At 37.8% G+C, this 72,089-nt stretch overlaps 1 protein-coding gene across 1 annotated transcript; it reads left to right on the forward strand.

The window, feature by feature from the left end:
* Positions 1-19,227: 19,227 nt before the first annotated feature.
* On the forward strand, positions 19,228-46,818 carry LOC131156388 (kinesin-like protein KIN-12F). Its single transcript, XM_058110024.1, has 38 exons — positions 19,228-19,561; positions 19,651-20,356; positions 20,570-20,725; positions 20,816-20,899; positions 32,557-32,676; positions 32,770-32,883; positions 32,970-33,062; positions 33,178-33,338; positions 33,437-33,511; positions 33,632-33,719; positions 33,811-33,869; positions 33,977-34,040; positions 34,133-34,198; positions 34,290-34,478; positions 36,196-36,300; positions 36,412-36,647; positions 36,724-36,793; positions 36,877-36,939; positions 37,032-37,076; positions 37,174-37,253; positions 37,398-37,479; positions 37,821-39,530; positions 39,649-40,080; positions 40,403-43,165; positions 43,242-43,349; positions 43,461-43,582; positions 43,669-43,756; positions 44,043-44,117; positions 44,241-44,483; positions 44,569-44,667; positions 44,839-44,913; positions 44,991-45,049; positions 45,148-45,259; positions 45,341-45,451; positions 45,683-45,853; positions 46,051-46,116; positions 46,251-46,370; positions 46,482-46,818. The coding sequence occupies exons 2-38, from the start codon at positions 19,652-19,654 to the stop codon at positions 46,617-46,619; spliced, it is 9,147 nt and encodes a 3,048-aa protein (XP_057966007.1). The 5' UTR covers positions 19,228-19,561; position 19,651; the 3' UTR covers positions 46,620-46,818.
* Positions 46,819-72,089: the final 25,271 nt, after the last annotated feature.

Below are 72,089 nucleotides of genomic sequence, written 5' to 3' on the forward strand. Positions count from 1 at the left end.
CAATGGCATATACTGAATCCAGCTACCCCCAAAATCCAAAACACACATTCGCAACAAATCCTCGATTATTTGAATAGTTCTTTCTCTCTGACCGTCAGTCTGAGGATGGAAAGCGGTGCTGAATGCTAGTTAAGTCCCTAGTGCCTCCTTTAAACTCCTCTAGAACTGTGATGTGAAACGTGGATCACAGTCCGAGACTATGGATACTAGCACTCCGTGGGGTCGAACAATCTCTTGTATGTAAATCTCTGCTAACCTGTTCATAGGGTAGCTAACCTTAATGGGCAGAAAGTGCACTGTCTTCGTCAACCTATCAACAATTACCCAGATGGAATTCTGACCATGCGGCGCCGGCGATAGCCCAGTAACAAAATCCATGGATACGTGGTCCCACTTCCGCTCAGGAATGAAAAGTGGCTACAATTGACCAGCCGGCCTCTGGTGCTCAATCTTAATGTAACAACCCGAAGAATAATGGTATTTACATAATAAAAAAGGGGAAATGGAAACATAAACAGAAGGAGGCAGTCGACGACGTTGTATTTTGGATGGGATTATCTAGAGAAATTTTCTAGGCCTCATCGACGAACACAGGGGTTTCGTCAACAAGGGTTCTTCAAGATCTCGTCGACGAGAAGATACTGAGAGAGGATTTTTGGAAGCTTGAAATTCGTCAACGAGGGTTGAAGTTCGTTGACAAACTTTCTACAAGACTTGTTGACGAGGTGACGTGGCTCGTCGACGAATCTCATAGGATAAATAGGGTTAAACATGATTTTTCAGTCATTTTCCTACGCATAACTTCTCTCTTTCGTACCTTTCGATTTCTCCTCCTTCTCTCTTCGATTTCGGGCCGGATTTTCGTTGGTTCGAGGATCTGAAGCCACCACGACGGTGCTGGAAAAGTTCTCTACAAATTTGCTGGAGCGGATCGTCGGTGGGGCTAAGTTGGAAACCATCCCAAATCCAGGGTAAGGTTTTCTACTCAATATTTGAATTTTTGATAGTTGTAGAAAGCGTAGTATGCGTAGAAATACTAAACTTTAGTTCTGGGGAATGTTGTTTTCAGGGTGTTGAGTGGGGAACCCTGCGAGTGCAGGAGTGTTTGATTTAGGGGCTTTTCAAGAATCAAGTAAAGGGATAAACTAAGCTAGTATTTTATGAAAAAATATGTATATTGTTATAGAATTTGATTTTAGGAAAATAAATATATTTATATATGATTTATATTTAGAAAAATACTGTTGAAAATGATGTATTTTAAATATGCAAAAAACCTATTAGTGTGGCATGAGTAGAAATTGTTATGAAATCCTGTTTTCTGGGAATGTGTTAATGATACGGATTTTTATAACGGAAAACCGGCGTACGGGCTGATATTTTGATATATTTATCGCCATACGGGCCGAGCTATGGATGTGAGTTGCCAGCGTACGAGCTGAGCTATGTATATGATTTGCCGACGTACGGGCTGAGCTATGGATGTGATTTGCTAGTGTACGGGCTGTGCTATGGATGTGATTTGCCGACGTACGGGCCGAGCTATGGTAAAATGTGAAATACTGGTGTACGGGCTGATGATTTTCATGATATACGTAAATATGCAAAATGAGGATTTGATAATTAATGATATGAAATATCCATGTATCACAGTTTTAGTATATGTTATATGATATCAGAACTTGGTTGGCTTGGTCTAAGCTAGCACTTGTACGGTACCGTTGCTATGTGTCCATGGTCATCATGATCATGATATTTGTGTTAACACTGCTGTACGGAGTGGTGTGAGATTGGATGATCGATGTGGTTTTTATGAAGTGTGTGAGTGCCCTTGGTGTACAGACCAGGTCTGGCAGAGCCATCAGACTTACAGACTGTACTTTTGACTTGGTAGTAGTCGGTCAGCCATTGTCAGGTCCCGCCTTCGAGCCACACAACCCAGTCATGTGAGGGTAATACATGACGACAGCCAGCTAACCTACCAGGAATGTTTTTGTATTATTATTATATGAGATGATATATGTTTATGAAAATGTTGTATCTTCTATCATGTTTTGATGATATATATGTTTTCCTATATTTGACATAACAGTTTACTGAATATGTTCTGTATGGTATATATATAACACGGAATACCCATGTTGCCACACACTAGTATTATTTTATTTCCCTTACTGAGAGGTGTCTCAACCCGAATTTCATAAATATTTCAAGAGCTCTTGATAAGAGAGCGGGTAAAGCCCCGCTGATCTAGTACGGTTGGTCTGCCCTTCTAGAAGGGTAAGTGTTTTGATATGGTTGAATATATTTTGTGGGATGACCCTAGATATCTTTTGGGTTGTGCATTTTGTGTATATATATATACAGTGATTGTAGTAACTCTGGTATTGTGATGTATGGTACAATTAGGTGTTTATGATTTATGTTCCCTGCTGTATAAGCTTCCATGATGTGTTTCTGATGTTTCCCTTGTACCCACGGGTCTAGGTGGATTATGATCTGCTGCGTTTTGTGATATTGATTTAATTATATTAAAAAAATGAGGAAATTAAGCAAGTCGTCACAGTTTGGTATCAGAGACTAGGTTGCTAGGTTCTGTAGACTTTAGAATGCAGCGAAAATAATACCAGAGTATAGGAAATGATTTGAGGTTTTGTTCTACAGTCTGGAGAGAGGACTTCCGTGGTTGTTTCTATGTTTTTCATGGGGTGACGATTTCAGGAAAACCATAGTAAGCTATTGTCGAGTTGTGTTCCTAAAATGTAGAACTGAGGATTAAAAATAAGTTGAGAGTATTAAGATAAGAGGCTAGGTTAAGCAGGTAAATTATAAGGATAGGATTACCGAGTTGCAATTGTTATTTTTCAGGATTGATCTAGGAGGAAGTAGTGCCCATGCGAGTGGCAATGATGGAGCAGGGCCATCAGGTGCAGCTGGGACCAACTCTGATGCGGTATTACGTAGTGTGGCTCAGCAGGTTATGGCTGAGATCGCCAGGAGCTCGGGGAGCAGGGTGGTCCGTCAGTTGGCCATGGGTGCACTATCGAGAAGTTCACGAAGATGAATCCTCCGGCAATCTCAGGGGGAGTTGATCCTGTAACTGTTGAGAACTGAATGTAGGAAACCGAGAATGTTTTGGTGGTGTTGTAGTGTACTGAGGTGGTGGACTACGATGATACTATTGGAGCAGCAGAGGGTGACTCTGATAGCCATGACATGGGACCGGTTTAAGGAGTTGTTCTTCGATAGATATTTTACAGCTACTGTCAGGGAGGCTAAAGTAGAAGAGTTCCTGAGTCTGAAGCAGGGACAGTTATCCATTTTGAAGTATTCAACACGTTTCATCGAGTTCTCTCGTTTCGCCCCGTATATTGTTCCTAATGAAGTGATGAAGGCGAGGCAGTTTGAAAGAGGCTTGAGGCAGAGTATATTCAAGCAGGTGGTGGTGCTGCAGATCCAGGAATTTGTTGAGCTAGTTAATAAGGCAGCCTTGGCAGAGATTGGTGAGCATTTCGATGCAAAGGAGTAGAGTCAGAGGAAGAGATCTGCATCTATCGACTACCAGCAGGGTCATAGATCGGGTTAGTGGAGGAGAGGAAACCATGGCAGAGGGCAGAGACAGGAGACTGGAGGACGCGAGGTGCAGGCAGGGCGGGATCCTCCAGTCTGCCAGACTTGTGGTAGGAGGCACTGGGGAGAGTGTCGAGTTGGTGGTGTGGTCTGCTATCATTGTGGTAGACTAGGGCACATGGTGCGAGACTGCCCTACCCCACCGGATGCAGTTCCAGCTCCCAGACCATACCGGGGAGGTTACCAAGCACCACATGGGGGCCAGCAGAGGAATATGGCTCCATCTAGGGTATTTACTCTGACACCGGGTGAGGCTGAGACGGCAGGTGACGTGGTGACAGGTATGGTTATTATGCTTTCTTTTAAAGTTATTGCATTGTTTGATTCAGGAGCTACACACTCGTTCGTGTCTTCGGGGTGTGTTAAATTATCTAGGGCTAAAATACAACCATTAGACGTTGAATTGTTAGTGTCTACGCTGACTGAATCTATAGTGAGATGTAGTAAGGTATTCCGGGATTGTTCAGTTGATATTCAAGGGGAAATTCTGTCTGCTGATCTGATAGTGTTGGACATGCACGGGTTTGATGTTATATTTGGCATGGATTGGCTACCAACTAATTTTTCCAACATAGATTGTCGAACACAAGAAGTGATATTTAGACCTCCGGGGAAAGCGGAATTCAGGTTTGTAGGATCGTAGGTGCAATCCCCGCCTCAGCTAGTTTCAGCTATCCAGGCCAAAAGACTACTGCTGAGTGGTTGTCAAGGGTTTGTGGCAGTTGTGAAGGAGATGTCAGAGAATGAATTGAAACTTGCTAGCACGGCTGTAGTAAAGGAATTTACAGATGTTTTCCCAGATGAGTTACCAGGCTTGCCACCCAATCGTGAGGTAGATTTCCCTATTGATCTAGTTCCAGGCACAGTGCCGAATTCTAAAATACCTTACCGGATGGCGCCAGTAGAGTTGGAAAAATTGAAGAATCAGTTACAAGATCTACTTGATAAGGGCTTCATATGACCTAGTGTATCTCCGTGGGGAGCTCTAGTTTTATTTGTGAAGAAGAAAGACGGGTCTATGAGGATGTGTATAGACTATAGGGAGATCAATAAATTGACAATCAAGAACAAGTATCCTCTACCCCGTATCGACGATTTGTTTGACCAGCTCCAGGGTACACGGGTGTATTCGAAGATTGACCTCAAATTCGGCTATCATCAAGTGAAAGTGAAAGAAGAAGACGTCTTGAAGACGGCCTTTAGGACCAGGTACGATCATTACGAGTTTCTTGTTATGTCGTTTGGTTTGACGAATGCTCCTGCGGTATTTATGGACTTGATGAACAGAGTTTTCCAATACCTAGACCAGTTTGTTGTTGTTTTTATTGATGATGTACTGGTCTATTCAAGGAGTTATGAGAAGCATGAAACGCACTTGAGGTAGGTTTTACAGACGCTTCGAGAAAAGAACTTGTACGCCAAGTTCAGTAAATGTGAATTTTGGCTTGAGAAGGTCATGTTTTTGGGGCATGTTGTGTCTGGAGATGGTATTTTTGTGAATCCTAGTAAGGTTGAGGCCGTAGTGAATTAGGCTAGACCGAGGAATGTCCAAAAGATCAGGAGTTTCTTAGGGCTAGTTGGGTATTACTGCCGTTTCGTTGAGGGATTCTCAGGTTTGTCAGGGCCTTTGACACGACTGAGTAAGAAGAATGTCAGATTTGAATGGGACAATAGCTGTGAGCAGAGTTTTCAAGAGTTGAAGTAAAGGCTTGTCACAGCGCCAGTATTGGTCATCCCGTCAGGGGGTGAGGGTTATGTCATTTACAGTGATGCGTCCTTAAAGGGACTTAGCTATGTATTGATACAACATGGCAGGGTGGTGGCGTATGCGTCTAGGCAGTTGAAAGAATATGAAAAGAACTACCCTACACATGATCTTGAATTGGCTGCAGTAGTACACGCCTTGAAGATTTGAAGGCATTATCTGTACGGTGAGCGGTGTGAGATCTTCTCCAACCATAAAAGTTTGAAGTACTTTTTCACTCAAAAGGAACTAAATATGGGCAGAGAAGGTGGTTGGAGCTAATTAAGGATTTAGATTGTACCATCAATTATCACCCAGGGAAAGCAAATATGGTAGCTGATGCGTTGAGCGGAAGTCCAAGGAATCAACGTTGGCAGCTATGGAGATCCAATATCCGATTATGATGGATCTGGAGAGACTCGGCATCAAATTAGTTGAAAGTGGTTCTCAGGCTCACATTGCCAGTTTAGTGGTGCAACCTATTCTGCATACGAGAATTAAAGCTGCCTAGAAGGAAGACCTAGAGTTAGCAGAGGTGATAGACAGAGTACAGAGTGGTCAGGGGGAGGAATTTAGTATTGCAGATGACAGGGCTTTGCGGTTCCGTTCTAGATTATGCGTTCCTGCCAATACTGAGATCAGAAAAGCTATTTTAGAAGAGGCTCACAGATCTTTGTATACAGTTCATCCCGGCAGTACGAAAATGTACAAGGATCTGCGAGAGTCGTACTGGTGGAGTGGTATGAAGAGAGAAATTACTGAGTATGTAGCCCAATGTCTGACGTGCTAGTAGGTAAAAGCTGAGCACCAGAGGCCGGCAAGGCAGTTGTAGCTGTTATTCATCCCAGAGTGGAAGTGGGATCAAATTTCTATGGACTTCGTGTCAGGATTGCCAACGGCGTTACACGGTCAAAATGTCATTTGGGTGATTGTTAACCGTTTGACTAAGACCGCCCACTTTTTACCTATCAAGATCAATTACTCCCTTAACCATTTGGTGGAAATCTACATTCATGAGATAGTTCGTTCTCATGGGATGCTAGTATCGATTGTATCAAATCGAGACCCGCGTTTTACATCACGTTTTTAGAGGAGCCTGCAGGAAGCACTAGGGTCTTAGTTATCGTTTAGCACAACATTCCATCCTCAGTCAGATGGGCAGACTGAGAGGATGATACAGATATTTGAGGATATGCTCCAAGCGTGCGTGTTGGATTTTGGGGGTAGTTGGACTCAATTCATGTCGTTGGTAGAATTTGCATATAAAAACAGTTATCATACCAACATTGGCATGGTACCATTTGAGGCTCTATATGGTAGGAGATGTCATTCTCCTTTATTCTGGGATGAAGTGGGTGAGCGGCGAGTAGTGGGGTCAGAGCTTGTTCAGCAAGCATGTGATAAAGTTCGGCTTATCAGAGACAGGATTAGTGCAGCTCTGATTACGCGTCAAAACTGCGTAATTGGGCATCTTAACCCGGGCTTTACGGTTTATATTTTTAATTAAATGTCCAAAATTGTCCAATATTTTAATAAAGTGCCAAAATCATCATTCTTGAACTTTATTGCATTATTTATGAAGTTTTGGTAATTTTTTGTCGCAAGAAAAATCTCGGAAACCAAAACCAACACCTGTTCGTATTTTGTGCACAACTTTTCCGTTCGAGCTCCGACTGAGACGATTCAAATTTATAGAGAAATAGGAAAGGATTATCTACAACTTTTGTGTTTTGAGTTTTGTGAGAAACGGGCTCCAGAAGGGTCAGATTTGTGATGAACAAAGAATGAAAAAAATAAAAAAAAATATAACAATTCGAGTTGGGTCAAGTTGCCAGGTCAGCTCCAATTGGGTCAGGTTGAGCCATCCGGGTCGTGGGTCTAGGGCAAGCCTCCCCTCTCCTTTATTTAAATTTCCCATTCTCCTTCTTTTCCCCTGTTGGGCGCTGCCCCCAGCCGAGAACCCCCTTGCTCTTCTTCTTCTTCTCTTTCTTCTTCTTTATCCTTCCCTTTGTCTTGCTCCTTCCCCTCTCTTTCCCTTTCTCTTTACCTTGCTTTATTCTCATATTTTCTTTCTCTCTGTATCTATTTTTCTTTCTCTTTCCCTAAGCCCAGCTCCTCTGATCAGAACACCACCAGCCCCTTCATCTGTTGCAGCAGCTTTGCACATCCAGCGACTCCACAAACACAGCAACAGCCACGGCGTCCCTCTGCACCAACCGAGCACAGTCCCTGCCCAGCCCCTCTGCAAATCCGGCCATCTGCAGCAACTCTCCAGCCCAGCCTCTCCTCTTCTTCCCTGCTACACAGCCGTGCACCATCATCAGCAACAAGAGCTCCACGAGCAGAAGCAGCAGCAGCAAAGACTTGAAGACTCGAGAAGCAACTCCACAGCTGCTGGTTCTGCTACTGCTATTCCAGCAGCTTTCATGGCTGCCTATCTCTCTCTCCCTCTATTTTATTTTAGTTTATTATTTGTTTTATTGTTCCTATTTCTTCCATTCTCCTTCAATGTTTAGTTGTTTTTTTTTTATTCCAAGTAAAGTTTAAGTCAAATTGTTATTGTTTAGGGAATTCAAATTCTTTGTTTTATTGAGTATTATGTTTCCATTAAATTTATTTTTTTTTTGGTTTTGTTTTTTTATGTTTGAGTATGTTAAGTTTGATTTCTTGAATAAAATACAAAAAGGAAAAAAAATTGTCTTTATTTTAGAAAGTAATTTAGTTGCCTTTCTTTCGTAAAATTTGATTTTTGATTGAAGTTCGGTTTAATTTAGGTTTGGTTTTTATTAGAGTTTATGTTTTTATTTATCGTATTCTGTTATCGGTTAAATCATTAATAGTTTATTTTAGTTCGAGTTTTTAATTCGTGTTAAAGGTCCGGTTTTTATTGCGCGTGTGTGTGTTTGGTTTAGCTTCTATTGTGTGTTTTTAATTCCATGTTCTAGGTTACCATCCTTAATTAATGCGTGCTTTGATGTTTCCTTGAGTAGGTTAGGGTTTCCCGTTTTTATTCTTTAGTTCAATACATGTTAGTTTTAGGACTTTAATTTGCATGCTATTTAATTTGTTAAAAGTAAAATCAAATAATTTTGAAAATCTTGAATCTGAACCAAGTGTAGTACCTTTTTAATTTCGATTGGACGAACGTAAATTTTGAGATTAAAACGCATTCCCTGAGGAGACGATCTAGCCCTTGAGCTTAATATTACATGACAGAACTCCTATACTTGGGATAGCTTCCGAGCTACTCATTTTTCGAGTGAGTCAAGCTCAGAACCGACAGAAAAGTTATGCTGATAATCGTTGTAGGAATGTGGAATTGGATGTGGGTAATCATGTGTTTTTGAAAATAGTTCCATTGAAAGGGGTTATGCGATTTGGGAAGAAGGGTAAACTTACTCCTAGATTTATCGGTCCATTTGAGATTCTAGATAAAGTGGGACCGGTAGCTTACATGCTAGCTTTGCCACCTGTGTTGTCCAGGATCCACAACGTATTCCACATTGCTATGTTGAGGAAATACGTCCCAGATCCTTCTCATATCATCAGTTATGATGAATTAGAACTTAGTGATTCACTAGTGTATGAGGAGGTACTAGTACAGATTATAGATAGGAAAGTATAGGAGTTACGTAATAAGGAGATTCCTTAGGTAAAAGGTTTATAGAGGAATCATACAATTGAAAAGGCTTCTTGGGAATCTGAGGAACAGATGAAGTAGAAGTATCCGCATCTATTCCAAGGAGTCTAAACAGGTAAAATGTAAGTAGTTAGGTAGTATTTCTTTTGCAGGTACATGTAATGGTTTAATTAGTGTAACATTTTAGTTTTGGGAGAATTTTTCTTTTGTATATGTAATCTCCCAGGACTCAGAATGTAACCACGGTATTCCTTCGCCATAAGTGAGGGTAGGTAATAAAATAAGTAGACCTTTTTCTTGTTAAGAGATGACGAGTTACGTGAATAGTAAATTTCGAGGACGAAATTTTATAAGAAGAGGAGAATGTAATGACCCAAGGAATAACGGTATTTAAATAATAAAAATAAAGAAAAATAGAAATAGGAACAGAAGGAGGCAGTTGACGACGTTGCATTTTGAATGGGATTGTCCTGAGAAATTTTCTAGGCCTCATCAACGAACACAGGGATTTCGTCAATGAGGGTTCTTTAGGATCTCGTCAACGAAGTCCCGTCTCATCGACGAGAAGATACCGAGAGAGGAGTTTTGGAAGCCTAAAATTCTTCAATGAGGGTTGAAGTTCATCGACAAACTTTCTACAGGACTTGTCGACGAGGTGACATGGCTCGTCGACGAATCCCGTAGGATAAATAGGGTTAAACGTGATTTTTTAGTCATTTTCCTGCGTAGAACTTCTCTCTCTCTCTTACCCTTCGGTTCCTCCTCCTTCTCTCTTCGATTTTAGGCCGAATTTCCGCCGATTCAAGGATTTGAAGCCACCACGACGCTCTTGGGAAAGTTCTCTACAAATCTGCCGGAGCGGATCGCCGGTGGGGCTGAGTTGGAAACCATCCCAAATCTAGGGTAAGACTTTCTACTCAATATTTGAATTTTTGACAGTTGTAGAAAGCGTAGTACGCGTATAAATACTGAACTTTAGTTCTGGGGAATGTTGTTTTCAAGGTGTTGAACGGGGAACCCTACAGGTGCAGGAGTGTTTGATTTAGAGGCTTTTCAAGAATCAGGTAAGGGGATAAACTAAGCTAGTATTTTATGAAAAATATGTTTATTGTTATAGCATTTGATTTTAGGAAAATAAATATATTTATATATGATTTATATTTGGGAAAATACTATTGAAAATGATGGTATGTTAAATATGAAAAAAATCTGTTAGTGTGGCATAAGTAGAAAATGTTATGAAATACTGTTTTCTGGGAACGTGTTAATGATGTGGATTTTTATAACAAAAAATCGGCGTACAGGCCAAGATTTTGATATATTTGTCGACGTACAAGCCGAGCTATGTGTTTGATTTGCTGGCGTACGGGCCGAGCTATGTATATGATTTGCCGACGTACAGGCCGAGCTATGGATGTGATTTGCCAGCGTACGGGCTGAACTATGTATATGATTTTCTGGCGTACGAATCGAGCTATGGATGTGATTTGCCAGCGTACGGGCTGTGCTATGGATGTGATTTGCCGGCGTACGGGCCGAGCTATGGTAAAATGTGAAATACCGGCGTACGGGTCGATGATTTTCATAATATACGTAAATATGCAAAATGATATGATTGATTTGATAATTAATGATATGAAATATCCATGTATCACAGTTTCAGTATTATATGATATCAGAACCTGGTTGGCTTGGTCTAGGCTAGCACTTGCACGGTACCGTTGCTATGAGTCCATGGTCATCATGATCATGATATTTGTGTTAACACCGCTGTACGGAGTGGTGTGAGATTGGATGGTCGATGTGGTTTTTAAGAAGTGTGTGAGCGCCCCTGGTGTATGGACCAGGTCTGGCAAACCCATCTGAATTACAGACTATACTTTTGACTTGGTAGTGGTTGGCCAACCATTGTCAGGTCCCGCCTTAAGGCCACACAATCCAGTTATGTGGGGGTAATACATGACAACAGCCAGCTAACCTACCAAGAATGTTTTTATATTATTATTATATGAGATGATATATGTTTATGAAAATACAGTATGTTCTGCCATGTTTTGATGATATATAATGTTTTCCTATATTTGACATAACAGTTTACTAAATATGTTCTGTATGGTATATTTATAACATGGAATACTCATGTTGCCATGCACTAGTATTAGTTTATTTCCCTTACTGAGAGGTGTCTCACCCCATATTTCATGAATATTTCAGGAGCCCCTGATAGGAGAGCGGGTAAAGCCCCGCTGATCTAGTACGGTTGGTCTGCCCTTCCAGAAGGGTAAGTGTTTTGATAGGGTCGGATGTATTTTGTGGGATGGCCCTAGATATCTTTTGGGTTGTGTATTGTGTGTATATATATATATACAGTGATTGTAATAACTCTGGTATTGTGATGTATGGTATAATGAGATGTTTATGATTTATGTTTCCTGCTGCATAGGCTTCCGTGATGTATTTCTGATGTATCCCTGGTACCCACGGGTCTAGGTGGATTACGAACTACTGTTTTTTGTGATATTGATTTAATTATATTTAAAAAAATGAGGAAATTAAACAGGTTGTCACACTTAACCTGCTGGCACGTCAAACACTGCCGCACAAACTCTGCTATTTCCCTCTTCGTGCCACTCCACCAGAAATACTCTCGCAGATCCCTATACATTTTCATACTACCAGGATGGACAGTGTATAAAGATATATGTGCCTCTTTTAGAATCATCCTCGTGATACTGTCATCTACAGACACACACAATCTGGTGCAAAATCTCAGAGCCCCCTCGTAAAAAATGCTGAATTCTTCCCCCTAACCATCTTGTATTCTAGCTATCACTTTTGTCAATTCTGGATCATCCCTTTGAGTAGCTTTAATTCTCTCACAAAGTGTAGACTGTACAACAAGACTGGCAATAAGCGCCTGAGGATCATCTTCCACTAACTCCGCGTCGAGTCTTTCCAAGTCCATCTGAATTGGGTGCTGAAGTACTGCGACTAACTGTACTGTATTTTCTAATTTAAAGCTCAAAGCATCAAGCACCACATTTGCTTTACCTGGGTGGTAACTGATGGTACAGTCGTAATCTTTGATGAGTTCTAAACACCTCCTTTGCCGCATATTCAACTCTTTCTGTGTAAAGAAATACTTTAAACTCTTATGATCAGAAAATATTTCACATTTCTCACCATATAATTAATGTCTCCAGATCTTCAATACATGTACAACCGCAGCCAATTCCAGATCATGAGTAGGGTAGTTCTTTTCATACTCTTTCAACTGCCTGGATGTATACGCCACCACCCTACTATGCTGTATTAGTACACAACCGCAACCAATTCCAAATCGTGATTGGTTTGTCCTGTGTGGACCGTGTAATCCGTGTGATTGATTAGTCTTATGTGGACCAGTCCTATGTGGACATATATGTTGTGTGATTGGTTTATCCTGTGTGGACCGTGTAATCTGTGTGATTGGTTAGTCCTGTGTGGACCAATCCTATGTGGACAAGCATATTGTAATTGATAGTCCTGTGTGGATCAGTCCTGTATGGACGTGTATGATGTGCATGTTAGAAGTCCTGTGTGGACAATTACATATTGTGTGAATGTAGACCCTGTATAGGTATGATTGAAGACTATATGTTTATCTTGTGTGAATTGATTGTGGTATGCATATATGTGAGGGGTTCTGTGAAACGAATATTTTTGGCTACGTGTGACTTTAATTAATTAAGTATTTTAGGTAAAATAGATTACTCAGCCCGAGGGCTTGCTGAGGAAGGCGAGTACTCTGGTAATTATATGTGGATACCAGAGTAGAGGAAAACCACTTGTATAGGCGGGTGACCTTCCCTATTCTTGGAGACTTTACCTAGATACATAACCCGAGGGCTTACTGAGAAAGGTGAGTGCCCTAGTGTTAGTACAAGAGTAGAGGAAATCTACTTGTATGGGCGGGTAGACTTCCCTATTTTCGAGAAATATCAGTAAAATATTTGTGTATGTGGGTATATGATTGGATGACAAGATGTTGACCATGGTATGATTATGAGTGTGATAGTTTGGCTACTAGTGGATCATGAATGCGATTGTATGGATATTTTAATTATATATTAAACACTTCAGCCACACACTGTAATAAATTATTTCTTCCTTACTAAGAGGTGTCTCACCCCGTCGATGATTTAATCTTTTCAAGTTATCCAAGTAATCGAGCTTAGATAGCTCCAGGGCCGGGTGGTTTTGTGAGTGGTACCAGAATGATTATATTTTTAGTTTTTATGTTTAATATATTTTGTTCAGGTTTTGTAATATGAAGAATGAGGTTGTAATTATTATGGATTTGCATGTGTAGATATAGAACTCTAGTATATTTTGTTGAGGTTATTTTATTTTATTTTCGCTACGTGAATGGTATCCGAGACGCGTGTTGGTCTCATAACACTCCAGGCCCCACGTGGCGGGTCTGGGACATTACAATCAAAATCATACAAAGTGATAATGGGCCAGAGTTTCACATGCCCAAATTTTATGCACCCAAGGGTATTATCCACCAAACCAATTGTGTCTCCACTCATCAACAAAATGGAGTGGTTGAATGCAAACATCGTCACCTTCTCAATGTTGCTTGCTCCTTACTCTTTCAAGCACATATTCCTACACACTTTTGGGGGGATGCTATTCTTACCGCCACCTATCTCATCAACCACACACCTTCTCACGTTTTGGGTGGTTTATCTCCTTATGAAAGATTGCATGGTGTCAAACCCACATATAATCACTTGAAAGTATCTGGATGCTTGTGTTTTGCTTCCACTCATTCTCAGAACCCAGCCAAATTCGACCCACGAGCCATCCAATGTGTCTTCCTTGGTTACCCGTATGGTCAAAAGGGGTACCGTCTCTATAATCTTAGTACACACAAAGTCTTTTTTTCTCGAGATGTCATTTTTCATGAAGATATTTTTCCTTTTGCCTCTTTTAAACCTGAACCTACAGAACTTGTCTTACCTTGTACTGTATTTTCCTTTGACCATATTTTAGATGACCCGTCTCCCATTCCGTCACCATGACCATCACCATCAACATCTCCTTCTCCAGTGCCCCGACGATCTAGTCGTCCCACTCAGCCACCGACATACTTGAAGGATTTTCATGTGGAACAGGTTCTACTATCTCGACCCACTTAATCATCTGACTCTACGCTGGTCCGTTCATCAGGTACTCCTTATCCTCTCATTGATTACCTTTCTTACTCCCGCTTAACTCCTTCTCACCGTGCCTTCACCACAGTTATCTCTTTTGCCAAAGAACCATAATCTTTCTTGCAGGCCATGACTGATCCAAACTGACGTATTGCTATGCGTGTTGAGATTGATGCTCTCGAGCTCAACAATACCTAGATCCTCACTCCTCTCCCTCTTGAGTGCCCCGACAATCTAGTCGTCCCACTCAGCCACCGACATACTTGAAGGATTTTCATGTGGAACAGGTTCTACTATCTTGACCCACTTAATCATCTAACTCTGCGCTAGTCCATTCATCAAGTACTCCTTATCCTCTCACTGATTACCTTTCTTACTCCCGCTTAACTCCTTTTCACCATGCCTTCACCACAGTTATCTCTCTTGCCAAAGAACCATAATCTTTCTTGCAGGCCATAACTGATCCAAACTGACGTACTGCTATGCGTGTTGAGATTGATGCTCTCGAGCTCAACAATACCTGGATCCTCACTCCTCTCCCTCCTGGTAAGAAGCCTATTGGATGTAAATGGGTCTATAAGATCAAATACAATCCAGATGGATCCATCGAACGATACAAGACTCGCCTTTTTGCCAAGGGTTACAGTCAACAAGAAGGCATTGACTATATCGAGACATTTGCTCTAGTCGCCAAGATGACCACCATTCACACCATTCTAGCTCTTGCTTCCGCGCATAACTGGCATCTTCATTAGCTTGATGTCAACAACGCTTTCCTCTATGGAGATATGGAAGAAGAAGTATACATGTAGCTTCCACTGGGATTCAGACGAAAGGGGGAGACTAAAGTATGCAAGCTCGTTAAGTCTCATTATGGTCTTAAACAAGCTTCAATGCAATGGTATGCCAAGCTCTTATCCACCCTTATTGATGCAGGATATTCACAGTCCAAGGCAGATTACTCATTTTTCGTCCAATCCCATAAGAACAATTTCACTGCCATTTTCGTATATGTGAACAACATTATCATTGCAGGAAATAGTTTGGAGCAGATCAATGCGATCAAGAAATTTCTAAGTGACCACTTCAAGATCAAAGATCTGGGAATTCTCAAGTATTTCTTGGGAATTGAAGTGACTCGTTCAGCTAAGGGAATATTTCTATCTCGTTCAGCTAAGGGAATATTTCTATCTCAGAGGAAGTATGCCCTTGAGATATTGGAAGACGCTGGCTTCCTTGGAGCTAAGCTTAGCAACTTCCCCATGGAACAAAACCTCGCACTTAGCGAGAGTGAAGGTGAACTCATTATAGATCCTTCATCCTATAGATGACTTGTTGAAAGACTGATTTATTTGGCTATCACAAGACCAGACTTAGCCTATTCAGTACATGTACTCGGTCAGTTTATGGACAAGCTACGTATACCACACTTGAATGCAGCACATAGAGTTTTGCGGTACATTAAGAAATCTCCAGGTTAGGGGCTTTTCTTGTCGACTTCTAGTGAAATCTAACTTCATGCATACTATGATGCAGATTGGGCACGCTATAGGGACACTAGATGATCAGTCACCGGGTATTGCTTCCTACTCAGAAAATCACTCATTTCCTGAAAGACCAAGAAGCAAACAACGGTTTCTCGCTCCTCAACTGAAGCAAAGTATAGATCTATGGCCTCTACATGCTGTGCGGTCACTTGGTTAAAATCTTTACTCTCAAATCTTGCAGTGACATATTCTTAACTAGTCAGAATATACTGTGATAACAAAGCTACTATACATATAGCCTCAAATCCAGTGTTTCATGAAGGAACCAAGCATATTAAGATAGATTGTCATGTGGTTCGAGAAAAAACTCCAAAATAGGATCATTCAAACAATCCATATGCACACAAGCCAGTAACTCGCTGATTTATTTACCAAAGCTCTTGGACTTGCACAATATAACTACCTACTCTGTAAGTTGGGTGTTATAAATATCCACTCCAACTTGTCGGGGATTGTTGAGGAAGACCACAAATTAAGGAGCAAACATGAGACCCCAATTACGTGATATTTCTTTTGAGAAAAGTCAGCAAATCTTCTTATTATAGAAAGGAGCATGGAGATTGATTTAGGCTTGATTTTGTATTTACTCCATTGTTCCCCAATTACAAGTATAAATAGGGGTTGTAAGTTGTTGTAAAATGTACAATTGAATAGAGTTTTTATTTTTATTTTTATTGTTCTTCCTCTAATTCAATATTTCTTTTATTTCTATGGTCCGTTTTGATATGATTTTAACATTTTTAGTTCAAATTATATATTCAATGTTTTTAAAACTCTTAAAACGCTAAAAAAAATTAGAAAAAGTATTTAAGACGAACATTTCTTTTTATAAAAGTATTTAATTAATATAAAAATCATACAATGATCATGCTACTAATTGTATAAAAAAAATTATATCATTGGCTGATTAGTGCATTAAATCTTTTTGAAGTTATACATTAATTAAATATTTTAGTGCGCCAAGAACAATATAGTATATAAATATTGAAAGTTGGTGAAAATATTTTTGATGACTTTATTTTTTTTTTCAAGATTTTAGAAAAATTAGGGTGTTTCATGTTAATTTTATTTTCAACAAAATAATTTAATCTACAAAAGTAAATTCTGGTAATTTGCAGTACAAATTAAAAACTAAGAATCCACACAAACACTTTGTTGCTACTTAAGAGGTAGTTTGGTAAAACTAAACGAGATCATAAAAACGAAACTAGTTGTGAAAACTAAAGATTAGAATAAAAAATTAAAAGGTTAAAACTAACAATGTATTTTTGGTTAATATATCTAAAACTAAAACAAATGATTGACAACATTATTACAAAAAAAATAGTTGCTCATTTTTTCTTGAATCAAATAAAAATTAAAAATATAATTGGAATAATAAAAATACATAATAGTACAAATTTTTAAATATTATAATAAAATAGAAATCACTTTTAGCTATTTTACTTAATTATTGTACTTCAAACTCACTTTTCAGTGCTACAAGGACAGTTTATTGTACATGACAATTAAACTAACATTAAAATAATTTTTTTAATATAAAAAAGGGCTTCATAGATGCTAGAAAGTTCAATTGCAGCTTAACTCGATTTTAACTCGGCAAACAAAAATGAAATCACGAAAATAGTATTTATTTTACTAGAATAAAAAAATTGATTTTTATTGATGCGTGGTTCCCTTAAGTGCCAAAATGGGTTTGTTAAAAGCTAAAAATTTTAATTGTCGACTCAACTCAATTTTGGTTGGGCACACGAAAATGAGGTCATTAACAACCTTCATTTTGTGTATCATTTGAAAATCAAAAAGTTAACCACATTAAAGCATGATTCCATTTTTAAAGTGCTAAGATGGGTTTAATAAATGCTAAAAAGTATAATTTTAGGTTTCGCTCAATTTGATTTTTAATTTTTTTAAAAAAAATTCAAAAATATTTTATTTTAATTATATTTTAAGTTCATGTGGTCATTTTATTTTTATTTTAATTTCAAATAATGTATAAAATGAATGACGTAATCCACAAAAATTGTTTCTGGATATTAATGCATTTCATAAAAAGTTCTTAAAAAATGTTTTCAAAACAATTTAAAAACATAAAATTTGATTTAAAATTTTCCAAAAATAATTGAAAACTAATCAATAAAAAAAAAAAAAAAAAAAAGAAGCAACATAAGGAGTTACTTGATATCACCATAAAAAATTATGAAAAGAAAAATCAGAAATTAAAATTAAAAATCACAATTAAAAACTAAAAATTGAAAACGAGTAACCTAGTTTTTTTTTATTTTTATCCTTGAATCAAATAATTATAAAATTAAAATAATGAAAATACAAGGTAATACAAATTGAAAATTTATAATAAAAATAAAAATTATTATAATTATTTTACTTAACTATTATATTTCAAAATTCACATTATAAGAACAATATTAGATTACTTGACAATTAAAAAATAATTATAATATTTTGCAAATGATTTTTATTATTTTTTAAATTTAATGAACATTTTAATTTTAATTATATTTTAATTCATATGATCATTAAATTTTTTAATTTAATTAAAAATATATGTATAAAATGAATGATGTAATTCAAAAAAATTAATTTTGAATATTAAAATATTCTAACAACAAGTTGTCAAAATAATTGAAACAAAAAAATTTATGATTTTAAATTTTTACAAACAGTTAAAAATCAAAAATAAAAATAGAAAATTAGTAGCCAAACAAACTTATTCTCATAATCTTTTTTATTTATTGTGTAGAAATAAAAACATAAAACATAAAACATAAATTACACTAAAAAATCCTAAATAAATGTTTTTGTCATAATATGTTTTTTTAATGTATAAGAATAGAAATAGAAAATAAAAAACCAAAACATACCAGACATTATGACTTTTCATACCGTTGAAAATTAATAAAATAAATAAACATTCTGTCCCTATCTATTTTTTTCATTGTATTGGAATACAATAAAAATTAAAAAAAAAAGATTCAACAACAGCTTATTAGCTTTCAAGTTAAACCTAAACTCGGCTGCCGACTTCTTTATTGCATTAGACGAATTCAAATGATTTATTATCCAGTCGATTACTATTGAAAAACTCACATTGGCACACACATTAAAATAAAAAAGATAAATTCTATTAAATGCACAGGAATTGCGGCCCTACCGTGTGGTGGACCTTACCAAAGGAAAACTCCACAACACTCAAAATCAAATTCTCGTAGCCGTTGAAACTCAAAATTGAATCATAATTGTGCCCCTCCTTTTCACTTTTTTTTTATCAAACAAGCCATTGCGATTTTCGGATTCTCAATTCAAATCGCAGAAGCGCGGCGCCTGTCCTATTTACAATGGTCGCAGTTTCAAATCCAGATTCAGTCTCAGCCGTCCATCATCCCATCCCTTAACAAAACCCACTCTCTCAAATAAAATGCAAACCTGACACCGACATGCTTCTTAGAAGCTCAAACAGATAGAGAGAGAGAGAGAGAGAGAGAGAGAGAGAGAGAGAGAGAGAGAGAGAGAGAGAGAGAGCCTCTGATGGTCTTTTCTTGAATCAAGACCATGCGATTGTAGCTTATCTCATCGAAAAACCTTAATTAGAGATGAACAGCTAAACCCTTGAATCTGGGTCTCTGCGGTCCCTCATTTTTTCCTTGAATTTTCACTCAAAGCAGCCTGAGAAAGAACTAGCTGAAACAGCAGCTCTCTCTATCTCTCTGTCCCTATTCCTTAAGAAGACAATTTCAGGAACTCGCCATTTTGGGATCCTGTTCCTCACTTCCTCCTACAGGTACAAACCCATTTTCATCGACATTTCCGTTAGTTTTGCGCGTTCTTGATTTGGGGGCTTAACCGTTTCTTGTTCTTGGTTGAGTTCAGAATGTTGAGGGATTTCAAATTCTTGCGCCGCAATTCGGGAAATAATCCCCCCACGGAGGAAGTTGAGAATGTGCCCTTAAACCCCAGGGATTCGTCGGTAGTTCATATGGGTGCGGACGCACCTAGGGCTCCTCTAAACACAATTCAAGATCCTACCCAGAAGCCAAAACTTGCTCAAGAACAAGAGTCGGGTCTTCTTCGGACTAGGGTTGAAAGGACTCCGTCTAAAGCCAAGGGCAAGAGCTCTGATGCTGCATTTCCGATTCGGACCCCTGAGAAACATGGGAGAAGTAGGTTTGGGTGGGGTCAGAAGAATGAACCACCCAGCTCAAATGTTACTGAAGATGGGAGAATTGATGCCACAAACACTTTGATCCAGTCAAGCCGAGGGAATGGGAGCTTCCACAACATGACTCCTCGTTCAACCACAAGGGCAGTGGGGAGAGGTAGTTCAAGTTATTCAGAGAGCAATTCGACACAGAGCACACCAACCAAAAGTGTTACTAAGCCTCCAAATCCGGGGTTCAGTTTAGCCAGTGGTTCTAGGCTTCCTGCAAATGGAGGTGGTGCCCGTGTGGGGGGCTTCGCTGCGTTGTCTAAAGGGATTCCGATTTCTTGTGGTCCGTCGACAATTATTAACACAGTTGAAGTGCCCCACTTTGACCTCAAAGAGGATCCTTCATTCTGGATGGACCATAATGTACAGGTAAGCGTCTCTTCAATCCCATTTTGGTTTTTCTTGAGATTCATTTCTTTATCATATTGTAATTATAGTTTCAGACGTGAAAGGGAGATTCTTAAGAAGGATTGAATGGTGGACGATGATGTACTTGATTTTTTTTTTTAAAGTGGCATGTTGATTAATTGAGTGATATTCTGAACTCAATCAGCTAAACTTACAATCATTGAATGCATATAGGTTCTAATACGCGTCCGTCCTCTCAATGCCATGGAGAAGAGCATGACTGGTTACAGCAGGTGCCTGAAGCAGGAAAGTGCGCAGAGCATCACTTGGATTAGCCAACCAGAAACAAGATTCACATTTGACCATGTAGCATGTGAATCAATTGACCAGGTAAGCAAGGCAGCAAATATCACAAACTATATATTTGTTTTCATTTGTTGCCCAGCAGCTATCATCAAGAAAAACTTCTTTTTTTGGCAGGAAACACTCTTTAGGTTGGCTGGGCTGTCAATGGTGGAGAATTGCCTGTCTGGATACAATAGCTGTATGTTTGCGTATGGTCAGGTAGTTACTGAAATTTTTTTTTGTTACAACATTATTCAGCTACTTGCTTAAAACTGACAAGTCAGGTGTAGTAGTGAGCAACAAGGAAGGCACCCATTTTTCATTTGCAATCTCTAATCAAATATGGAGCTATTCTTAATATGCAACATCCATGTAAACACATTGTTGTAACCTTTCCTAACAGCATCATTAGACTACCTAACACATTGATCTGATGGAAACTACGAGGACTTGGACATTCTTGTCCATACCTCATGAATCTCATTCATGACGAAAATACAGCACGGCAGGGACAGATTCTTTTCTAATTCAACTAGGCATAATAACTACAACCATTACATCCTGGGCCACTTTCCTCTTTTCTCCAAATACTATTGGGACCGTGTTTGAACAGTATCTGTATATATGTAAACAATAATGTATACAAATTTAGCTTCACCTGATACCACTTATTTTATACGCAATTCAAGATCGAATTGATATAGAGAAAGACAATGAAGAACAAGCCATACAAATACAGCACCGAGAATTTTACGTGGAAAACTCTCCAATTTGGAGAGAAAAACCACGCAGCAGCTAGAAGCAATTCACTAATTCAAATGAGGAAAATACAACAATACAAAAGAAAAACTCTCAAATTCTCTCTCCACACCCAAATACAAAATTGGCTAACCAGCCTTCAAAATACAAGGAATTCTAATTTTTTGGGGATGATTGAAATGAGATGGGATGAACCTATTTATAATCAAAATAAGAGTACTATAGTAGTATTGTGCGGTATTGTAGTAGTACTGTGTGGTACGGTAGTAGTATTGTGTGATACGGTAGTAGTATTGTGCGGTACGACAATAATAACAACTGCCACCCTCTTTTGACCAAATTTGCACCATCTGTCGCCTTTCTTCAATCTTCTTTTTTTTTTTCTTATTATTATTTTGACATGGGGCCCACAAATTGGTGGTGGACTCTACTTGCCTCACAAATCTCCCCTGCACTACCAATTTGAGGATGCTTTTAATCTTTAAGATTTCCTTTCAAAAAATCAAGCCTCTCGCTATTCTTCATTCTTTTTCAGGCATTTACAATATTGGCCAAGTTCAAGCAATGGTTGAACTTAGTTCCATTTACTACCTTGGTTAACATATCGGCGGGATTTTCCTCCGTGTCTATTTTTTGGAGTCGAAACTTATTGTAAAAATAGGGCCTCTACAAATAATGCACAGCGGAATAACGATATTGTTGTAAAAGGATCAATTATACACTTGCATACAATGTAAATGGTGAATTCAGAATATATCCACAACCATAGCAATGTAAAGAAAACAATAAATAAAGGCAACGACGCCAAGAATTACATGGTTCGGCAAAGCCTACATCCACGGGAGCAATTTGCAAGAGATTTCACTATGAAGATCAAAGATTACACACTACAATGATCTTCTCTCCTTCTCTCACCCTCTCTTACTCTCTTACATGTCAAAACATGCCCAGAAGAACATATATAACAAGCCCTCGGAGGCTTCCCTCTGAATCCCCAACCGTCACACCGTTTACATTCAAAATTCAAATATTTTCTCATAGCCCAGAAGCACTTGTTGACGAAAACAGGGCACTCGTCGATGAGACAGAGAAGACCACTCGTCGACTAGTCTATCCACTCGTCGACGAGTTTTTGCTGCTGCCTTGTACCAAGAACTCATCCATATGTTTTTCTCCCTTTATTTATAAACCCCCGAAGTATAAGAGTCACACCATAATCAACAATCTCCACCTTGGCGATTATACGCCCCTTAGGAGAACCCGAAAAACATATCTGACTGCTCCACCTTGAACTCGGAACGCTCGGTTGGGACCGTCTCCCTTCTAACACTTGGGGACATGCACTAAGTCCAAGCAACACCGCTTGAACTTACTGATGGCAGTTTCAGCTTCTACCATCAACCTCGATACATTTGTAGATGCATCACTCGAAGACTTCACCCTTAGGCTTCCAATAAGACCATCCCACAACAGTAAACACAAAAGTTGTTGCAAGCCTTATATCACCAAAGCCCCCTGTATAGTCTTCAACAAAACTAACAACTAACGGTCCACTCTGTTGCCTGCTGAAGCACCCCATTGCAATCATGGGGAACCTTTGACATATCCCGGACATCACAGCCCATGCATGGGTACTGTACGGTAGACATTCCATATTGATTCTCCATAGAACCCCCTTTAGACAACAAACAAAGTCTTTTTGTTGTTCCATCCATAAAGCCACCCTGAGATAACACCAATCTCCCTTTAGCCATGTTCACAAAACCACCCTGAGATAACACCAATCTCCCTACAGTTTTGTCCATGCAAATTAGCAAACCAAGACCTATCTTGGCCGTACCCAACACATTCATGTCAAAACTTTTCAACAAAGTTCTCAACTGATTAGCCTTAGTCAAAGCCTTTCGAGCCAATAACATGTCATTCACACACAACAGATACATTAATCCATGGCATCCTATCACCCTCTTCCACACTGGAAGCCTCACCAACTCACACACCTGGTACATATGCAATACATCCATTTTCTCCACCATAACACTTAACCTTTCATTTTTCCTTTTGCCAATGTATTGCAACTTGAAAAATAGTAGAAACCTTGCTACTAGTAGTAATGGATACATGAAACACTAGAATGCCAAATTTATATGAGTAGTGGTCTGATAGTGCACGTGGACCCACCGTGATTCTGCTGGTCTCTCGGGCTAAAACTCCATGTAGTATGAACTATGTCATCTCTACCCTGAGTTTGTTGCTCCACCTGCATCACATGCCCATTCAAATCGTGATACTGTTGACCTAAGATATAACTCCCCGCATTTTTGTCCCAAGTCCCTAACTCCACCTGAATAACATGATTGTTGTTATTGCAGTTTTCTGACATTTGTTTCTCTTCCTTTACCTGAGTACGCTACCCCATGGTTCTATCACCAAAAGCCATGTCCTCGATCACCGCTTTGTTTGCTTTTGGATCACCTAGCTTGCACTCATCTTTCTTATACCCCAAAAAAGTGTATTGTTCGAACATCACACCAAGCTTAGATCCTCCATCATAGAATAGTGCACCAATGGACATCCACTCACAATCGAGTAGTCTACCGCAAAACCTGCTCATAATTTACCTGCAACTTTCCCATCTAGCGATACCTTTGGCGATTGATCACACGAGAAACGCGCCATACTCATTGACTTCACCAAGAAGTACCCTGCAAGCCCTGCATATAACCTGCCCTGCTCACAAAACTTCTTGAACAAAACCAGCGTACTCAGCCTCAATGTTTGACTTGAGAATCTCTATCCCGATTTGATTCTCCACCTCAACCACTGCATGAAGTACACCAAGACCCTTCGTGATGAACCCATAAAATACATATGTCTATCCCTTGATGCTATCATCATTGGTTTCAAAATATCTGAATACATGTAGTCACCCATATGCTTTAACCGCATATGCCACAGGATACCTAACTCAGATTCAACAGTTGCAACTCCACCTACGACCGTAACACCCTGCAGTGCATAAATATTTCCCGCTACTTTTTCCTTTTTCATCACTATCAAGTTACCTTTACACACTTTCATTTCTCCACATTTAGACTCATAACAATTTCCATTACGGTCTAACATTCCCAATGAAATACCATTCTTCCTTAGACCCGATTCGAGCTTTACCTCACATATGGTTCTTACAACATCACCATACATTCCGATTTTGACATTTCCAATAACAAACATTTTGCATGAAATATCATTTTCAATCAAAATACAACCAGTATAAACTGACTGTAGCTGTCAAACCATTTTTCTAAGATAAAAGCATCTAATATCTACGATTTTGAATCACTCTTGAGGCACTCCGAACCCGATGAAATGCGTAGCATATCTCTATTACTACATTTTGAGTCTTCCTCCACTACACTTGCAGATTTTGACATATATCGGTATACCAGTTTTCGCCAAACTAATGCCAGAGAATTCTCATCCGTGACGTGATACAACACGTCCTTAGCCAAACAAAGACGAATGATTGCTCCCAATTCATTCCAAGTCGTTGCATGCATCCATGCTATCCGGTTGAATTTTGTATAAAACTTTCACCAAACCTTGTTGCACCAAGAGATCCTTCAATTCGGAGGCCATACAACACGCTCTGATACCAGTTGTTGTAAAAATAGGGCCTCTACTAGCAATGCACAGCGAAATAACGATATTGTTGTAACAAGATCAATTTTACACTTGCATACAATGTAAATGGTGAATTCAGAATATATCCACAACCATAGTAACATAAAGAAAACAATAATAAAGGCAACAACACCAGGAATTACATGGTTCGGCAAAGCCTACATCCACGGGAGCAATCGGCAAGAGATTGCACTATGAAGATCAAAGATTACACACTACAATGATCTTCTCTCCTTCTCTCACCCTCTCTTACTCTCTTACATGTCAAAATATGCCCAGAAGAACATATATAACAAGCCCTCGGAGGCTTCCCTCCAAATCCCCAACCATCGCACCGTTTACATTCAAAATTCAAATACTTTCTCGCAGCCCAGAAGCACTCGTCGACGAGAATAGGGCACTCGTCGATAAGACAGAGAAGACCACTCGTCGACTAGTCTATCCACTCGTCGACGAGTTCTTTAAACTCTGAGATTTTCTGGCTCTCGGTATCTCCTCATCGATGAGCACAGAGTGCTCGTCGATGAGTCTTTGCTGCTGCCCTGCACCAAGAACTCATCCATACGTTTTTCTCCCTTTGTTTATAAACCCCCGAAGTATAAGAGCCACACCATAAACAACAAAAATGTCTATTATTCATTATATCATGAAGAAAGCGATTCCTAACATCAATGTGCATAGTTCTAGCATAATAGACCTGATTCTTTGCTAAATAGATAGCATTTTGATTATCATAGTACACCATCACCTTTTCTTGGTGAATTCCCAATTATGCAATCAAACCATGAATCCAAATGACTTATTTTATAGCATCTCCAGCTACCATATATTATGCTTCTATGGTAGATAATGCAACTACAGCGCCCCGAACCCAGTGGGCCCGGAGTGCTAATATTCCATAAGTAACCCTATAAAACTCTAATACCACAATATCAACGTCCACAGACCTAGTGGGATCCAAAGTCATACCATTTCATAATTAATTTAAACATACAACCAATGGAAGCAAAATATACTTTTACAACCATACATACCAGAGTACTAATTCTCAACCAGTTATACTAAAATTTCCCAAAACATTATACAACCCAAAATGTCCAAAACAGCTAAACATAGCTTCAAAATATCCTACCAAGCCCACTCTTAGCTAGATCGTCTAGGTCCCACCCCGGAGCTTCTAGACTTAATTTCCTGTAGGTCTTGAAAAATTGATATATTTACTGGGGTGAGACACTTCTAAGTAAGACGGAATAAATTATTATCAATATGTGGCTAGCATGAGTTTCAGTGAAATCAGACCCATTCTTTAATTTACTTTAGCTGATAAATATAACATTTGTATAATATAACTCACACCTATACAGTTGGAAATTCACGTTTTCTTCATAATATAAATCAACTCAGTAAATAATATCATTTACATAAATTCACATATATGCATAGAAGAAACCCCTTTTTGGACATACAACATCATCATGTATAAACCCCATGATCGGGTTGTGCGGTTCGAAGACTAGACCTAGCCCTGACTGACCTACTATCAGGCTAAGTCAAACCTCATGTCTGCAAGTCCGATTTGCCTACCCAGTCTGGTCTAGACTCCAGGAGGGTACACAACCCTTCCGTGGCCAAATCGACTTTTAATTACCAACACTTCTATCCAGAACAGTGTGGTTGCACTATCTCAATCATTAGTAGCGGTACCGTGCTCTCATCACATCTAGTCCTCAGGGTTCTTAAACCATATAATGCAATCTAAGTAATAAAAATTATTATATAACTCATTTTGTAATTCAGTATAAACCTATCGTATCAAAACCTGGCATATAGCCGTCACATCAAAATCCGACATACAACCGTCATATCAAACCTGACATACAACCGTCATATCAAACCCGACATATAGTCGTCATATCAAAACCCCGGTATACAACCATCATATCAATCTCGGCATTCAGCCGTTATTTCAAATTTTCACTATTTCCACCACATTTCTAGTATTTCCATCAATCAGTGTAAATCACATTTCCATCGTATAATATCGTAAAAACTCATATTCAATTGTGCAGTAACATATAAATAATTCTCATGCCACACGACTTTTAATTGATGAATCATGATATACTAAACTGCCTGGGAAAACATATATTTTTGCTGAAAATTAGGTCTGATCACCTTCATAATTTTTACTCAAATCAAAATACCCGTTTAATAAGGAAAGGGAAGATGATCAACCCTACTCACTTTGGTTTTTCCCCAAATAAGTATAATAAGTAAAACTATTAGTTTCATATGGCTGAATCATTCAGAAAGTCATATATAACATACACGAGTTCATATACTCGAGTTTAATTGGTTCAAATTTAAGAAAAAGCTGACGTAATCTATTCCCCTTATCTGTTCCTGAAAATATACCTAACAAATTCCTGAACTGAAATCCTAACTTCCTTTACTTGCCGCGGGAAGTGAGCCGGCAAACTGAGGAAGAGAATGAGACGATCGGCGGTCGTGGGGGAGAGAGAGACACGCGCGGGAGGTGAGAGAGAGAGAGAGTTTCAGAACCCTAGCAAAGAGAGAGATAGAGAAAGAGAGAAATAAAGTTTCTATAAAAAATGAGCTAACTTCTATTTATAGGTGAGCTGGCCCACAGGAAACCGTCAACGGTTTGGTGCTGAGCCAAACCATCTCCATTCTTTCCTTGCTTTTCCTTCTCTTTTATTTATTTTCTTTTCTTTTTCTTGGTTCGGGTTGCTACAACAACTGTGGGTTGCAAAGTAGACCTCCAGCTGATTGGTCCCTTTGCCAAAGTAAACAAATATCCTGTAGTAGATCTTCTATTATCCAGATCACCTGCATAATGTGAATCTACATATCCCATAAGAAAGTTATCTAAACTACTAGGATCATTTTCAAATTTCAAACCAATATTCATGGTACCTTTAACATAGCTCAAAACCCACTTAGCTGCTTCCCAATGCTTTTTACTTGGATTATGCATATATCTACTAATTACACCAACAACTTGAGAAATATCAGGTATAGTACATACCATCAAATGACTTCCCACCAAACTTGCATATGGTATTCATTCCATATCTCTTCTTTTTTAATCAGTGCTTGGAGACAGTTTTGCACTAAGTTTAAAATGGAGAGCTAGAGGAGTACTTACTGCATTTGTATTTTCTTTCATCCCAAATTGTTGTAGTACCTTCTTCAAATATTGCTTCTGGGTTGAGCACACAACACCCTTTTCCTTGTCATGAGTGATTTCCATTCCAAGAATTTTCTTGGCGTCACCGAGATTTTTCATCTCAAATTTCATCTTCAATTCTTGAATCTCCTTTGTACTTTTGGCTGCAATCAACATGTCATCAACATACAAGAGCAAATATATGAAAGAACCATCATTCAATTTTCAAAGATAAACACAATGATCATATTGGCTTCATATGTAGCCATGGTCTTTCATAAATTGATCAAACTTCTTGTACCATTGCCTTTTAGATTGTTTCAAACCATACAAAGACCTTTTCAACTTGCACACCAAGTCTTCTTTGCCTTTTGTCTTGAAGCCATCTGGTTGCAACATAGAAATTTCTTTGTCAAGATCTCCATGTAAGAAAGTCATCTTCACATCAAGTTGAACCAAATTCAAATTGAATTGAGCTACCATGGATAGCAAAATTCGAATAGAGGAATGCTTCACTACTGGAGAGAAAACTTCATTATAATCAATTCCCTCCTTTTGAGCATACCCTTTTTCCACCAACCGAGCCTTGAATTTGACTTTCTCTTTCTTACTTGGATCTTCCTTCTTGGCAAAGACCCATTTGCAACCAATTGCTTTCTTTCCTTTGGGCAACCTTACAAGCTCCTAGGTATCATTCTTTTGAAGAGATTGCATTTCTTCATTCATAGCTTTATTCCATTCCACTTCTTTAGAACATGCAACAACTTCTTTATATGTGGAAGGAATATCATCTTCAACTACAAGCAGGGCATATGCAACCACGTCTGTATACTGTGTTGGCTTCTTAATCTCTCTTCTAGGTCACTTGGTTGCAATAGACTCTTCTTGCTGTTGTGGTTCTTCGGCTGGTTCCTCCTCTTCATTATCTCCTTCATCATTTTCTTTTGTGACTAAAGGAGTATATTCAGATTGAGGTCTTATAATGGTTTTTCTAATTTCTACATCTTGCAAATTACCTATGTTAGTCTTTTCCATGGGTGCATCTTCTTTTCTTTTCTCGAGCATTTGAATTTCGTCAAAAATGACGTTCTTACTAAATATCACCTTTTTTCGCTTCTTTACTCCACAACCTATAACCTTTCACACCACTGCTAAAACCAAGAAAAATGGCTTCTTTTGCTCGGGGATCAAGCTTACCATCAGTTACATGGTAATAAGCTAGACAACCCAAAATACATAAGGGATCATAATTAGTAGCAAGTTTTACAACCCAAACCTCAATGGGTGTTTTTCCTTCAAGTACTACGGATGGCAGTCCGTTGATGATTTAGCTGGCGTATGTAACAGCTTTCGCCCAAAACACCTTACCCAAACCAATGTTGGATAGCATGCATCTCACCTTTTCTAGCAAAGTGTGATTGATTCTTTCTGCTATGCCATTCTGTTGTAGAGTTCCCTTCACGATGAAATGCCTCCTGATTCCTTCATCTTTGCAAAACTTCTGAAACGGATCATGCTTGTATTCTCCACCATTGTCTGGTCGTAGGCACTTGATCTTTCTTCTTGTCTAGTTTTTAATCATCTTCTCCAAGCTAAGAACATGTTTAGGACTTTATATTTATGCTTCATGGTATACACCCAAAGTATTCTAGAGAAGTCATCTACAAAAGTGATGAACCAATGTTTGTCGCCTAATGATGGGGTCTTAGTGGGGACCCCACACATCAGTATGTACATAATACATAGTCAAGAATGCCTTTTGTTTGGTGGACAACAGTACCAAACTTCACTCTTGTTTGTTTTCCAAGTACACAATGTTCACAAAATTCTAATTTACAAGTTTTGGCACCTTTCAACAAGCTTTGTTTTGCTAGCCCTTGCATAGCTTTTAAACTGGCATGTCCAAGTTGCATGTGCCAAAGCCTTGTAGTATTAGAAGTTTCTTCTTCTGATTTTTCCACGGCGGTGTTGGCTCCACCTACAGCCATGTGTCCTTAGAAAAAATGTAGGTTATTTCTCCTTGTGCCTTTTAGAACAACAAGAGCATCTTTGATCACCTTCATAACTCCATTTTCAATGGTGATTTTGAATCCTTTGGAATCTAAATAACTTACTGAAATCAAATTCTTTTTCAAATTAGGTACATACCATACATTTGTCATCTTCAAAGCTGTTCCATTATGCAGCTCCAATCGGATAGTACCAACTCCTTTCTTTTGGCATGGACGGTCGTTTCCCATGAGTACTTTCCCACCATCTACTATTGCAAGACTAGTGAAATAACTTTTATTGTACGTCATATGGTGGATGTATCCCAAATCTAGGATCCATTCATCAGGCTAACATTCTATTGTGGAGATAAGTGCTATGTCTATATCCTCATAAGATTCATCAGCTACATTAGCACTTGTGCTGGCACTCGCATTCTGCTTCTCCTTGTGTTTCAATTTAGGGCAGTCCTTCTTCCAATGACCTTTGTTGTGACAAAATCCGCATTCATCTTTAGCAAGGGATCTTCTTCCATTCGAAGAAACTACTCTTGACTTGGAGCGAGAGTTGTTCCTTTTGGATGTTTTGTGGCTTTTGGACCTCCCCCGTACCACCATAGCTTCCGATGCATTACTTTCAACTTCTTTATACTTTTTTGGACTTCATGATTCATCAATGCATCTAAGACATCCTTAAAAGAAAGAGTATCTGTCCCATACATTATGATGGTTACAAAATGCTCATAAGGATCAGGAAAGGAGTTCAGCAAAATAATAGCTTTATCTTCATCTTTAATTTCTTCATCTAAATTTAACAAATCAGCCAGCAGTTTGTTCATAACATTCAAATGATCGGTCATAGACGTACCTTCCTTGTATTGGAATCGAAAGACCAATTTTTTTTTTTCTTCAAATGCACCCTATTTTGGATGCTCTTCATCATGTATTTGTCTTCCAGCTTCTGCCATAGCATCTTAATTTTGTTCTCTCATGACGGTGTAGTTGACATCTTTCGCGAGGAACAGCTGGATCGTCCCGCAAGCCTTTCGATTCAGTTGCTTCCAGTCTACCTTCTTCATGTCATTGGGTTTGTCTTCCAACGTTATCTCTAGTCCTTGTTGATTAAGGGCATCCATAACTTCACATTGCCACATTCCAAAGCTATTACTTCCATTAAATTTTTCGACTTCAAACTTTGTGTTTGAAACTGCAACTGTTGTAGCTTTGGAACCACTTGTACTTGCCATCTTTCTCTAAATCAAGCATAAGTCTCTGATACCAATTGTTGGGAGTGCGGTTGAACAGTACCGTATATACGTAAACAGCAACGTATACAAATCAGCTTCACCCGATACCACTTATTTTATACCCAATTCAAGATCGAATTGATATAGAGAAAGGCAATGAAGAACAAGCCATACAAATAAAACACCGAGAATTTTACGTGGAAAACTCTCCAACTTGGAGAGAATAACCACGGAGCAACTAGAAGCATTCACTAATTCCAATGAGAATACAACAATACAAAAAAAAAACTCTCAAATTCTCTCTTCACACTCAAATAAAAAATTGGATAACCAGCCTTCAAAATACAAGGAATTCTAAGTTTTTGGGGATGATTGAAATGAGATGGGATGAACCTATTTGTAATCAAAATACGAGTACTGTAGTAGTACTGTGCAGTACTGTAGTAGCATTGTGTGGTACTGTAGTAGTACTGTGTGGTATAGTAGTAGTATTGTGCGGTACGGTAGTCGTACTATGCGATACGATAGTAATAACAACTGCCACCCCTTTGTGACCAAATTTACACCATCTGCCACCTTTTTTTCAATATTAACTTTTTCTCTTATTATTCTTTTGATGGAGGGCCCACAAATTGGTGGTGGGCTCTACTTACCTCACAAATACAACATGCACAAGTTGGCAGAAGATATGCATCATAATGGAGATATACCATCTGTCAACCAGGCTCCATTATGACTCTTCTGCCTACCTCTTTTTAGCTGGTGTCCCTTTTAATTCATTTATGCCAAATATATGGACAAAGGGGCTATTAACCCTATATACAACTATTGTTAATACTCAACTTTATTGAGTTAAACCATCCAAATTTGTAAACATAGTGGGTGTTACTATGGTCACCTTGTCTAGCTTCATTCCATTCCAAATAAATCTGTCATTGGCCCAGAAAAAAGAAAATTGGTATTTTATTAATTTTATATGAGTGAATTTGATCAAAGTTAATCATGCAGACTGGAAGCGGGAAAACATATACAATGCTTGGTGAGATTGAAGAGTTAGAAGTCAAGCCCAGTCCAAACCGTGGAATGACCCCACGCATATTCGAATTCCTATTTGCAAGAATCAGAGCTGTAACTAAAACACTCTTTTCTCAATCTTTCTATCTTGCTCAATTATATAAATTGCAGGTGGTGTATGGCTTCCTTAAATCCTTTTGACTGCAGGAGGAGGAAAGCCGAAGGGATGAGAGATTGAAGTACAGCTGCAAGTGTTCTTTCTTAGAGATTTACAATGAACAAATTACAGATCTACTTGATCCTTCATCTACAAACTTGCTTGTAAGTTTAGTTAAATAATATGCATACAGCCACCAGACAACTGTATATATGATGCATTTCTTTTACTCTGCCATTCTTATATGAAGCTGCGGGAAGATATTAAAAAGGGTGTGTATGTTGAAAATCTATCTGAAATTGAAGTCTGGACAGTGAGTGACATTCTCAGGCTGCTAGCTCAGGTGGGAGATTTTTGCTGCACCTCTCTCTCTCTCTCTCTCTCTCTCTCTCTCTCTCATGTGTGTTTTCTGTGCCTAGTACTGACTACGTATGATATATCTTGCTTTATTGCAACAGGGATCTTCAAATAGGAAAGTTGCAGCGACTAACATGAATAGGGAGAGTAGCCGTTCACATAGTGTCTTTACATGCGTGATTGAAAGTAAGTGGGAGAAGGATGCCACTACTAATCTACGGTTTGCACGGCTAAACCTTGTTGATCTTGCTGGTTCAGAAAGGTGATGCACTGTACTTAGCTTCATAGTTGATACTTTTAAATATTTTCACCCTTAACAGTCAGGAACCTTATTGTCATCCTTATTTCCCTCGTCCACAGGCAGAAAACTTCTGGTGCAGAGGGAGAGCGTTTAAAGGAGGCTGCAAACATTAACAAATCGCTATCTACACTCGGGTGTTGCAATCAAAACCAAATTTGTTTGATTGTCGCTTGTTTTTTCTAGTTTATTTGCCTTGTTAATTGTTTCTGGGCTCTTCTTTATTAATTTTATTTGTAAAACTTCTCTGCCTGTAGTCATGTGATAATGGTTCTAGTGGACGTGGCACACGGGAAGCCTAAACATATTCCATATAGAGATTCAAGGCTGACCTTTCTTCTTCAGGTCAATATTAACTCCATGTCCTCTGCAGAGTGCCTTGATTTGTCTGATATTTTCTTGGTCATGACTAATGATATTATGATTGCTGATGCAGGACTCACTTGGTGGAAACTCAAAAACAATGATTATTGCTAATGTTAGCCCTTCTATATGGTTAGTCCTGATCTTTGTATTTTCTTTGCTACCATTTCAACCCATGCATTTGATCACCAATTTTAGTAAAAAAAATAATTGTGGTTTTTATTATTGCAATTCTGCAGCTGTGCTGCTGAAACGCTGAACACTCTCAAGTTCGCTCAGCGAGCCAAACTCATTCAGAACAATGTAAGATTGTTTCTGCAGTTAATACATCACAATTGGCTTTCTTAGAGTTCTAATCAAGTTTCAAATGTTACTTTGTGTGCTTTGAAATGAAGGCTGTGGTGAATGAGGATTCTTCAGGGGATGTTGTTGCACTACAACATCAAATACGACTATTAAAGGTGTCATTGAATCTTACAATTGTTGCAATGTGCAATATCTCATGTGTCAACTAATTTTTATTTTCAAATTGACGTGTGGTTTTTGGAGCAGGAAGAACTTTCTGCTCTCAGACGTCAAAATGTCTCCAGATCTCTGTCATTCGGTTCAAGCATTGCTGCAGATATTACCCAAGCACATGAAAGAGTTCGCAATGAAGAGGAACTTGAAATGTACCAACAGAGGAATGATGATCTACTTGGACCTGAATCCAAATGTGCTATGAGAGTGTCATCTAAACAGGTATTGTAGTTTGTGCTACATTTGTGTTCGTTGCATAAATGAGATGAGAAACATGTGTTATGAATTAGAAAAACTTCATAGCTTATGTTTAGGGCAATCTTGTTAATTTCTGCCTGTCTACCCAAGTATTTATTTTTCTTTTTACAGTATGAATAAATATATATTTACATTGCATATGTAGTACATATATTTTATATATTCCTCATATTTGCATATCTCACATGGAGTTCTTCACCACATTTCAATATTTTAAAAGGCTCAATCAATGCTTGAGGCATGCCCAAAATGTCTTGTGGTGCAATCTCATACAACAACTCCCAAAAAGGCGAACACAGTATTTGCTGAGGCATACGCACTTGTCCAAAAGGCAAGCTCTTTGCATATTTTTAGTTGAGGCTTAATGTGCAATGCATTTTGGGTGTGTGAATCTCAAGTTAGATTTCACTAAAAAATTAGAACACATGTTTATATGATGGAATGTCCTAACATGAGCTTATCCCTAAAAATCTTGAACCTCAACCTTTACAAAACAATTGAGAGTTGCATCTTAGGGCCTGTTTGTTTTCTCTTAATAGGCTTTTATTAGGCACTGGTATCTTAATTGCCAATTAAGAGACTGGTTTTTTAGAAGAGGTCTTCACTTACGTACACATCTTAATGTGCTCGTATTATCTCTTATTTATTAAGATATGGAGACTCAACTTATTCGGTCAGTGCTCCATTAAGAGAAATCTATGGACAAGAATACTCTCAACGAACAACTAAAATTATAATAAAAGTACACAACACGTATCTTGAATATCTTATGCATTGCCCTTAATACAGTGGAACCTTAAGATTTTCTAGTAGCATAGAGTTTTATGACCAACCTCAAGTCCTTGATGGCCACTCATGCACTTCATTTTTCTTTTTTTCTTTTTTTTCATGACAAAAAAACTTTATACTTTAGCAAGTTTTTCATTTTCTTTATAAGTTTTTAGTCTTTTTTTTTTTTTCGTAAAAAAATTAAAGCAACATTTTTTTTTCTAAAATAAAAAATATTTTATTTCAGCAATTATTTGTCTTTTACACTTTTTTCCAAAGATATATTTTTTTATGGCAGTTCAGAGGGTTAAAATGGACAAAATAGACACATTCAGAAGTCGGGAACCCAACAACTACGCAATTCACCACGCAGATTCAGAGATAGGTTCAAATTGCATTCAGAACCCAATACAATACATTCAAAAGTTTATTTAGCATTCTGCACTTAATGCTTCATTTAATCAAATGACCCCTCAGATCATGAAATTAATTAAACTCCATACTGTTATAAATATCTCTTGGCATGATTTACTTGATGAATTCAAATTAGCATTAGTAGAATGGGTCAACAAGTAGCTTACAAATTATATTTGATATTTTTTGTTTTGTTTGAGTACCATTTTAATTGTTATTTAGTATTTTTATTTTATTTTTAAATATTTAATTTATTTACATAGTCTTTATCTGAAAGGAAAATTATAGAAAGGCTTATTCCTCTCCTCATGAGGGTCAAAATGCCTTGCATTATGCCTTCACTTTCAAATCATTGATCTAGTTGATAGCTGCTCTTCACTCTTCTGCTTTTCCCTTCACAGCCAAATTACTTCAGTTGTATAGGCATTGTAAATTGGTCTAACTAGTAAACTTTCTCCTCAACATTGAAAGTTATTGTGGTCGATCCTGTTTCTGTCAGTTGAAATCTCTAGAGACAACACTTGCTGGTGCCTTAAGAAGGGAGCAGATGGCAGAAAATTCTATCAAGCAACTTGAAGCAGAAATTGAACAACAGAACCGTTTGGTAATTATTATCATTCTTATTATTATTATTATTATTATAAAAACTCTGCCTATGAAGAAAGGAGCTTGTTGTCCTGTTAACTGTAAAGCTGACTAACAAACTGGTTCTCAGGTTCGTCAAAGAGAGGAGGACACCAGGTGCACTAAAATGATGCTGAAGTTTCGGGAAGATAAGATTCAAAGAATGGAGTCACTTCTTGGTGGCTTAATACCTGCAGATACTTACTTACTGGGAGAGAACAAAGCTCTCTGTGAAGAGATTCAGTTATTACGAGCTAAAATCGATAGAAACCCAGAAGTAACTCGCTTTGCATTGGAGAATATCAAGCTTTTAGATCAACTTAGAAGGTAGCTTTCAGTAAACAACAACCAACCTTACTATGCTATACCAGTTTCACTTAATTTTTCATTACAACCTTAATAGATTTCAAGATTTTTATGAAGAAGGAGAGAGAGAAATACTATTGGCTGAAGTGTCCCAATTGCGGGATCAGGTTAGACTTTGAAGTGACATGATTATTTTTCCCATTTGTTTTGTCATTTGGGGCCTGTATAAATATATGCCATGTGATTACAGCTACTTCAAAATCTTGATGGGGTTAAGAATTATAACCATCCAAATTTGAATGCCACACCACAGGTTTGTTTTGTCCATATCTTCTCAAATCTCTTTAAAAATCATTGCTTCTATATTTTTTACTCATTCTACAAAATTATTTTCCATCAACACAGGAAGCAATATTCACTAGTAAAGAAAAGGATTCACTCCAGTTGGAGGTCATATATTCTTGTCCCAAACATGTCTCTCCTTTTCTTTTTGTATACAAATTTACTAATATATCTCACCCTTCCTTTTTTTTTTTCCTTGGTTCAGTTAAAAAACACTCTTGGGGAGTTGGATGAATGCAGGATTAACTTACATTCTTGCTTAAAGGACAATGCAAAACTCAGTAGGTATGGTGATCTAGTACTCCTGGATTCGAGTTCATTTGGATTCCAATTTCAGGTTTATTTGGTTGTGTGGAGATTTGAAACTCTTGATTTCGTCAGTATCGTCAGACATTTTTAATGCAATTTTTTTCTGTCCATTATCTGCAGAGAAATAGATGATTTACGGTCTCTGTTGAACAATGTCAAATCTGAATGCAATGATGGAGATGGCAGTATGAAATTCATGAAGGTATATTGCCAGCTATTTATGCTTTGAGTTCATATTTCTCACATTACAAGAAAAAAGAGAAGAAGATCAGAAAGCTTAGAAATATGAAAAAAAAAAAGAAGGGGGGGGGGGGGGGGAGGGGCCTAGGGAATGGATGTGCTTGAGCACATTCAAGAGGCCAGATTGACCTTGTAAGGCATACATTGCCCATTAACTGTGACATGAGATGTATATACTTGTTGCAGACAGATATAGTGTCATACACATAGATACCTTGCCCTAGCTTGCTTTTTTCACCTTTTAGATTATATTGTAATAATATTCAAGCTCTCTGAACGAGTACCAATTATCATAACTTTCAGGAGTCTTCATTAGAAACTTCATCTTTTGAACCTCATTTTCTGAAAGAAGTTAAGGAGGACAAAGCAGAAGGGAGCCATGAAACTCTGTTGAAACACACTGAAGAATTCGTGCATTTGCAGCTGGAGTTGGATATACTAAAGATGATTCTCAAAGAAGAGAGTGTGGTTCGTGGCAAGATAGAGGAGAAGGCAATGTGCTTCACTAGCGATCTAGAGATTGCAAAAGATAAGGTTTCACAGATAGCCAAAGAATGTGATGATCTAAAAGGTGAACTGAAGGAAGCGAAGTCCATTATTGAAGCCTTTGAATCCCAACAAATTCTATCTATCAATGAGATGGATGATCTGAGGAACAGTAAAAATAATTATGTGGAACTTTTGAGTAAGAAGGAGCTAGAGATCATTTCTCTGAAGGAGAAACTTTGTTGTCAAAAGTTACAAGATCAACCTCCTTTGAAGCATTCTGAAAGATATGATTCTCCCTTACAGGAAAAATTGAAGAGGATGCATGACTCTCTTGAGAAGGCCAAAAGAATGAATATGTGGTACCAAAATGATCGCGCATTTCAGGCATCAAACGAAGAAGAAATGGATGAGGTTCGTAAGCAGGCTGAGGCTGAAACTGCTGAGGTAATTATATGTTTGCAGGAAGAACTTATCATTCTTCAGCAGCAAGTCGAAGATAGCAATTTTAAGGAGATGGAATCAAAAAATTGTATGACAGTTTTGGAAACTGAATTGAAGGAGCTGCAAGAAAAATTACACGTGATGACCAAAGAAAATGTAAGGTTGGGTGAAATGCTTGAGGAGAAAAATATGGAACTAAGAATAGTATCTGAAGAATGGGGTAAGTTGACTGGTGAGATTGAAGAAGTCCTTGCTGACGGTTCTGATGCACTGAAAGATGCATCTGATCAGCTAGATTCTATATCCTGTTCGTTTCCACAGAGAAGGACTTGGATCTCTGATCAGTTTGGCAAAACAATAAAAATAATATATGAAAAGGAATTATTAATTGAAGAACTCAGCAGATGTTTAGAAAATGCAAACAGTAGAAAAAGTGAAGTGGAATGCATGCTGAGGTCTTTGAAAGGTGCAGCAATGGTAATAACTGAAGCACATCAGCAAGACTGCAGTGAAAAAGAGAGAGAAATTCTCCTGCTAAGGTCAGAGTTGAGTGAAAAAGCATCTACTATAAAAAAGTTGGGAAACAGGCTTAAGTTGGGAGAGGATTGCTCCACAAAAGCATCAATCTGTGCCACAGTGGCTTTTGTGATTGTGAGTAGATTTTCTGAGATGAATGCAAATCATCTCAAGCAACTGAAGGACAAGGATTTTCAGCTAAGTGAGTTAGTAGAAGTGAACCTGAGGAAGGACGCCCTTCTCGATGATCAGGCTGTTATGATTGAGGAAGCAGAGACTCAGATTCAAAGTCTTAGAATGGAGCTAGAAACTTTGGAAGAGAACTGTGGTAAGCTAAGACAACAGCTCTTGGAGGAGCAGAAACGTGTTTGTGCTATGGAACAGAAGCTTGAAGCAATTGAAGAAAATGATGTTTTGAAGACAAGAGAAAAATTAGTAGAGCTGAAAACTGAAATTTCCTCACTCTTGTCTTGCATGAGCAAGCGTGTCGAGGTGGTGGGAAGTACAGAGAAAAGAGATGCACCCAGAAGTTATGACTGTACATCATCTGTCACTGGAATGTGTGAGGTAGGCCATAAGGCTAAGCAAATGGTTTTGCACCTTGTGCTTAATTCATTCATCTAATATTTGAGGTTTTGAAAGGTATTAAACTCTTTTGACTTATTGTATCCAAACTTTGCTGCAGACAGGTACTGAAACAAATCAAGACGCCAACAACATTCACTCACATTTGATAGAGGACCTGAAGCCAGATAAGTTGGGATGTTCTTTAAGAGTAGGCAAGAGCATGTGCCAGTCTAGACAGATGTGCAAGGGCACTTCTGATGTAGATCTTACTGTACTTCTAAGAGAGGAAATAGAATCTACTATTGAAAGCTTTAAAGTGGTGCAAAACCAAATTTCCAAACTATGTAATGAGAAAGAGGATGCTTTTATCACTGAAAAGCAGAGTCAAGAAAGCATGAAATGTCTGATGTCTGAGGCACTTTCACTGCAACGGGCTATGAGTAGCTTTGAAAAGTTATTTGGACTCAAAATAATGGATATGGATCATAAGCTGCAGGCAGTTGAACTGGTTGTGCATAAAGTTGGTGTAGACTGGTGCCAAGTTAAGGAGGTAAGCCATGATAAACTCTTTATCTTTTATTTTCTCAGAACCGTCTGCTAGGATTTATTTTTATTTTGGTTATTTGTTTAGATATCTTTAGTCAGTTGTATGAATTTCTTCCATGTAAATTCATCTGCAATTCATGAAATCCCTGTTTCTAGTGAATAAAAGTACTCTATGCCGATAATAAAAATGGTAGTAGTAGTTGTTGTAATAACTCAAAATAAGCATATTTATCTGAAGCTTTCTTTCTGTGTTCTTGAAAGTATACATAATAGCAGTGTTTTTATTTTGGCATCAATTAATTACAATGGCTTTTTTTTTTTACTAGTTACTTGAACTAGAAGTTGGAGATGCTAAGATAATTGCAAACCAGGGAGCTGCAGAAGCCTCTTGTATTCTTGGTAAATTTGAAGAGGCCCAAGAAATGATGAAAGAAGCAGATGTCATGATAAACAAATTGTTGATAGCTAATGAAATGCTGAAGATTGAGGTTGAAGGGTTGAGGAAAAAGGAAGTCACCTTAATCAACGAAAAGGAAATCCTAATCACTAAGGTGGAAAGTTTGCAATCTTCCAATGATCTTAAGGATCAGCAATGTGAAGAACTTGAGAAGCAGCTTATCACAAATTTGACGGACACGAGGGATCTGGTAGTGGAGTTGGAGGGTACCACTGCAGAGGTCCAGGAAGCTTTCAAGAAAGATTTCATGTTTATGACTGGTGAATTCTGCTGCATAAAGTCTCGACTTCTTGAATCTACAAAGTCGTTGCGGTCAGGGCTTGAGGACATCTGGTCTGAGTTAATTGTAAAAGATTGCGCTGTGTCCGCATTACACCTGTGTCATATGGGAATATTGTTGGAAACAGTGACAGGTTTGAATGCAGAAAATGGTTTGCTTCATCATGGGCTGTGTGAGTCTCACTCTGTCATAGCAGATCTGAGGCAACGTAATGTTAAATCCAGAAAAGAGCTTGAAATGTGTAGGATTCTAAAGGGGAAGCTGCTGGCTGACATCAAGAACAGTTTTGATCGCATCTCAAGGAAAGAGGATGAAACTGGGGAACTTGGCATCAAGCTAAATGCTTTTGAGAAAAAAATAATGGATCTACAGCTTCAAGAGGAGTTAATGTTGCAAAGGTCTAATTCTATGGGATCTGAGCTTGCTATTTTAATAAAAGAGCTGGATCTGAGTAATTCAAATGTTTTAGCATCTCTTGTGAACCAAGAGAAATTGCTGAAGGATAAAGAGGAAATAATAAAATCTCAGACAGAGCTTTTCGTCATAGACTTGTTCCGCAAAGATTTTGAGTCACTTATTATGGCATCAGAGTTAAAAGAACTGGCACTCCGAAATTCTGAGAAGGAAAGTATGCAAGTCCATTTTTCTGCTGTCCTTGGGAACTTAATGAAAGAAATAATTTTTCTCAATCTAGATGCAGGATTGAAAGAACAGTTCTTAATTGATAAGGAAGGTGAGGTTGCCCTTCTACAGGACGAAATTGAAGAAGTTCAGAAGGAGAGGCAGGACCTGTTGTTGAATCTAAATCAAAGTAGTTTAAAAATAAAACAGATGGATGAGATGAAGAAGGTTCTTGAAAATGACATGCAGTTGCTCAAAAGTGCTGCTTCTTCAAATGAATTGTTGAAAGGTGAACTTGGAGAAGTTGTGGAAGCAAATGTGAGACTGTCAAACCAGGTTCACAATCTTGAATTTGAACATGAAAAACTCGTAGAAGAGCTGAGACTGAAAGAAAAGGATCTAGAGTTTTCTTGCAGTCATGTATCTGTGCTAGATGTACAAAATGAAAAGTTGCAGAAAGACATTTGCTTGCTGGAAGCTTCTTTTTGCAGGCTTCAAGATGAGGTGGGCATGAAAAATGCTGAGCTAAGTAGAATGAGCTGCTTGGAGATTGAAAACAAATCTTTGATGGATGATATTAAGAAGTTGAAGTCAGAAAACTGCATTATTCTTCAAGATTTAGAAGCAAAGAGATCTGAACTTGAATCATCTTTAAGGCATATAAATGCCTTTGGTATGGACAAACAGAACCTAGAAGACAAAGTTTCCTCCATGGAGGTGAGCATTGCCAATCTACAGACTGATCTAGACCGTGGAAATGCAGAACTAGCTGAACTCCAAGATCACCACTCCATTATCACAGAGCAGTTGTTCCTGAAAAGTCAAGACCTGGATGTCCATGTTAACAAAGTAAATGCATTGATGGAAGAGAATGTTTTTCTGAATAGTGAATTGAGGTCTCATGTAAAAAATAAGCATGAAGTCCTTACCATGTTGAGTGCAAACATTATGAAGTCTGTTGATGCAGTAGAATCTGTAGATATGGTTACTGGAAGAATGTTTAACATGCTAAATGAACAAAACACTATGATCTTAGATAGAATGCTCAAAGAGATTTCTGAAAATCTAGAGAGGACATCTAAATTCATTGAAGAGTTGAAGTGCTTGGAGGACCTGTCTGAAGAGCTTATGTCTGAAAATTCGTGGCTTCAGAGTGAGTTGTTGAGGAAGGATGATGTTTTAAGAGGTTTGTCATTTGATCTGAGACTGTTGCAGGAATCTGCGTCTAATGCAAAGGATCAAAAAGATGAAATCGAAGATATGGCAGCTTCTTTGGAGGCTTTAGAAGATGAGCTCACTGTAAGATCCGGTGAACTTGAAGAGGCTGTTGCTCATGGCAAAAATCTTGAAATTCAGTTGCAGGAGAAAATGGACATAATCTCATCACTTAGGTTGGAGATATCTAAAAATCACGACTCGCTTGATTCACTTTCTCGTGAAAATTTTGAGCTTAGAGCTCACTTTGAAGAAGCCTTGGCAGCAAAAAGTTGCTTTCAGGATGAGTTAACAGAAAAAAGGAAGATAAATGACAGCTTAGAAATGGAACTACTTGAAATGGGCAGCTCTATTGAACAGATGAGTAATTCAATCGAGTCTATGAAGAGTAATTTGAGCATGGTTACAAGTGAGAGAGATCAGCTCCAAGAGGAAATTCTTATTTTGAGAAAAGAGCTTGAAGCAACGGGTGTTCTGGCTGAAGAAAATGAAGCAAACATTCTGGAAGCTCAGCAGGTATAACTTGATTTAATGCACACGCAATATATTTTATATTTTTTTCATTATTCTAATTCATTTCATCAAACATCAGATGGCCGAAGCAAGACGAATTTATGCTGAAGAGAAGGAAGAGGAGGTAAAGCTACTAGAAAGATCCGTGGAAGAGTTGGAATGTACCATCAATGTACTAGAAAACAAGGTGAACTTCAAAATTGTTTGAAATTAATTTATTCATATAACATGATTAACATCTATATCATTTAAGTTGTGTCCTTGTTCTTGTGTTGTAACATGGCTTCTACTTTTCTAGGTTGACATTGTCAAAGGAGAAGCTGAACGGCAGCGGTTGCAGAGAGAGGAGCTAGAGTCGGAGCTTCATGCTATAAAACATCAGATGGAAAGTGTTGAAAGTGGTGATGCGGACATGAAAAGGTTCAAAGGCCATGCTAATCTATTTGCTTGGATTAGAGAGACATGTTGATCATGCATCAAAATATTGATATGGGATCTCTGTGCAGGATTTTACATGAAAAAGAGAAAAATGTTCAGGAAGCCCTGGACCGTATACAGCTTCTCGAGGGAGAGATTGCTTGCAGGGATGCAGAGGTTAAGTCTCTTATTCTGTCTTCTAAAAAAGAAAGAAAAAAAAAAGGGCAGCCTGGTGCACAAAGCTCCCGCGTATGTGGGGTCCGGGGAAGGGGTGGACCACAATGGGTCTATAGTAAGCAGTCTTACCTTGCATTTTTGCAAGAGGCTGTTTCCACGCCTCAAATCCGTGACCTCCAGGTCACACGGCGACAACCTTACCGCTCACTTACTGTAACATAATTAATCAAACTTTTTCTTAACCAGTATCGTATGGTTTTTTTATGTTTTTGTTATTTTTGAACAGATTTCCCAATGCAAAGCACATATATCGGAGCTTAGTTTGCATGCTGAGGCACAAGCTAATGAATACAAGCTAAAGGTTAGCCAACTGTGAAATTTATAAAGTAGATTGACTATGTTTCATTGACCTGAAAGGTGGTTGTGTGGCTTCTTCCTACTCAATTTTTTTTCAATTGTGTTAATCATGAAACTGGGAGAAAAGTTCAAGGCATTGGAGATCATGGCTGAACAAGTTAGACCGGAGGGATCTTCTACACATGTTACAAATTCTTTGTCAATCAAATCAGAAAAAAATGCCACAAAGTCTAGGGGATCTGGTTCCCCATTTAAATGCATTGGGCTGGGTTTGGCCCATCAAATTAAATCTGAGAAGGATGAGGAGCTCACTGCTGGAAGAGTTCGTATTGAAGAGCTTGAAGCCTTAGCTGCTCATCGTCAGAAAGAGGTACAATTTCTGCATCTTGATGTGTCCGCGTTGCATAATTGGCTGCATCATCATGTTGCTCATGTAATTCATGTTTGTTTTCCAGATATTCATGCTAAATGCTAGATTAGCTGCTGCAGAGAGCATGACACATGATGTAATTCGAGATTTATTGGGAGTAAAGTTGGATATGACCAATTATGCGGTAATTTATGAAGTTCTATCCTTGTCTATTCTTTAAGGCTGGTAGTATTGAATGGTCGCATTAGCGTCATTTGCTGTTATTCCTCCATTTCAATGTTGGATAAACTGGGATACTATTTGCAAGTTCCAATATCAATATTATACTTATTGATGTCAATTTTTTCAATGATAGTCATTATTGGATAATCAGCAAGTGAAGAAGATAACAGATAAGGCTCTAATTCATTGTACTGAAGCTCAAGTGAAGGTATATTTGCTTTGTTACTACTTTAAATTGAATTGAATACATTCTCTTTAGTCATGATGAATTTCGTTCTTATGCAGGAGCAGGAAGTAAACAAGCTAAAGCAGCAGCTCAATGAATTTATTGAAGAAAGGCAAGGGTAAGCAAATACTACCCCAAACAATCAAATTTCATTATTCATCAGTGTACTTCTGTCGTTTCAGGTTTTCTAAGTTGCTTTAGAGTTTCATTTTTTAGATGGCTGGAGGAGATCGACCGAAAACAGGCAGAGATGGTGGCTCTGCAGATTTCACTTGAAAAGCTTCGCCAGCAAGATCGTCTATTATTAACTGAAAATGAAATGTTCAAGGTTGCAATATTGAGTTCCTTAATGTACTGGTTGAAAAGTTTCTGTCATATTTCTTGGACTCATCATCTTTGATCTGCATAGATGGAGAATATAAATCATAAGAAGAAAGTGATGGAGCTTGAATCTGAAGTAAAGAAGCTGTGTGGTCAGCAAAATTTGCAACAGCGCATCCATCATCATGCCAAAATCAAGGTAAAATATCATCAATCAAATAATATTTGCCTGAATACGTGATCATTTGACTTTGTGTGTACTTGGGCTGATTAGATTCAATCAGTTGTTAAATTTGCTTAGACATTTTCTAAGGTTTTTTATTCCTTGAACTAAAAGTCTTTTACTGATTGCTTCCAAATCCGAGTAGCAGGCATGTATCTTCCATTTCCTCTTTTCAGCCGATGATTAGTTAGTTCTATAATGCAACAGGAGGAAAACAACTTGTTAAAAATTCAGAATGAAGATCTCAGTGCTAAGCTGAAGCGAGCAGAGACTATTCTTTCACGCGTGAAGGAAGAGCTTGCTCGGTATCGCGCTGCAAATGGCAGGTGCCCATATATTGATCTTGATGAGGAGCAAAGGTTGAATAACAAACTAAAGGTTTGTACCAGTATGGAAGTGGATTGTGATCTGAGCATTTCTCACTGTCAATTGTTATATGAGATTGGGTGAGGAGACATAAGAATGGAGGGAAGAGTAGTTCGGTTTACTGCATCTTATTAACTGTTGCTATTGAAGAATTGTGTCTGTGTTCCTTGGTAAGAATTGTTGCTCTATGTTAATTGAAAATGTGGCAGGAAACTGAAGAGGAGAGACTCCAGTTAGCTCAGAAGTTGCTGGCATTATGTACCAGCATCTTGAAGGTTGGTGAAATTCAATTCCCAGCCATAATTTTTCATCAGTAATACATAAGCATAACCCATACATTATTTTCTTGGTCCAAAAACAGTAGTTTGGCTGACTTCATCCTATTAACTCTTGTGGATTAAACTTGTAGGCTGCTGGAATAACAAAACCAGTGTCTGATGTAAGCCTCCCTGTTGCTGAAGAGGCTCTAGAGCAGCTAAAAAACCGGATTACTTTGCTGGAACAAGAATTGCAAGATTTGAAATTTAAGGTAAATGGGATTTATTCCTTCTTCTGAAATTGTGTATGAGCTTTATTATTTTCAGATGCTTGGGATCATAATTCAATTGTAGACGCTGATGCATTGCTGATTCTTATACAGAATATAATGACTGGTGAAAGAATTAGGTTGTCCGAGTCCATGCCACAACCCTCACCATTAAGCTCGAGGTCCTACGATAATCATCAAACTTCCAAAAGAGGATCTCAAACGCCATTTCTTTCTGCTTTAGATAGATAAGCCCACTAACAAGGAAATTGTGTTGTTAAGATGAACTGTTAGTTTTTTGCTAACAATTTTGAAATTCAACTTGTGCTATTCTTTTTGTTTAGATGGTTCAACTGTAAATTGATTCATTTTTTAACATGTGTGTATATATGTATATTTTTTCATGTAATGTAATTGATTCGATGGAAATATATAGCGTCATTTCTTTTTTTTGTATTCTAGGAGTTGGTGATGAGCATGATTAGGAGTATACTTAAAATATTAAGCTTTTGTATTAAAAAAAAATATTCAAGAAATAATATAGAACATGTGATAAAACTATATATATTTAATTGAATTTTTATTTAAAAAATTAAAATGGAACTGTGTTATGCACTGAATTGAGAAAATTAAAATTATATAATAAAAATTTGTGTGTTAGTAATGTAGTTGGATGATAAAATACATTCACTGACCTTGCCATTGGTTGAGAATAAATTTTCTTAATCTTAAGTAGTTCTTCATTAATGTCTCATTAATCTTTAGTTAAATGATTTTAAATAAGTTAGTATCTAATATTTAATTCCATTTAATTTTTCTAATTGCAAAAGATTGTCTTTATATGTTTTTTAAATTAATTAACTTGTTAAGAAAAGAAAGAAAAGCAAATGTTATACATGAAATATTAATGTTGTTCTCGGGCACCCAACTTGTGTCAAACACCAATACTACAACTAATGTTATTGAATATGTAAAAAATTAATTTAATACAGGAACTAATAATAAAATACAGTAAAAAAACAAGATAAGAATTTAGCGAGGTTCAATACAGAATTACCTACGTTCTCGAATGCCGACGATCAATCCACTACTTCTTGATAAAGTACAATTTTGAGGTGTATTTTACAAATGGAGAGTTAAGCTCTTTATATAGTTTCAACTTAAAGTCCAAAAAATACTTTTCACCAATGTGGGGCAAAAAAAGAAAAAATTCAAAACAACTTTTCTACCAATGTGGGACGAAAAACAACAAATCTCCACCTTGACGATAAATTCAACAAATTTTTTAATCACTAACATTTTATGGAGTTCCACATCATCGGTACATTCCAAAAATGTTCAGACTTATAGGATATTGATCAAGTCCAAACAATGTTTGAAATTGATTGTTGTCATAATCTTGGTCAATATATCTGCGAGATTTTCAGCTGTAGCAATCTTCTGAAAAAGTATCTTGCCTCCATCAATAATATCCCATATAAAATGAAACCAAATGTCGATGTGCTTTGTTCGTGCATGGTAGACTTGGTTCTTTGTCAAACTAATAGCACTCTGTGGCTATTATAGAACACAACAATGTGCTTCTGAATAACTCCCAAATTTTCAAGTAAACCCTGACTCTACTTCTGTTATAGACAAGGCAATGGTAGACTGTAAGGTAGACCTCCAACTCATTGGACCATTAGCAAATGTGAAAACATATCCAGTAGTTGATCGACGTTTATCTAGATCACCTGCAAAATTAGAATCCACATATCCAACAACCTGTTGATCAATAGTATTATTTTTCTTAAATACTATACCAACATCAATCGTATTCATAATATATCTCAAAATCCATTTCACAGCTTGCCAATGTCCTTTACCCGGATCATGCATATACCTGCTCAACATACTAACAGCTTGTGAAATATCAGGTCTAGTACAAACCATTGCATACATCAGACTACCAACAGCACTTGCATAAGGAACCTGTGACATATACTTACGTTCCTCATCTAATTTGAGAGATAAAACTGCACTAAGTTTGAAATGAGCAGCAAGAGGAGTGCTTATTGGTTTTGACTACTCTAACATGCCAAAACTCTGTACTACCTTCTTCAAATACTGTTTCTGAGACAAACTAACTCTTCCTCTCATTCTGTCTCTGCAAATTTCCATGCCAAGTATCTTTTTTGCTTCACCTATATCTTTCATCCCAAACTCTTGATTTTACTAACTTTTCAACTTGTTGATTCCTTTCCTGTTCTTTGAAGCTATCAACATATCATCAATATACAAGAGTAAATATATAAAAGATTCATTTTATAGCTTGCGAAAATAAACACAATGATCATGTTTATTTCTGATGTACTTCTAACCCATCATAAACTGATGAAATCATTTGTATCACTGTCTTGGAGACTGTTTTAAACCACACAACGATTTACCCAGTTTACATACCCAATTTTCTTTTCCTGCAACTTGAAATCCATCTGGTTGAGTCATATAGATTTCGTCTTCCAAATCACCATGTAAAAATGCAGTTTTTACATAGAGCTGAACTAGTTCAAGATCAAATTGTGCTACTAAAGCCAACAAAATTCGAATGGAAGAATGTTTAACAACTGGAGAAAAAAACTCATTATAATTAATGTCTTTCTTCTGTGTGTAGCCCTTAGCTACCAATCTAACTTTGAAGCAAACATTATTTGCATCTGAAAATCCTTCTTTCTTTACATAAGTCCATTTGCAACCAATTGCTTTCTTACCCTTGGGCAGCTGGGCTAACTCCCAAGTCTGATTCTGATGAAGAGACAACATTTCTTCATCCATCGCTCTTTTCCACTTGTTTGATTTAGAGTTCCTCATTGCTTCTTTGAAAGTGTAAGGTGTAATGCCCCGGCCCGTTATACGGCCCTAGAGTGCTACTACACCTGTATAATAGATCTGTCCCTGAAAGAACATACATATACCACCTGCCCTTAATACAGACACACGGGTGTTTCATACTGATTTGAAATCTCATGCACAACGTAAAACATAAACATTCATATGGAATCTAATAGACATAACCATAGTTTCTAACTGTATCCTCAAATACATACATCCATACTTAAAACATAATCTGTACTTACAATCTCAAAAACGTTCTAAACTAAGTCTGTTACATATACAAAGGCTTACGTAAGCTAAAATCAAAACGACCCTTCAAGTCCTCTAGCAACCAGGACCAATATCCTGTAGGACCTGAAACAAAGGTTGTATGTTGAGGTGAGACACTTCTCAGTAAAGTGAAAGATACTACATCTGTGTGGGATCACATGCGTTCATTTCAATTGAAAGCAGATACATATAAGGCATATTCTCAATATTGTAATATAGGAGATATATAGACATAATTCCCATGATAGATGGTTTAACATCATAACAAGCGAGAGTTCCCGAGGTTAGAGTAGGGTACAGGCTCACACACTGTACGATCTCTCCGCCCGGTACTCAAACCTGTGACTTTGCCCATTTTAGTTTTCAAATCATAAATATGCATATTTAGAACACTGTCCATCTTAGATACAATAATAAAAAATGCCAACACGTTACCCCTTGGCATCAAGTTATGCAATTTACTATAGTCCGACTGGTACCATCTAGTCCATAAATCCACCAGTGGCCACTCCAATATCCAGCCAACTATCTCGATACCCACACTGAAAATCATATGTGTGGTTGCACTGTATCCAATATATATAAAGCAACGAAACTGCACTTAACGTTGAGCTTTTTAAGGCTCTCTTATAACGGTGAGCTTTTTAGAGCTCTTATATAACGGTGAGCTTTTAGGGCTCTGATATAATAGTAAACTTTTTAAGGCTCTAATAGTAACAAGTTGTTGTTTCCAAATATCATATATACAATTTACGGTAAAACGAATTAACTTGTTTCACATTTAAAAATCACCTGTACAATTCCAGTATTTTCACAAACTCATACAATCATAGGGTGGCATAAACTAGCACAAACCCTCTCGGTCTAACCCTTTTTACGTTTATAGCTCGATATATAACCGACACCTGTTTTTCACATTTTTCACATAGTAAAATGGAACTTCAGTTCCCATAGTTCATATAAGTATTAAAACAGATTCACATATTCCATTTCATATCATATGTCACACTCGTTTGATCAAAAATCCGCTATATAGTATATAACTCGATAAATATCATTGAAATGGAAAATAAAGGATTCAAGCATCTCCTACGTTAAGATTAATGTAAATAAAGAAATTTTGAAAAGTTTGGAGATCATACGCCAAAACCCTCTTTTTTAACAAAATTGTAAAATCGTAAAATCAGCATTTTTACCCGGTGAAACTTTGCAAATAAGCAGTCAATACATGCATATGAACCTAAGCTAACTTTTTAGTGGTTTAGTTTTCTAAAAATGACTAATGTAAACAAATCCCCTTACCTATTTTCGAATTTCAAAATGCGAACTATATGGCTCCCAAAACAGCGAACCGGGTTCTCAAAACCTATAAACCGAAGAACAATACTTTAGTATTAATCAATCTACTACAGATCTACCAAAACAAAAACGAATTCAGATCCTTACCTTAATTTTTGGGACAATCCCGAAAATCTTCAAAACGACGATATGATCCGTTATTAACTGTATAGTTTCCTCCCCTGATCCATACAGAAACTTCCGATCGTAGAAACAAACGATGAATGGCGAAGGATCATAGAGAGATAGATAGATAGATAGAGAGAGAGAGAGAGAGATAGAGAACTCGCTAGTTCTAGAGAGAAAGAGAGAGAGCTTTTGGGTTTCCTTACCGTTTAAGCAATCAAAAATGATATTTATAGAGCTTTTGACCAAGTCAAATCTGTCGACGAAGTGGCGCCTTCGTTGACAAACCAGCCATTCAGTTCATGGACGAAGCTCTACCTTCGTCGACGAATCCCATCCGGATATTTTTCTTGGCTAGCTCGGTATTTCTTCGTTAGCGACGTTCTGAATTTCAGCGATGAAGAACTGAAGGGGCTTCGTTGACGAATATATTGGCTTCGTCGATGAACCCTACTGAATTTCTCTTTTTACCCTGTTCTTATTTATTTTCCTTATTTACGGGTTCGAGTTTCTATAATCTCCCCTCCTTATAAAAATTTCGACCTCAAAATTTGTTAATAGATACTACACATATTGTACACTTTCGATTCAGTCCTACCGAAGAGTTGGCAGCCACCTACATAGCATCTTCGGCCCAAGTTTATTACATACCCTCACATATGGCGGAGAAATACCGTGGTTACAACATGATGTTTGAGAAGATTACATACACATACAAAACTCTCTCGAAGACCATACTATTTAATCTGAACCATCTATACTACTATACATACTTACGTACCATAAAATAACTACGGGTACTTCTAGCGTATTTCTAACTCTAGTTCCCATGAAACTTCCTCCACTGCATGTTACGCCATAATAGCTTCACTAGCGGTACTTCCTTAGTCCGTAACTGCTAAACTTTCCGATCTAATACCTGTACTAGTACCTCCTTATATGATAAAGCATAACTGATCTCTTAAGGTTCGTAACTCAGCACGTGGAAAAGATCTGACACGTACTTCCTCGGCACTGACACATGGAACACGTCATGGACTCTGTATTGTGCTGGGGGTAAAGCCGCTCAATAAGCAACCGAACCTATCCTTTCCAAGATCTCAAAAGACCCGATATACCGAGGACTTAGCTTCCCCTTCTTTTCGAACCTCATCACCCCTTTCATCGGAGCAATTTTTAGAAACAACATATCTCCTACCTCAAATTCCAGCTCTCGTCGATGAGTATCAACATAACTCTTCTACCGACTTTGAGCTGCCTTGATTCTCTCCCTAATTAACTCGATCTTTGCAGAGGCCCGCTGAATCAGTTTCGGGCCCAATATCTGCTACTCACCTACCTTACCCAGTACAATGGAGATCGACACCGACGACCATATAATGCCTCATAAGGTGTCATTGCTATGCTGACCTGGTAACTGTTGTTATACGCGAACTTAATAAGCGATAGATACCATATCCAGCTGTCACCAAAATCCAGTACACAAGCCCGCAACATATCCTCTAGTGTCTGTATAGTCCTCTTAGATTGCCCATCCATCTATGAGTGGAAAGATGTACTGAATGTGAGTTGCGATCCTAAGGCATCCTGTAGACTTTTCCAGAAACGAGACATAAAATGTGGATCTCGATCCGAAATAACAGAAACATGAACACCGTGGAGTTGTATAATCTCCTGCATATATAGCTCTACCAACCTATTCAGAGAATAGATGACTTTGATTGGAATGAAATGTGTGGTCTTCATCAGCCGATCAACTACAATCCATATAGCATTCTGCCCATGCACTATCGTAGGTAATCCTGTCACAAAATCCATCGAGATATGCTCCCACTTCCACTTGGGAATGTAAAGAGGCTGAAGTGGTCCTACTACCCTCTGGTGCTCTACCTTGACCTGCTGACATATCAGGCACTGTTCTATGAATCAGGCGATCTCTCTTTTCATGTTCGACCACCAAAAAGATTCCCTCAGATTTTGGTACATTTTCGTATTGCCAGGATGTACGGTGTAAAGCGAATGGTGTGCCTTTTCTAGAACGAACCATTTAATATCGGTATCATTCGGTACACAAACCCTATTGTGGAACCTCAGTATCCCATCACCTGATATGTTGAAGTCCGGCATTAAACCACTTTATACCCCTTCCATAACTTCTACCAACTCTTCATATTCCTTCTGAGCTATTCGGATCCTTTCTTGTAAGGTCGGCTATACCACCAAGCTAGCAAGAAGAGCCTGATGATTTCCTTCCACAACTTCTAAGTCCAACCTTTCCAGGTCCATACAAACCTAATGCTAAACTCCCACTGCCGAGACCGACGCATCAACTGACTTCCGACTCAAAGCATAAACTACCACATTTGTTTTCCTAGGTGATAACTAATGGTACAGTCGTAGTCCTTTATCAACTCAAGCCACCTACACTGTCTCATGTTCAATTCTTTCTGGGTGAAAATGTACTTAAGTCTTTTATGATCTATAAAAATCTCACACCTTTCACCATACAGGTAGTGCCTCCAAATTTTCAATGCAAAGACTATAGCCGCCAATTCTATATCATGTGTCGGGTAGTTCTTCTCGTACTCATTGAGTTGACGAGAAGCGTAAGCAACTACTTTACCCTACTACATTAGAACACAGCCAAGACCCTTCTTAGAGGCGTCACTGTAAATAACATATCTGCCATCCCCGGATGGAATAGTTAGAACTAGAGCAGTAACCAGTCACCGTTTTAGCTCCTAAAAACTTAGCTTGCACTCATCAATCCAATCATACCTCACGTTCTTCCTCATAAGTCGCGTCAATGGACCTACTAAATTGGAGAACCCTTCTACGAACCATCGGCAGTATCTTGCAAGACTCATAAAACTTCTGACCTCCTAAACATTCTTTGGCCTCGCCTAGTTCACTACTGCTTCTATTTTACTCGGATCCACTAACACCCCTTCTTCGGACACAACATGCCCTAGAAACACAATCTGTTTCAACCAGAACTCGCATTTCTTTAGTTTAACATATAACCACTTTTCCCTAAGCATTTGCAGTACCAACCTCAGATGAACTTCATGTTTTGCGGCACTCCTAAAATACACCAGGATATCATCCATAAATACCATGATAAACCGGTCTAAGTATTCGTGAAAGACCCTGTTCATCAGATCCATAAATGTCGTAGGTGCATTAGTCAAACCAAAAGCATAACCATAAATTCGTAATGGCCATATCGGGTTCGAAATGCTGTCTTCGAAACGTCCTCCTCTTTCATCTTCAGCTGATGATACATAGATCGTAGGTCGATCTTAGAGAAGATCTGCGTGCCCTGTAGTTGGTCAAACAAATCATTAATCCTGGGTTGCAGGTATTTTTTCTTTATCGTCACCTTTTTAAGCTCTCTATAGTCGATGCACATCCTCATCGACCCATCCTTCTTCTTTACAAATAACACTGGTGTTCCCCAGGGTGAAACACTTGGTCAAATATACCCTTTGTCTAGTAGCTCCTGTAACGGGTCCTTTAACTCTCTCAATTTTGCTGGAGTCATACGGTATGGAGCTTTTGATATTGGCGTCATACTTGGAACCAACTCTATATAACAAACTCCACCTCGCGATCTGGAGGTAATCCCGACAAGTCCTCTGGAAATACGTCTAGGAACTCGCTTACCACAGGAATCCCCTCCAGTTTACGCTCCTCTTCTAGCGTGTCTTTCAAAAACACCAGGTGCCCTCGACATCCTTCCAGGAGTAATCTCCTAGCCTGCATAGTTGAAAGGATCCGTGGTGCAGAACGCACACATGACCCTAGGCACTTGAACTCCCACTCCCCTAGCGGTCTAAGTATCACCTCCCTCCCTCCTGTGGCAATCGATACTGGCATAACTAGCAGATAACCAGCCCATCCCAAGGATGATATCGAAGTCATACATATTACACACAATAATTCTAATTGGTAGTAACCTCTCCTGAATTTCTACTAGGAAATCACGGACTACTTTACTACATACGACTACAGACCTAGATGGCGTAGCCACTACCAGTTCATAATCTAACTGTTGTACCTTTAATCCACACAGTTTAACGAATCCCTAAGAGATAAAAGAATGTGTTGCCCCCGAATCAAATAATATAATAGCTTTATGAGAAAGCATGTAAATGATATCTGTGACTACATCACCAGCATTCTTTGCGTCGCCTAGAGTCAGGGAATACACCCTAGCCTGGGTTGTACCCCCCTATTGACCACCATGTTGCGCCTGTGTATCTCCTCTGTATGGCTATTGTAGGGCTCCGTTGTTTCCCTGTATGCAACATTCTTTCACCTGATGTCCCTGCTTACCACACCGTATACAAGCCCCTATAGTCCTCCAACATTGCCCAAAGTGCCTCTTACCGCACGCAAGGCAACCACGATAGGATGTGGTGCTCTAAGATGTACCACTATTGTTCTTCTTCCAGTTACCCTACCTTGCCCCAAAAGAAGAACTGGGAGGCGCAGGCCTCTTCTTCGAGACCTGGACCTATGCCTCTTCCAGCAGACTCTCCTCTGCTACAGTGGCTTTGTCTACCAGTATAGCAAAGTCCTGTAACTGCAAGATCGCTGTTTGTTTCCGGATCTCCTTCTTCAGACCCCTCTGAAACTTATAGGCCTTCATCGCCTCATCCGGTATCATGAATGGAGTGAATCGGGATAATTCTTGGAATCTAGTAGCATACTGCTGCACTGTCAGCGACTCCTGTGTCAGGCTCATGAATTCCTCCATCTTCGTGTTTCTGACCATGGTTGGAAAGTACCATTCAAAGAATAATTCTCTAGAATGGGCCCACGTCATCACTACTGATATCGGTCGATGATCCTCCATCTTCTTTACCGATACTCGCTATCTCTCTGCCTCCCCTAACAGCTTGAACGTTGCAAGGGTTACCTTCTGCTTCTCTATGCAGTTCAGAACATCCAGGATCTTCTCGATCTCCTGGATCCAATTCTCAGATCGAATCGGATCTCCACTTCCTATGAAAATCGAAGGCTTGACTTGTCGACAAGATGACGCATCTCGTCGACGAATCTGAGGTTATAAATAGCTAAAACCTAGAGTAATCTTCAAAATTTGGCGCAAGAAACACTCTCTCTCTCTCTCTCTCTCTCTCTCTCTCTCTCTCTCTCTCTCTCTCTCTCTCTCTCTTTTTCTAAAACGACCCTCTCCCCTTCTCTTTTCAATTCCGACTCCGTTTCTCGTCGAATTGACGATCTGAGGCCACCACGACACTTCTAGGAAAGTTCTCTACAAGTTTGTCGGAGCGGATCGTTGGTGGAGCTGGTTTGAATTTCGTCCCAATTTCAAGGTAAGACATTTTATTTAGTATTTGTCTTTCCCATAGTTATAAGAAATATAGTATACGAAGAAATAACGATATTTTGTTCTGGGAGACGTGATTTTCAGGGTGTTGAGTGGAGAACCCTGGGGGTGTAGGGCTAGAGTACAGTAAGGGCTTTTCATAAACTAAGTAAGAAAAATATGCTATGCTAGAAGTTTTTGAAATGAAGAATAGCTTCCTAAGAGGGGGGGGGGTGAATTGGAAATCTTCTAATTTTATTTGATTTTTAAGTTTTCTAATTTTAATAACCCAGCAAAATACAATATATAACAACACTTAAGAAAACTGGAATTTAAAATAATAATTCAATCAATGTAATCAATCAATCAATAACATTTAGGCTTCCGTTGCTTTCCCTGCAACCTTTTATTATTCACTTTACTTGATTAAGATTTCCGCAAATTAATCAACGTACTCCCCTTTTGGGTTTCCACAAAAGATTAATCAAAACGTACTTTCTATTGATCAAGAACTTAATTTAAATCCTACAACCTGCACTCATAAATTTTATAACAAAAGCGAATAAAGTATGTAAATTAAAGTAGAGAGAAGGAGACAAGAGTTTTTACGAGGTTCGGCTTCAACACAGCCTACGTCCTTGCCTTTGGCAAAAACACCAAAGGATTTCACTATCTCAGTTCCTTTACCTGGTGGAACAATACCAACTTACAATGCACTCCTTCAATTAGGCTAGAGTCTGCCTCTCCAAATAACAACCCCTTATTTGGTTCAACGATTCAACAACTCAGAATTGTTTAAGAAAGATAACAAAGGAATATGTGTATAAAAGAGAACTCTCACAGTCGAGTGAATTAATACACCAATCAGCTCACTTTATACCTCAAAATAATTTAAATATAAGAAATTTCAAGCTCAATTACTTGGTATGGATTATCAAATAATTTTCCAAAGAAGATAAAAATTTTGATCGTTGGAAAACTTAATTTCAGAATGTAAATCGATTTCAGATCAGAGAGTTTATCTCAAAAGAATTTCGGATCCTTTGAAAACAAAATTTTGAATACTTGAAGATTAGTTGATCTAAAACCTTTAAAAAAAACTTACTTTGATCTAAAAGCCTTTTAAATATCTCTGGATCAGAAAAGTTGTTGAAAAACACTTGATCTGGAAACGTTGAGGATTTCTCAATTTCAAAATTCTTTTGAATATTTCATCAAAGTTCTTTCCCTTTTTCTTTGTACCTTCTTTTCTCTAATTTAAAATGTTTGAGATTAGAACTATTTATAGAGTTTTTTGAAATCATCCATTACTCTCAAAGATTCCTAAAATTCATTTCCAAATATTTTGAAATAAATATGTTTAAAAACATGGTTTAAAAAATCTTCTCTTTTTAAGCCCTTTTTATTTATTAAAAAAAATACTTTTTAGAGTATATATGTTTAAAAAAATATTTTTGATTTTCCAAATATTTTGAAATAAATATGTTTAAAAACTTCATTATTTCAAAAAATTTTCTTTTCTTAAACCCTTTCTTTTTATGGATGTAAGAAATACTCTTTAGAGTATATATATAAAAACGGATTTTTGAATTTTTATGAGCTTCAAATTTCTTTATACTTAAGATTTACTTTGAAGTACTTACATTTGAGAATATCCTTAAAAGTATAATCTAGTCTTCAAAACTTGTTCTTCCACCATCTTTGTAGTTGCATTCTTTCCTTTAAGCTTTTCACAATATGACTTCATTCTTCATGCTCTTTGTAATCCATGAACTTTCTTATACACTTGAGCTCTGTTATTTTCCTAAACACTTTTACTTGAAACATATTAAATATATCATTTAATTTGTTATCATCAAAATAAGAATTGTAAGCCTTACTAGGCCAACAGTTTTAATAGTGTTAACAGAGATTTCATATATATATATATATATACCAGTTTATTATCCAGTGTTTACAGAATAAGAGTTTTAATGTTTGTGTGGCCTGATTAGATATTTTCTGATATAGAACTTATACAACTTTTTTTAGCATATCATGTTATACAGTATATACAGATATAGACTGATATACGCAGATATTTATTCAAATTAGTATATTATAGTTTTATCTCAGATTAGTATATCACAGTTTTTATTCAAATCAATATACTACAGATGTTTATTCAGATCAGTATATTACAGTTTTTATTCAGATCAGTATATACAATATTTACAGAGTACCATGTTTCCTAAAATCATAACACTCAGAATATACAAACAGATTATACAATCAAATATACAGATATAGCATCAAGATGCTACAGTTGAATTATTCAGATATTACAATACTTACAGTACAGAATTATAGTGTTATGGTTATTTTGGAAACATGATGAAAATAGTAGAAAGATTATAGTATTATATATATGGTATCAGATCCCTATGAAATATTACTAATACAAATAAAGATAACAGAGCACAGTACCGTTGCTAATACAGATAAAGTGCAATCACATATCTCACATAGTGTTTGGGTACCATCAAACCGTGCTCGGGGAGGATGCAGCTCCCCAATTAGTTGGGTTGAGGGGGTCGGTTTGACGAGGTAGTAGTCCAGTTCTGCGCCTAGGAGTGGATGCAGTTTGGCCGGGCTAAGGAAGTGTAGAAAATAATGACTTACCTAGAGGGCCGACCAGCGTTAAGTCCCACCTACGGGCCGCACAACCCTATCATTAGGGGTCAAATCATGAAATACAGAGTTCTAGGGAAAAAGCACAGTTATGTATACATATACAGTTTTACAGTATTTGATAAGTATAGTATGATATTAGCAGTATAAAAAGTAGAAAATTCAGATGATACAGTTACACTTTAAACTGTGATAAATGTAAGATATGCTTTTACAGATTTATCATTTTATACAATCTAGATGTTATTAAAATAGTATGCAACTTAGCCACCACACACTAGTAATAGCATATTTCCACTTACTGAGCGTCGTCTCACCCTATTACTTTAACATTTTTCAGGTGAGCCGGTTAGGCGAGTAGATCAGGCGAGCAGATATCGTGATTTTCTTATGTGTCCTATTTATAGGGTAAGTTTGTATAGAGTGTTGTATTTTGGGATAGATAGTACTGGAGAGTTATGTAAAAAATAACTATGATTTGGAAATACTGAATTCTGATTTTGTATGGTATATATGGTCGTATGATTTATGTTTCCACTGCATAGGTATGTTTATTGTATACAGGAATACCCCAGTGCCCTTCTAAGGCCTGAGATTTCATAGTAGGGGTATTAGAGTAGTTCATGTGTGTTTATTTAGAAAAAAAAATGTTTTAATTTTTGAGGTTATTATAGCTTCAGTTTGGTTAACTGATCAATGGAGCATCCCATCTCAGTTGTGGGACGGTCCTACCCCCTATTCGTTTGCACCACCTCAGCCATAAGCTGCTGTGTGAAATCCAGCAATACACTCGTAGAATCACTGCCAGCCTCATGGCCGACACCCTCACTACTACTGCCTCCCACGTTGGCAGTATTGTCCCTAGATTCCATCCTGAAATGCAATTGTGAACATCCATTAGAAGGGTAATAGCCTAAGTATTAGCTAATACTACAATGATATATACTCAGTTCCCTAAATCCATATTCTTAATATTGACATACTCCATTAATTTAACATTCTCATTCTAACTCAAGTTCCACCCCTTCCACTTGGAAACAAAACCGTCAATGGATTGCCATGATTTTCTAAACCTTTCGATTGATCCAGAAAAACACAGAAGTTTGTCAATGGATTTCTGTCTCCAAGTATACAAAGCAAAACTCAAATGTTTTATCCATATCGTAAACCCTGGTAAAGTCTATTGTACATAACCTAGAAACCTAAGTTCCGAGCATTTCCATAACATGGCAGTGTGAACCATATCACACTTCCGACTGATTAACGCTCTGATACCAACTGTAAATGCCCCGGCCCGTCATACGGCCCCAGAGTGCTACTACACTTGTATAATACACCTGTCCCTAAAAGAACATACATATACCACTCGCCCTTAATAGGGACACACAGGTGTTTGTACTGATCTGAAATCTTATGCACAGCGGAAAACATAAACATTCATATGGAATCTAACAGACATAACCATAGTTTCTAACTGTATCCTCAAATACATACATCCATACTTAAAACATAATCTGCTCTTACAATCTCAAAAACGTTCTGAACTAAGTTTGTTACATATACAAAGACTTACGTAAGTTAAAATCAAAATGACCCTTCAAGCCCTCTAGCAACTAGGACCGACGTCCTGTAGGACTTGAAACAAAGGTTGTATATTGGGTTGAGACAATTCTGAGTAAGGTAGAAGATATTACATCAGTGTGTGACCACATGCATTTATTTCAATTGAAAGCAGATACATATAAGGCATATTCTCAATACTGTAATATAGGAGATATATAGACATAATTCCTAAGATAGATGGTTTAGCATCATAACAAGCAAGAGTTCCCGAGGTTAGAGTAGGGTATAGGCCCATACACTATATGATCTCTTCACCTGGTACTTAAACATGTGACTTTGCCCATTTTAGTTTTCAAATCATAAATATGCATATTTAGAACACTGTTCAGCTTAGATACAATAATAACAAACACCAACACATTACCCCTTGGCTTCGGGTTATGCAATTTACTATAGTCCGACTAGCACCACCTGGTCCATTAATCCACCAGTGGCCACTCCAATATCCAGTCAACTATCACGATACCCACACTGAAAATCAAATGTGTGGTTGCATTGTATACAATATATATAAAGCAACGGAACTGCGCTTAACGTTGAGCTTTTTAAGGCTCTCTTATAACGGTGAGCTTTTTAGGGCTCTCACATAACGGTGAGCTTTTTAAGGCTTTGATATGACGGTGAGCATTTTAAGGCTTTAATAGTAACAAGCTGTTGTTTCCAAATATCATAAATACAATTTACCATAAAACGAATTAACTTGTTTCACATTCAAAAATCACCTGTACAGTTCCAGTATTTTTTGACAAACTCATACAATCGTAGGGTGGCATAAACCGGCACACAACCTCTCGATTTAACCCTTTTTACGTTTATAGCTCGGTATATAACCGGAAACTGTTTTCCACATTTTTCACTTAGTAAAATGGAACTCCAATTCCTATAGTTCATATAAGTATTAAAACAGATTCACATATTCCATTTCATATCATATGTCACACTCGTTTGATAAAAAATTTGCTATATAGTATATAACTCGATAAATATCATTTAAATGGAAAATAAAGGATTCAAGCATCACCTATGTTAAGATTAATGCAAATAAAGAAGTTTTGAAAAGTTTGAAGATCATACACCAAAACCCTTATTTTTACCAAAATCGTAAAATCAGCATTTTTACCCGGTAAAACTTTGCAAATAAGCAGTCAATACATGCATATGAACCTAAGCTAACTTTTTAGCGGTTTAGTTTTCTAAAAATGACTAATGTAAACAAATTCCTTTACCTATTTTAGAATTTCAAAACGCAAACTATACGGCTCCCAAAACAGCGAACCGAATTCTCAAAACCTATAAACCGAAGAACAATACTTCAGTATTAATCAATCTACTACAGATCTACCGAAATGAAAATGAATTTAGATCCTTACCTCAATTTTTGGGACAATCTCGAAAATATTCAAAACGACGATATGATCCTCCCCTGATCCACACAGAAACTTCCGATTGTAGAAACAGACGATGAACAACGAACGATCGTAGAGAGAGAGAGAGAGAGAGAGAGAGAGAGAGAAAGAGAGAGAGTGTGTCACGCCCCAAACCCGCAGGTGGGTCCCAGGTGTGAATATAGTAACCTAACCTGTCTATGTATTAATTCAAACATACATGATATTATACAATAAGAGGATTCGACCCCGTGGGGTACACAAATGCCCTATACACATACACACATACATCCATACTCATCAGTTACGTCGCGGAAAATGCTTCATCTATCTATATATCATACCATACCAAAGTCTGTACAAAGTTAGGATACACATACCCATACAATACTAAGGTTCACATTCCCATAAATACCGTACATACTCTGGGTGTCTACAAAACCATCACGACAACCCAGTTACAAAAAAAACTCGTACCTAATCAGGCACTAACAGCTACTATGACACCCCCGCTTCTGATTGCTAGAGTGCTAGTTACGGCTACCTGATGGACTTGAAAATATTATACGTACATTTGGGGTGAGACACCTCTCAATAAGGAAGAAAGCAGGTTATATCAGTGTGTGGCATACCAGTGTTATTTTACGCAAAACATAACACTATACAATACGATACAGTTCGAAAACATTTCCATACAGTTCCAGTATTTTCACAAATTCATTCCAGTACATACGATACCCAAAACATACGGTCAGTGTCGTCACACTAATACACAACTACGCTATGGAACCTAAAGCTTCACAGTGATTACATGGCCAATACGATGTAGCTCACGCTAGTACGCAACTACTCCATGAATCCGAAGTTTCACAGCGATTACATTGCCAACACGCAACTACTCCATGAAACACAAAACTTCATAGTGATTACATTGCCAATATAGTGTAGCTCACACCCCTCGGTGACCAGCCGGGATACGTAGTGATATTTCACACCCTCGGATATAGAACCGGACACTCTCGCTCACGGTTTTCACACCGGTACATGGCGCAGCGTACGATAATTACCCGTCACATAGTTGTTTCGGCGTATGATAATTAGTTGCCCCTAGCTAATTTCACAAAACCTGGAATCATCTCACACTCCTATACATATCAACGTACAGTAATTAGCCGCCACATAGCTATTTTACAAAATACCAAGAACAATTACATACAACCATACATACCACACTTATTTGGTTTACGGCAAATCATATCATTTTCCAATTCAAGTATACAGTCTATACAAATATGGATAACAGTTATCTTAATAATACAATTTAAACAAAACAAATAGTTTTCCAAACAAAGTAGAGATGATACTCGAAATCCCCAAATTTTCCTAAAAACTATAACCCAAAAATCCCGTATTTTTACCCGATAGATTTCCCTAAATAAGTTACCAAAACATACATACGATTGTAGCTTACAAGCTTACCGATCTTGATTTCAAAAATAAACTGATATAAACTGAATCCCCTTACCTTAACTCGAATTTCAACTACAAACTTTGCGATCCCCAAAACTATGAACCGAGACTCCAAAACCTATAAACCACAGTACAATACATGCTTACAATTCGTACTACTACACATATTCTAAAATAGAAATGAAAACTGAGTCTTACCTCAATTTTAGCCTGAAACTCGAAATTGCTCGAAACGAGATTCTGATCCGCTAGAAACGTAGAGAATCCTTCCCTGATCCTCACAGTAACGTCCAATTTCTGAATCAGGCAACGAACGGCGAAGAAATTAAGAGAGAGAGAGTTCTTCAAGTTCTAGAGAGAAGGGGAGAGGATATTTTGAGATTACTTAACTTAGAAGCAATGGAAACTGATATTTATAACCCTTGACTAGGCCGCCCTCGTCGACGAATTGGCATCCTCGTTGACGAGTCTTTCATTGCCTTTGTCAACGAAGCGGTGGCCTCGTCGATGAGCCTGAGATCCCCGGCTTTCCGAAATCTATCGGCTTCTCCTCGTCGACAAGCCTTTGAATTTCGTCGACGAGAACATAAGGGACTTCGTCGACAAACTCTGGCTTTGTCGACTAAGCTTGCCAAAATTACCACTTTACCCTTCTTTCATATATCAAATCCACATTCCACAGTTCGGGTTCTTTCAAAGAGAGAAAAAGAGAGACAGAGAGAGAGAGAGAGAGAGAGAGCTTTTGGGTTTTCTTACCCTTTAAGCAACCAAAAATGATATTTATAGAGCCTTTGACCGAGTCAAATTTGTCGACGAAATGGCACCTTCGTCGACGAACTAGCCATTTAGTTCGTGGACGAAGCTCTACCTTCGTCGACAAACCCCATCTGGATATTTTTCTTGATTCGCTCGGTATTTCTTCGCCGACAACGCTCTGAATTTCGGCGACGAAGAACTAAAGGGGCTTCGTAGATGAATATACTGGCTTCGCCGACGAACCCTACTAAATTTTCCTTTTTACAATTTTCTTATTTATTTTCTTTATTTACGGGTTCAGGTATCTACATAAGGAACATTATCATCCACAACTGGAAGTGCATAGTCCACCATATCAGTATACCGAGCAGGTTTTTGTATTTCTCGTCTTTGCCTCTAAGAAACAATTGGTTCTTGTTACTTTGAAGATTTTAGAATTGAAATCTCCTCTTCTTGTACACTATTCCCCACCGTAACTAGAGAGTTACATCATGTAGTCTCATTTCTCACTAGGTTTCCCAAAATTGTCTCAAATTCCACCTATTGTTGAGTACCATTACTCTTTTCTTCAATCGGTGACTCCTTGCATATTGCTTTTTTCATCATCGCAAGTTCATTAAAGTCACATCCCTACTTAAAATCATTTTTTTCGTCTCTAGACACCAAAGATGGTATCATTTTACTCCTGCACTAATTCCCAAGAATATTGCTTTCTTGGCTCTTGCATCCAACTTAGATTTTTCAACATGATAATAAGTCATACTACCAAAAACATGTAAAGAATCATAATCTCTAGCAAGCTTTCCAGACCATACCTCATAGGGTGTTTTTCTCCCTACTGCAAATAATGGTAGACGTTTGATGAGATGATACGCAAATCTAACAGCCTCAGCCCAAAACCTTTTGTCCAACCTAGCATTAGACAACATATATCGAACTTTCTCTAGCAAAGCCCGATTCATGCGCTCTACCGCTCCATTCTTCTGCAGTGTGTCTCTAACTGTGAAGTGTCGAGCAATACCTTCATCCTGACAAACCTTCATAAACGGGTCACTATTGTATTCACCACCATTATCTGTTCTGAGTCGTTTAATCTTTTTGCCAATTTGTGTAACACCCTAACCTGCCACGTGGGCTCGGGGTGCTACTTTAGTGACGTTTGTATACCTAATAACATAATCAGTAATATAAATGCAGTAGAAATAAATAAAATATCCTTCATAATCCATTACCAGAGTTCTAAAGTACCTTTATACACAATAGTCTCCACTTATCCATATTACAACCCATTAAAATAGTACAACAAAAACAACTCATTCCATACACCCATATTACATACTCAAGGCTTCAAACCCAACTTATATACAGTATAGTTCTTATTGACACTCACAAAAACTAACCGACTATCACCCCGCATCAGAGTTCGCTAAACTCGACCTCGAGATGGTCCTGAAAAGATAATTTGTATATTGGGGTGAGACACTTCTCAGTAAGGCAGATTAAGTTAATATCAGCGTGTGGTCAACATGCATTTAGTGTTTACAAAAAACATCCATCCTCCATTTAACAAAAAAAAAAAGTTATTTTACATTGTACTCACTTTACACAGTTGAAAATATTTATCTCATTTCCATGGTATAAACAATTCAGTAAATAAATAACATCCTTTACATAAATCTACCGATATGCATAAAAGATACTCCCTGGGACTAAACATCATTTACTGCCCCCATGGTATGGGTTGTGCGGCCCGAAGGCTGGATTTAGCCCTAGGGGATCAATCCAGACTAAGTTAAATCATACATTTGCTAATACACCTACAGGCATCCGCAACTTTCTTATAGGTCTGATTGCCTTACCACTTCCTGGTATAGACTTCCAGGGAAGGTACACCCTCTATTGAGGGCAATCGGCTAAGACAACCCTACACTTCTATCCAGAACAGTGTGGACGCACATGGTCAAATACTGAATCTTTAGCAACGGTACCATGCTCATATCATAACTGGTCCTCGGGGTTCCTAAAGCATATCATGCAATTTAAGTAATAAAAATTGTATTTCAAACGTATTTTGTATAAAATATGTCATACTATAAAACTCAGTCCCCGACCATCATATACATCTCGGTTCACAGCCGCTAAACATAATCCCGACCCTCGTAGTTGTCATATAAAACTCGGCTCATAGCCGCTATATCAAATCTCAGCCCTCACGGCCGTCCTATACAACTCCTTGTGTTTTCACAAACAATTCCAGTATTTCACAAACATTTACAAACTCGGTCATACAATAACCCCAAAATTAATATCCATCTACCACAATTTTAGTATTTTAAACATAGCTCGTAGGCAACCAAGAAACACAATATGTTTAGTTTATTAGGTCAACCAAACTTCCCACCGTTCATTTTATTCAAAATAGCATATTATATATCCTAGGTTTGAAAAAGGTTCATTTTGAACAGTCGGTTTTCGAAGTAACAACTAAAAACTTAAATATACTTATACAAAAAACATTTTAATCGGTTCAAACCCGTTAAAAAGCTGACTTAACTAAATCCCCTTACCTATTTCTGAAAAAGAAACCAAAACAGACAGAAAGACCCAAAACCATAGCTTTTCGAATTAGTAGAACTACGAGTACCGGCTAGCTTGGAGGAGAGAGAGTGAATCGGGAGCAAGTGAGAACCCGTAAGAGCCTTTTAATAAATAAAAATCAAAACCCTAGCAGAGCCCACGAAGAGAGGATTTTGAAATTTCAAGAAATAAATCAGCTCACTTCTATTTATAGGTGGGCAGCCCAGGAGAAAATCGTCAATGGTTTTCCCTATATCCACAAAATCGTCTACGGTTTTATGGTTGACTCTCATGCTCTCTAAAACCGTCTACGGTTTTGGCCTTGCCAACCAAATTCCTTCCCTTTTTTTTTTATTTTCCTTTGTATTTCCTTATTTCTCTCTTTTATACATATTTTCTTTTATTTTCAGGGTTTGAGTTTTTACTGTTTAAGTTTCAACTAATTTTTTTCACTTAAGGAAAATATCACACACTTATTTTTTATGCTTCATAGAATACACCCAAACTCTTCTGGAAAAATCATCAACAAAAGTGACAAAATAATGCATACCACCCAATGAAGCCATTTTTGTGGGCCCTTATACATCTGTATGGATATAGTCTAAAATACCATTAGTATGGTAGATTGCAATGCCAAATTTCACTCTAGTATGTTTTCCTAGAATACAATGCTCAAAAAATTCAAGTTTGCACACTTTTGCCCCCTTCAACCAACCTCGCTTAGCTAATTGTGACAAATATTTTTCTCCTGCATGTGCCAATCGCATATGTCATAACTTGGTTGTATCTGAACCTGCATTTTTCTCAGAAACAATAGCTGTTGAGCCAATAACTTTACCACCTCTTGTAAACAATATAAGTTATTTTTCCTTATTCTTTTCATCGTTACCAGTGCACCTGATTTAATCTTTAATGTTCCATATTTCAAAGTGATAGTGAACCCTTTAGATTCCAAAGCACCCAATGAAATCATATTTTTCTTTAGACTTGGAACATACCTAACATCAGTCAAGGTTTTAATAGTTCCATCTTGATATTTCAACTGTATTGATCCTATTTCCGTTGTTTTACAAGTATTATCATTTCCCATAAAAACAACCCCACCATCTAATTCTTCAAAATTAGAAAACCATTCCCTATTGGGACACATGTGATAGGAACAACCAGAATCCAAAATCCACTCACCAAAATAATGTGACGAAGATGTTCCAACAAGAGAAAAATTTGACTCACTTCCATCATCATTGGCTATATTGACATTAGAATGTGTTTTGCCCTTATTCTTCTACTGTAATTTAGGGCAATCTTTCTTCCAATGCCTCCTCTCATAACAAAAGGCACATTGATCTTTAGCAGGTCTCCCATGAGATTTTCTCCTCCCATAAGATTTACTCATCCTTCCAGGCTTACAACTCCGAGAACGTCCCCTTATTGTTAATGCTTCTGATGTTCCCTTATGGACCCTCTGATCCTTCTTTCTACATTCAGTACTAATCAATGCAGTACAAACAACATCAAAAGTAAATTTATCTTTCCTATACAATAAAGTGGTGGTCAGATGTTCATAATCATCAGGGAAAGAGTTCAGTAACAATATGACTTTATCCTCATCTTTCACCTTTTCATCCAAATTTAACAAATTGGCCAAAATTTTATTGAAAACATTTATGTGGTCATTAATCTAAATACCTGGTTGATACTGGAAGCGAAATAATTTCTTTTTCAAATAGAACCAATTTTTCAGACTCTTGGTCATAAATGTATCTTCCAATGTCTTCCACAATTTCTTTGTAGATGTCTCCCTCATAACACAATATTTATGATTTTTAACGAGACACAGACGAATTGTACCACATGCCTAACGATTGATCTTTTCCCAATCTCTGTCACCCATATCTACTAGTTTATCATCCAAAGCAATATCCAATTCTTACTGGTACATGATGTCCATCACCTTACATTGTCACATACCAAAATTATTGGTACCATCAAATTTCTCCACCTCAAACCGAGCATTAGCTATCGTCTTTGATGATGATGTCGAAGCTGAAGGGGTTGGAGTTCGTGTGGACAGAGTTTCTTCTACTATTGCACTAGTTTCCACCATCTTTTATATATTCAATAGCAACCAACAAAGAAAAAGGCCTAGGATGAATAGTATGTACCAATTGTATCCACTTTGTTTTATCCTATGAAATCCTACTTTGACTAGACCGACCTCTAGGGAGCGACTGAGTCGCAATGGTCTCTGAGCACTCTCTTAGACAAGGTCTTTCTTAGGCATCAAACGTGAAATCAAGAATCCTAATAGAGGAGTACCTCCGTATCGACACTATTCAACCTAACTCTGTTTTATTATGTTAGGCTTGTTAGCACCAAAGGAGTCCATAAGTGTGCTTGATACACATGGGTGAGCACCAACTTGACCCAAAAGTTTAAGCCTATTGGATCTTGGACCCAACCATTTATATAAGCACCCATCATTTACTCACTATTTCCAATATGGGACAAACTCACAAGTGGAATTCTCAACAGTCTCCCCCTCACTTGTGAGTTCAAACTGCTCCCCCTTGAACGGAAGTCATCTTCTCCCTTACGGGAGAAATTCTCCAATAGTTTTGCTCAAGTGGGCCATCTTACATGTCTCGGATTGTATTCCAACTGGCACCTCCAAACCAAATCATACCTCCCACGTCTTGACCCAATTTGGATCCATCTTGGCAGCTTAGATGATCCTTCTTAGCCTCGATCGCACACTCCCACACCCAGAGTTATGAACCGTCGACTTTGATACCACTTGTTAAAATTAGAGTCCTTCTTAGCCTCGGTCACATACTCCCACACCCAGCATTATGAACCGTCGGCTCTGATACCACTTGTTAAAATTGGAGGAGTCCATAGGTGTGTTTGATACAAATGGGTGAGCACCAACTTGGCCCAAAAGTTTAAGTCTATTGGATCTTGGGCCCAACCATGTATATAAGCACCCATCATTTACTCACTATTTCCAATGTGGGACAAACTTACAAGTGAAATTCTCAACAATCTCCCCCTCACTTGTGAGTTCCAATTGCTCTCCCTTGAACAGAAGCTCTCTTCTCCCTTTCGGGACAAATTCTCCAACAGTTTTGCTCAAGTGGGTGTCTTACATGTCTCGGATTTTATTCCAAATGGCACCTCCAAACTAATCCTACCTCCCACGTCTTGACCCAATTTGGATCCATCTTGGCAGCTTAGATGATCCTTCTTAGCCTCGATCACGCACTCCCACTCCTAGCGTTATGAACCGTCGGCTCTGATACCAATTGTTGTGTTGGGCACTCCACTTGTGCCAAACACCAATACTACAACTAATGTTATTGAATATATAAAAAACTAAAGCAATGCAGAAACTAATAATAAAAGATAGTAAAAAAAAAAAGACAAGAATTTAACGAGATTCGGTAAATAATTACCTATGTCCTCGGGCGCCGACAATCAACCTACCACTTCTTGACAAAGTACAACTTTGAGATGTGTTTTACAAATGGAGAGTTGAGCTCTTTATATAACTTCAACCTCAAGTCCAAAAAACACTTCTCACTAATGTGGTACAAACAAACAAAAGATTCAAAACAACTTTTCTACGAGCTATAAGATGGCCATGTGAAGCCTTTAAAATGTGTAAAGGCCATGGCATCCTGTTGGGGAAAAAAAGAGTAAAGAAAAAAATAAAAGATAAATATGCAAAGTCAACTAAAATGGTAACTAAAGTTAAGATCTCAGCTACTATAAAATACATACGCCTTAAAAGACTTTAAGGCATGATCTAAAGACATTCAAAAGGAAAAAATAAAAAAGGGTCACATGCAACACACAACAAATTATAGGCATGAAGTTTTTATTAAGGCATTGGTTTGAAAAGTCAACATTTCAACATCAAAATTAACCTAGTCAAATGTAAGAGGAGTTTGTCGAATTGGTATTAGATCTTATCGTCCAAAGCTTGAGAGACCTTAGTCCAAAGCTTGTTTAATTAAAAAAGTACAAGCTTATTTGAAAACTAAATAGTTCATGAGCTCATTCATGTATGAACTCTATAGTAATTAGGCCTAATCAATTGCTTATTCTAAAATGAAATCCAAAATAATGACACAAAAGCTATCAAAAGAAAAATAACTCCAAATTTGTTAGCTAGGAAACTCAAGGTATGAGGATGCATACCCAATATCGAAAAACTATTTACCAAACCCATTTTGGCCAAATAATTCATACACGATTGCCTTTGTGTGGGGTATGTTAACATATTAGGTTCTAAATTAACATATAAAATGTTTGATATATGGAATAAGAGGTCATGAAGATAGCACATGAGATTTGCATATATTGACAAGTTGAAGAACTTCCAAAGAATCTAACTTAAGAAATACATTACACATTTTTAGGTTCAAAACTAAATTGAGGTCATACCAAATTTTTTCCAACTCTGCCACCACATAAGGAACTACTGTAAGTGTAATGACTTGCCTATTTTACCATCATTTTTTTATTTTTTTTCCCCTCACAAGCATAAATATCATTCTTAATAATAACTTTGATACTAATATAGCAAAATCAACCCGAACCCGTGGGTGTCGGGAATGCACCTGTTATACACAACGGACACCTAAGCAGCGGAAAACATAGATTACATTCACAACAAATAGTACCAGAGTTTCACTACAATCCATAACATTTCTATAAATATAAATACACAATCCTCCAAAAGACCAAAAGGAAAAACTAGGATCATAATCCAAAAGCCATCTGACCCTAGTTCAGTAACTCACCCTCCTACCAGGGTAGTATGAACTGCCTTTACTAATGTCTAGCTCGGTCCGCCTGTCTATCTGGATTCCCTAAAATGTTTTGTAAGCTGGGGTGAGACACCTCTTAGTAAGGGAAATAAACTAATATCAGTTGTGTGGCGATATGAGTATATTCGTACTATAATAGATAAACAATACATAATACTTGTCTAGATAAAAACTAGTAATATAATATTGGATAAAACATACATAATCATGATCATGTTAAATCATACTGAATTTCAATTATAATAAAATCATCTACTACAGTTGATAGTACTGAAATATTACCCAGGATGGATAGCTAGCTGATGTCATGTATTACCCCCCATGATTGGGTTGTGCAGCTCGAAGGTAGGACCTAACAATGGCTGACTGACCACTACCAAGTCAAATATTTATGTAAGTACGATGGGCCCGCCCCACCCTGGTCCGGACTACCAGGGGGACGTCTACAACACTACATTGAAGC

This window comes from Malania oleifera, chromosome 5, assembly GCF_029873635.1.
Source record: "Malania oleifera isolate guangnan ecotype guangnan chromosome 5, ASM2987363v1, whole genome shotgun sequence".
NCBI classification, from domain to species: Eukaryota; Viridiplantae; Streptophyta; class Magnoliopsida; order Santalales; family Ximeniaceae; genus Malania; species Malania oleifera.

What these genes read in the sequence shown, in the direction of transcription:
- LOC131156388 (XM_058110024.1), top strand. Translation starts at nt 19,652, where the DNA reads ATGTTGAGGGATTTCAAATTCTTGCGCCGCAATTCGGGAAATAATCCC. An exon ending in AATGTTAGCCCTTCTATATG is followed by an intron (nt 33,870 to 33,976) that starts GTTAGTCCTGAT and finishes GCAATTCTGCAG; the next exon opens with CTGTGCTGCTGAAACGCTGA. An exon ending in ACATTCTGGAAGCTCAGCAG is followed by an intron (nt 43,166 to 43,241) that starts GTATAACTTGAT and finishes ATCAAACATCAG; the next exon opens with ATGGCCGAAGCAAGACGAAT.